Below are 72,089 nucleotides of genomic sequence, written 5' to 3'. Positions count from 1 at the left end.
TGTCATATTATCTCCCATTAACTTCATTATTGGACACTAACTGTTTCTGGTAATAATTCATTCACTGGTAATGACTCGGGGCCCCATGCCTGGATAATTACTGTCACAAAATGCCATCAGATGGGTGCTCGGGGTTGCCTTCTCCATCTGAGACTGGGACGCAAATCAACTGGGGGCTCAGAGCTTGTGGGGCTTTCCTGGATGTGACAGAGGAAAATCACCTCATGAGTGACAGGGACAGAGATTTCTCCTGGGGACTCTGAAAACCCTTAATAGATTTTTTCCCTGCCCTTGGGCTTCTGAACAGCCACGTGGGTCTGAGTGTGGACGTGAGTGTGAGAGTGTGTGTGTGTGTGTGTGTGTGTGTACAAAGCCATTGCTCAGTGGAAACATCAAGCCCTTCTCTTACTCTAAGGACAGTAAGGATGTCTGGCTAGAAATTCTGGTGGATTAAGTTTTATAACCCATGACACACAGAGGCCTTGACTCCCAAATTACTCCAATTCCACTCTCATTATCCACATTTATTGGTGAGCAGAGATACGCTGCTTGTTTGGAAGGCCAAGGATGCGGTTTCTAAAATTGCCTGTGGTTGAGAATAACGTGAGAAAGAGGAATTACATCTGCCATAGAATTTAAGGGCTAGGATGAGGTGACATATGGCAGGGAAGGAAGGAAGATGGACAGAGGTCAAGGAGGAGAACTTCCAATGGGCTTGGGACCTCAGGCCAGCCTGCTGCGCTGCCCCACCTCCACTGCGGGGAATGACCATGTCTTCCAAGAAACGAACCCTCCAAATCCCATAGCCTGAGAAAGTTGGGTCTGTCCAGAAACAAGTACCACTTTATTCTTCCATGAACAATTGCACCTTGCCTAGACCGGAGAGTGTTTTTGAAACTTTACAAATAGTTGCTGAGGTTATTTTTTCCTGCATAATAATTTTTGACCTCAGATTCACAGAACTGAATTGATCGAGTCCTTGATTCATGGTAAAATATTAACATCAGGCGATGCAAGGAGGTCTAGTTTTGTTCATTCCCCACACATGGTTAGCCCCGCTGCTTTGAGACTATCACTGTCACTAGGGTTGTGGGTTTTGTTCTGGTCTGGTATGTTCCAATTTGCCTCCATCTGTGCCTCAGGGACAACAAGTCCATAACCTCAACATCTATTGGTCCTCAAGGAGAAAGTCTGATGGCCCTGAAACTCCCTCTGGACCACTGGAAAAACAACACCAACAACAACAACTAAAGAAATGGGTGAGCAACAGAAGTCATTTTTGTGTAGGGCAAGCGTCAGTATAAATGGGCTAGTCCTTCTGCAGATTGACAATTGGAACTTTATTATGAGTAGAGAAAGCACGATTCATGACTTGAAAACAAAAAGAATTTAATTTACTAAAGCATTTATGGAGTGGAAATCAGTGACTTCAAACACCAAAATGATGAAATAGTCTCACTTTTTAGCTCAATTGGATTGTTATTCTTCATTTCTTATTTTTTCACCTTGTTAATTATCCAGGTGGTTGAAATAATATTTTGGAAAAGTTGCAAATGGGTGACAGTCTCTGTGTGATTTTTGCTGTACCCGGGGTCAGCGTCTTCTTATTGCTGTTCAGTATTCTTTTTTTTTTTGTATGGTTTTTAAAGTTAATGTTTCCTGCTTTGGAAATCTTTAATTAAAAATGACCACATGGCAGGAGAGGCAGACTCCCTGGAGACCAGGCCCTGCAGGTGAGATTGGATGATGGCAGAGCAGATGGCAGGACGTTGTCTTCTGGGATGGGGAGTCAGGTTTGTGGTTTGAAAAGGGCAGGGAGGAAGAAAAAAAAAAAAAAAAAAGGTCTGTTGTGTTTAAGAGTGAAGAGAGCCCTGCTAGACCAATTGATGTGTAGTGCAGGTGTTTTAGCTGATTCTGGGTAATTGACAAAAAGGCTTTCTCCCACATCGAGTGTGGACAACATAGCTCTCTGCTTGGGGCTTGAGTGGTCTTCATGGAGCAGCTTCTGACTTGAAGTTAAAAGGCAGAATTGTTTTGAATCGTGTTGTTTTCTAAAGCCCCTCAGAAGAGTTTTCCTCCTGGGCTTTAGTATCTGGGAAAAAAAATATATGTATGTATTGATTATGGACACATCTATAAACATAGACATAGGTAATAACCAAATACCACGGAGTGGCAGCTTTTTTTTTCTCCTCTCTCCCCCAAATGCTGCAATGAATTGTGAAAAGGTCAGTCTGTTTCTCCTACGCAGAGAGGATGGGCATCTATAGCAGGGCCTGCCTGGTGCTTCTCTGGAGACTTCTACCTGTGAGCAGCAGGGTGGGCTGTGAGCTGTCTCACTCTTAACAACATGTCCAGTGTCTATGGGGCTGGGCCTTAAAGTCTCTGGGATGGCTTTTCCAACTCATTGGGGCGACAGCTTGAATTCATGAGCCGTCCTGATCAGAAACACTTGATAATTTCTGCTCTGGTCGGATGTTCATCTGACGGCTGTGTCTTGGAGGATTTCCATGTGTAATAATTTGGCTTAAATTTTCCAAAGACATTCTTCTAACCAAATGTACCAAAATATGGTACCAGGAAACTTCTGCTCTTATTTCCAATAAATCCAACCTTAGGTACAATAAATTCTGGCGTGGAGTCATGGATGCACCCCAGAAAAGGACTGGGGGTGGCAGGCTACCAAGCAGCAAAGGGAGTGTCCATAAATTATGATCAAGAATGATAAGAACAAATAACACTGTTACAAATATTTTTGAACATTGTGCTAAATCTTTTATGCGCACTATCTCAATCCTCTCAATGACCCTATGAAATAGGGATTATGATCATTATTTCCGCTTTACAATGAGGAAATTGGAATATGGAGAGGAGCACTGATTCACCCAAGCTAGTAATTAAAAGGGTAGGGGTTGAATCCAATTTTGTGTGATTCCTGAGCCCAAGCTATTAACCACCACTACAGTAACTGCTGCCCCAGCTGAGAGCGTTTAGGTTTTGGTCACTTACTGTGTATGAAGTGCCGTAAGGGACACAAAGGGGGCTAGCACACATCTATAATGAAGGTCAAGAGAGTAGTTCAGATCATAAGTACTCAGTTTTTGGAGGATGGGGGAAAATTCTATGAGCTGGAGCTGTCAGGGAAGTCATTATGGAGTAGGTTGACCTAGAACAATGGGATAGGATTTGGGCCTGCCTTTTAGAGTAGAGAATGCTGACTAAAGCCCCTAGACTTTTCTGCAAACATAAAGACAAGAGAATCATGTAACAGAAAAAATATTTTTTGACCTGTGGCTAAAGTTACAAAGTCCCATGACAATCCTTGCCATCTCCAGAAAAAACTGTTACTATTATCAGTTATTCCAGGAGATAGGGAAAGAGATCGCTCTGAAAAGACTTGCTCCAAAAACCTCATGCTAAAGCCTGGTGTAATGAAGCTAGTCGTATACTAGGTTCTTTTTACTTTTCCACATTTGGGAGGATTCTAAGATGGCAGCTCCTTTGACAGACCCATGAAGCGTTAATTAAATTGTATCTAGATGAATAATCTGTGTAGGCATACCAATTTAGCAAGGATCAAGGAGAACTTGGGCCACTGGTAGGATAGCATAGCTTTCTCCTTCAGAATGAATGAATAGGTGATATCGTGGAAGGAGGAGCTTTCCCTTTGATGCAGGTTGTGCTTCCTTGTTCATGGCATGGCCTTCTCCACCCTAAATTATTGGGTGACACAACTTGTACTCCAGCAGAACACACGATTATTATTCAGGAGCAAGTGACTTGGAATTGAAATGCTCACACGGTCGTGAACTCCAACAGCGTTAAAAATAAATCTTTTTATCTGCTCTACATTCCTGGGCTGGTCCCCTCTTCCACCGGAGCCCCCTTTTAAAAGATGTGCAGACTGCACGTTGAACAAGATCGAATGTGACTTTGCAAAAATAGAATGCCTGGTCTCTCCTCTTTCCCTTTCCACTCGACAATGCAAGATAAATTCACTCCACGGGAACCTTTTGTGGGTTGTACTGCTCAGGCAATTTGCAGTTTTCTGGGGGAAAGGCAGCTCACGCTACATTTATCACCCCCTGCCGCCGGCTACAATTCAACCCACTTCGAACCACTGAGCAGAGGTGCTGATGGGGGCTCTGGCATTAGAATTCCACATCATAATGGAAGTGCAGGGAAGCAAGAGACGAATGTATCAGGGCCATTCCAGTTCTCCACTAAGGAAGGAGACAAAAAGTATGACACCAGGTGATGGGATCAAAGATGAGTATGTTGTGATAAATAAGAAAATATAGCTTCCCCCTCCCCCCTTTATATTTTTTTCTTCTGCTAACCTTAGCTCGAAGATTGAGTTCCTATTGTGATATGTGAACCATCAACTCATATGGAGACTGGTAGCTCTGATTTCAGTCTATAATCACTGCGCAACTCAACATAGTCAAAACAAATGTGTAATAAAAGGACACGACCTGTTTTCCCTTTCTTCTTGCTTTGCCTAAGATCTTGCTCTCTAAAGAAACAAGCAACAACAAAACAAAATGGGGGTGGTGGGTGATTGGGTGGAGTTCATGTGTTAGTCAAGGTAAGTCAAGTGATGCTACAGAAATGAACAACCCCAAAATCTCCCAAAACAAAGTATATTTCTTATGGAAGTCAGCACATGACTCTGTCACCCAGTGTCCCAGTCTGATGGAGTGCTACTTGGCTGCCACACCATCTGGAACACTGGGACTTCCTGATAGTTCTGGCAGAAGGAAATAGTGCTGAAGGGTCTCCCACTGGCAATGGAATGCTTTGACTCAGGAGCGAAGCTCATCCTTTCCACTTGCAGTATCCTGGCCAGAGCCAGGCACGTGGTCTACTTGACTGCAAGGAGTCAAGGGAATGTGCTCCCCTGGGAGCTTGGAGGGAGAGGAGAAGGGGTCATGGGTGAGCCCTAGAAGTCTCTACAACTGCTGTATTATGCATGTCTCCACCACTGCATGGCTTAGCAGAGCAGACCTGAGTAGAATGATAGTGGTTTTTTTAAATTTAAATAAAACTGGTGTGTTTACCATTTCTTTTTATTTCCAGGTGTAGTGATGTTCTCAAATTGGTTAAAGAGTCACAGCTTTTTGGTACTGAAAGGACTCAATCAATGCTTAATTGAAAGGATGAGAAAACTGAGACCCAGAAAGGCTGTGAGTTGTCCCCAATGCCACCACTGTTAGCAGGGACGGGCCGATGCCAGCCCAGTGCTCTTCTCCCTGCAGCAAGGGGCCTCTCTGTCGCTTCTCTTGGATGGCATCGGGAGGTGGTGTCTGACCAACAGCAAAAACGAGACGCTTTGAGAATCAAGGACAAAGGAGAGGGCATATGGATTATTTCCAGTGTTGACACCCAAGGTATGTATTGCTGTGTTCGGAACTGACATGGTTTTACTTCATTCATCCATTTATCTTTTTGACTTGTTAATCATAACATCAATGCCAATTTATTTTTCCTTTAAATTCACAACAAGATTCATGTTTGGTTCTAGGGCCATGTGTGAGTGTTGATTGGTGGCAATGGTCCCCAACGCTTTTGTGCCGGGCCACACACAGAAAATGTTAGCGTGGGGCAGAGTAAAACCACTGAGGCTGCTCGATCCCAGAGACAGCAGTGCAGGGGGAGCTCTGGGTGCCTCAGGTCCTATGCCTGACCACGTATGGGATTGGGGATCCACCCCTCGGCACCCCAGTCACCTGGTCTTGATGCCTAGGTCGGAGAGAACAGCAGCTCCGATCCACTCCTCTTTCAGGCTGGTAGAATTGAGGGCAGAATTATGTCCATATTTACCTCCACTGATTTGAAGACTCAGAGAGAGACGTTGGTTGGAAGTGATTATTAGGAGGCAAAAAGTCACCTCACCTTGACCCCACTTGATTGGGCAACTTTTCTTGGAAGAGTCAGGTGTTTAGCAATGTGTAGGGAGTGGGAACAGATACCCACACCAAGTTAGACCAGCTTGTACCCCTGGAGTGCTATTTAAAGACATTCTGGAGATGTAATGAAGCCATTTTAAATAAAGGATATTTGCAGCATAAAATGCTTAACAGATCAAATACCTCTGGGCTTCTGCAGGTTTCAGAGGGGGCAGGATGGAAAGCCACACTGATGAAACACTGCTCACAGGCAAATGTTCCCTTTTGCCACGAGGTGAGCAGCTCCCGGGGTTTACCTTAGGGGAGAACTCTTTAGTGGCTGGCTTAGGTAATGAGCATCTGCTGGAAAGAGCTTGTGAGCATTATTTGTGCCCATGTCTGTGCAAAAGATGTTTGTTCCCTTTATGGTGTGGGGTTTTTAAAGGGAAATGGATTGCATCCCATTGGAAGAAAAGAGTTTGATCACTGTCTGGCCCTATCTTTTTGGTCCTTTATGATTCTTTTCTATGTCACCGTTGGACATCTGTCATCACAATGCTGCCAGGCCATTTCCTACCCCCCTTTTATTGCCATGTGGATGTTTCTTTGTGAAAAACAAGGTTGCTAATGTTGTGTCCGTTCTCTTTCTGTGTGAGTGTGTGTGTGTATGTGTGTGTGTGCATATATATACTTGCCTATTGACATACTTGTCTATGGAGCATGGACAAGAGGCTGGAATTTCATTCTAACACATTTGCTGATTCTCTGCCCAGCAATCCAGATGCTGCGGAATAGACAGAAGTAGGTCAGGATGGGAATTGTCCTATCTCAGCATATTACAAGGTGGGTATGACAAGTGAGTGAGCTGTCAGTTCAGAGACAGAAGTAGGAAAAACCAGAGATGGGCAGAGTAATCATATAATTTATCATCCACACCGGGACACTTACGAGAATGAAAGGGGGTGCTATTAACAATTACATTAAGACAACATGTGTAAATTGGGACTGTCTCAGGCAATCTGGGATGTAGAGTAAAGCCTGGGGATGGGCTAAGTGTCAAAATGCCAGGAGAGGCACAGCCACATACTAAAACCTAATCTTTTCATTGGAATGGAGTCAGGAGCACAGCCAAGGCTACATACTGGAATGATATAATGAAAAATGCAAAAACTGCATGGTGCAGGGGTAAGAGCTAAAGTCTTCTGTGGTTAATGCAGACGTAAAAGCAAACAAGAGCTAATGAGTATGCTACTTGGAAGGTGCAAGCCACGTGGACCTGGAGTAATTGAGGGCAGTCAGTAGGTTGTTCGCTCCTTCTGAAGTCCAGAAACTTCCTCCCCTCCCCTTTGGAAAAATCTTTCTGTCTATCTAAAAGGCAAAGTTCCCCACACTTGTCACTTGTCAGGAATGGGCAATCCATGTTAAACAGAAATAGTCCAGCACAGCCGTGTTTGGGGTTGGAAGGCCAAGAGTGCAGAGGATTTCTGGTGGAGGACTGTCAGTCGTGGATGGGGCATTCCATTTGAGGGATACCCCCATAGATTCCCTCCTGGTTTGTATTCTATGCACAAGACTAATATTGGATTCAATAAAGTGAAAAAAAAAGCCCAAGGATGTCTATAAGTGACATCTTTTTCCTTGAGATAATGCATTCGGTGCGGGAAGGGTATTGTTAAGAATCCTAGAGGCATCAAGCTTTTAGAGGAAAGCATCTGACACTCAACAGAACTCATTCATTCATTCATTCATTCATTCAGTTACTTTTATCTCAGTTGAGTACCCACTAGTATCTAGGTGCCATACTTGGAATAACAGGTACAGAGATAAATGAAACATGGTCTCTACCTTGCAAGAGCACTCTGTCTAATGGAAAAACTCTAAGCAACTGCCCTATAATATTAAAGTGCTGAATCGGGAAGGGCTGATGTGTTAAGGAGTCAGGGAGGGGACCTTTGAGCTCGTGCTTAAAAGGTGTGTTGGAGTTTGACACGCACAGAAGATAAAGGAAGAATTTCCAGGCAGAGGAAATGGGATGAAGAGAGGAACTAAGCTATTTTACGGGGCATGGTGTGTTTGGGAAAGAGATAAACGCTTAGCTGGACCAAAGGGCTCAGTGCGGGGAGGGAAGGAGTGAGTTGCAGAAAATTAAACCTGGGCCCCTGTTGGGCTGCCGGGTCCAGATGTTGAAGTACAGTGATGGCAAAGGAGGGGAAACCATGAAGGGCTGGCAGGAGAAAGGAAGGGTGAGGGGAATCAGCCGTCCAACAAGAAAAGAGAAAACATCCAGGGGAAATGCAGAGACACACACACACCAACGAGGAGAGAGGAGCAAAATTCTCAAAAGGACCGTTACAAGGTCTAATAGACACACACAGCCCAACTTCCCTTAACTGCCTTGCTGGGCCTCCGAGCCCTGGCTGAGCCTCACGATTACGGGGCCACTGGGACTCAGCACAGATGTCAGGGTAATGACACCACAAAGCCTTTCGTAAAGGGACAAGCACAATCCACACCATGCCTCCAGGAAGCATCGGTGGGTAGACAAGCGAGAGTCCTTTTTTTGTTTCTTAGACTCCAGTCTTCAAAGCAAAGAAGCAGACCCAGTGCAGGGAAGGACAAATCGGGCTCTGCAGTCAGAGGCTTTGCTGGGAGCTCAGCCCCCGCCCCCTGGCAAATTCTGTGGCCGGGACTTGGGGAGGCAGTCGAGAAAAACGCTTTCCTAAAAATGGCATGCTACCTGCTAGCACAGATCAGCCTGAAATAAGTCCATTTTAGTGTCAGAAACATGTGAGCCCCTAGGTTCTGGGCCATGTCTGTTATAAGAATCTCTCGTTCCCACTGTGGTTCTGCTCACTAATTTTCCCAGCAGACTGGCTCCCAGGCCTTCCAGATAAAGAGGGGAACTTGGCTCCAAAGCCTAGCTCACCCCTGTCATTATGGCAATGGAATATGCAAACACAGATCATCAAACAAACAGACAGACACAGGGGTATATTTCTTGTTTATTCGTTTTGCAATTCTGCTTCTTTTGGGAAAGTGAGGGTTGTTGTCTTCGGCTCAGTAGCACATGGCTCTCTGCAAAGGCTGTAGGGAATGATGCCAATGAGCTCTTCCCAGCCCGGCAAGGGCTGAGTGTGCAAGCAGGGAGGCGTGGTGGCTTGGTACCAGCACGACGTGGCCTTATTTCTGTCCTTCCTTCTCTACTGGGATGTATCAGCTAAGGATGAGGTTGCTGGAGGTCACAGGTGTATGACTCTCACCACAATCCTTGTGCCAGCCTTGATAACAGGAGTCAGAACAAGCATCTCATTCACTTATTCAATAAATATTTACTGAACAACGAACGGTGTGCCAGGGACTGTGCCAGGTGCTCTGAATAATAGAGGGATAAAGAAGATGATCAAGGTCCATCCACAGTAGAAGCTCACGGCTAAAATAGTGAATGAGTGAATTCATAAATGAATGAATGAATGAATAAACGAAATAATCCTACATTTATACAATTATACACTATATAGAATTATAATACCTAATACCTCTAACATCTCTAGATAGAGTTTACTAGGCCTCTTCTGAGGCCTTACATATATTTCAGACTGATACGTACAAAATATTGGACAATTGAGCATTTTTGACTCCCCAGCATGGCAACTTCATAGTTTCTACCAAATATTTAGCCAGTTAATCTTCACAACAATATTTGAGCTAGGTACTGCTATGACTACTTAATGGAGGGGAATTGGCAGCAAACCAGTCGGTTGCCCAAATTCGCAGAGCAAGTATATGTAAGCTAGATTCAAATGCAGGCAATTTGGCTTCAGGGTTCATGCTCTCAACTGTTATGTTATAAACACGGGCTGAGGAGTCAGAGAGTAACTGGAGAAGGCCCTTTAGAATAGACAGTGAGGAAAGGCCTCTCGGAGGGAGACTTTTGAGCTCAGGGATGAGAATGATCCAGCCATGAAATGACCTTGAGAATCACCACTATCCTTTGTCAAACGCTGTCAAACATGGAAGGACAGCTGCATTTCTTATTCCCAGAGTATAGACCACATGTTCCAAGGTGTGTGCTTCTAACTGACCCCCACTGGGGGTGCGGGGGCTCTTACTTGGAAGGAGGGTGGCCTGGGGGCTCACCTGACTTATCAGCCCTCGCTGCTGGTCTCTGTGAATGAAGCAGCTCTAAGGGTCCCTTTTCACCCAAAGCCTTCATGTCCTAGGCCCAAATCAGAAAACCCTGGTAACGACATAGACATTTCAGTCCTCCTTTAGTAGTGCATATCTTCTGTGCAAAACCTGTCTCCTCAAATGCTCCCAGTGCTGTAGGTATAAACTTGTCACCGTAGCCTCATGGACCTATTCTCAATGCCTAATTCTCTTCTTACTTAACATGGACTCCATTTTTCTCCCCAAGCTCTGTAACTAATTCAGGTGTCTCCATTGAGGTTAGTAAAGTGATCATGGCAGGGTGTCTGGGGCAAATAAGTCCCTAAGATCTTCATTTCCTTTTCCCCACAGCTAGTCTACTATCCCTCTCCTTTCTGCTCCAGGCCTGTCCAGGTTCTGAGATTCTGAGCGTAAGTCATCCTAGACTGTCACATTGTGGGCTGAGCACTGAGTCATTCTCCCTGTTATTCTGGCTGAGGATACGGTGCTCAGAGCTCACCCTTGGACTTTGTTTTCCACTTCCATCCACCACCTCCTTTCCTATGGCACACCTGCCATGGGAACAAGCTCTTGCCTTTATCTTACAACTCTGTGAACTATATTAGAAAATAATAATTCTGCCTTGGTCCCATCCAAGTTTCTCTTCGGCCTTTGTATCTTTCCAGGTTTTTCTCAGTGATGGGAGGACTGCCACTGAATGGTTGCCCTATATGGCTTGGAGCCTGCTTCTTAGCAGTGAGGATCACTGGGTGAGGCCACTAGGTACCGCCTGCCATTTCCAACTTTTGCTTCCTTATTGGAATCCGAAGTTGCTTATTAATATTCCATCTTCTCTCTACCCATGCTCTCTACACAGGATTGAAGAAGTAACAGAGTGACTAGGTGTGATCAGAATCAGACCTCAAGCGAAGGTGATTTGGGGTCAGTCATGGGGTTTGCAAGCCTGTGCCCATCATGATGTCACAAACCTAGAGAGACGGTATGATGATCCTGAGCACAGACTCTGGGTGGGTGTGGATCCTGGACAGCTCACTCAATCTCTCTGTCTTTCAAATTATCCTTCCATAAAATAAGAACAATTCTAAAACAAATTTATTCCTTACACAGTGGTTTGTGAAATTTAAAAGATGTTGTAGCGAGAAGTTTCTGCCTCTAGACAAGATGAAGAAGTAGGGTCTGGATTCACCCTCCTGTTTGATGCAAAGAAAGAACACATGGAAAAAAATATATGCAATAATGGTTTGAAGACATTGGGCATCAGGCAATAAAGGGCTGTGATCCCTGAGAGAGAGAAAGCAAATGAGTTGAGCCCTACAATGACACCAGCTCATTACCTTGAGGAGCTTTTAGTTTTTCATGCAGGCAGAGGACAACCAAGCAGAGCCCGGCAAACTTCCCGAATTGAAGAGACAGTGCGGGGAGTCTGAGGAGTCCAAAGTGGTCAGAGTTTGTAAGACAAAGTAGAGCAAAGAGATCTACACAGAGGTAGAATACTGGTCAACACATGCATGTTAAAAAAATAATCCAGGCCTGGGAAATGATGATCTAAAAGGATTACAGGGAATAGTGTTGGGGGCTCACACAATGCCAAAAATAGTGCCTGTTTCCACCACCCAGACTGGAAAAACTCATAATTAACAAGGCATAAAGTAGCATACTCAGGAAGGTCTGGCTTCTTTAGTGGGGAATAATTACACTTAGTCTGAGCACTACCATGGTCTCGCCTAACAAACCTAAACGCAAGACCCAAAAGGATCACACTGTTTCCATGTAACTTAATGATTTCAAAAAACAAAACTTAAGAATATTTCTAGGAATCCAAAAGTATTCAGCCCCCAGAAAGGTAAAATTCACAATGTTTGGAATCCAGTCGATGATTACTAACTATGCAAAGAAGCAGGAAAGTATGAGGAACATAATTAATTGAAAATGATCAAGAAGTTACATAGATGTTAGAATTAGACAAAGACATTAAATGGTTATTATATCTGCATTCATCTGTTCTAAAAGTTAAATAGAGACATGGAAGAAATACAAAATGCCCAATTGAACTTCTAGAGATAAAAACCATGCAAACAAAGTCTGATATGAAAAATGCGCTAGATAGAATGAATGGCAGAATAGACATTGCAGAAGAAAACACTAGTACATTTTAAGATATAGCCATAGAAACTTCCTAAAAGGTAAGACACAGGAGGGGGAAGAATTAGAAAAATGGAAATTGCTATGGGACAACTTCAAGCAGCGTAATATACATGCGATTAAAATCCCTGAAAAAAGAAATAGAAGGGAGTCAGAAAAAAATATTTGGAAGTATAATGGACAAAATTTTTTCTAAACTTGATGAAAACTAAAGCCACAGATCCCAGAGAGAAAAATCAGCAAGGGTACTATAGGCTTGAATAACACTATCAATCAACTTTGGCCTGATGACATTTATAGAACAACCCCACCCAATAACAGCAGAATATATGTTCTTTTCAAGTGCATGTGGAACATTAAGTTTTTCTTGGGGATGGAAGCCTGCCCTTGAATTGCTATCCTGTGTCTGGGGACCTGCTTTCTATTGCAGGTTGCCAGATGGTACCGTGGTCAAGATTGTTCTGGGCCAGAAGACAAGTCTCAATAAATTTGAAAGCATTCAAGTTCTAGAAAATATGTGTTCTGATCACAATGGAGTTAAACTAGAAATCAACAACATATAGATATCTGGAAAATACCCAAATATTTAAAGACTAAATAATATACTTCTAAATAAGTCATCAGGTCAAGGAAGAAATCAAAAGGATTATGAATTGAATGAAAATATCACATATTAGAATTAGTGGGTTGCTGGTATAGCAGTATTTAGGGGAGGTAATTATAGTAATAAACATCTTTATTAGAAAAGAATAGTCTCAAACCAATGATTTCACCTTCCAGGTTAAGAAACTAGAAAAATAAAATAGAGATCAAAGCAAAAATCAACCAAATAGAAAGCAGTTTGCCTGGAGGTTCGTGAATTTTATGTATCTCTAAGAATTAGCCACACAGATCAGAAAGCAAAGAAGACAAAAGCCACCAACAATAGGAATGAGAGGTGACATCATTACAGATCTACAGATACTAAAAGGATAATGAAGAATATTGCAAGCAACTTTATAAATTTGACATCTTTGATGAAACTTGCAAATTCCTTGAGAGGCATGAACTAATGATGCTTACTCAAGGAGATATGAATAATTTGAACAGTGTGATATTAAATAAAGACATTAAATTTATAGTTAAATTATCTTCCTAAAAAGAAAGCTTTAGGCTCAGATGGCCTGACTGGTGAATTCTCCCAAATATTTAAGGAAGGGATAATGCCAATTCTATATAACCTGATCCAGAAAATTGAAGAGGAAGAAATAATTTTGAACTCATTTTTTGAGGTTAGCATTGCCTTGATACCAAAACCAGACAAATATATTAGAAGTAAAGAAAACTACTACCTAATAGACCTTGTGAACATAGATGTAATTATTTTATGTTGTCTAATCTAATCCAACGATAATAAAAAGGAGAATACATCTTGAATAAGAAGAGTTTATCTTAAAGAAGTAAATGGTTTAATATTTAAAATCAATCAATGTAATTTACCGCATTAGTAAACTAAAAAAGAAAAAAAATCTATATGATCATGTCAATAAAGACAGAAACACATTTGACAAAATGCAATATCCATTTCCCCCAAAATTCTTAGCAAAACTGAAATAGAAGGGAAACTTTCAACTTTGTATAAAGGGCACCTATAAAATATATAAAATATCTGCAGTTAACATCATACTTCATAGTAAAAGATTGAATTATTTCCCCCCAAAGACCAAAAATAAGGCAAATATATCTGCTTTCTCCTCTTCTATTCAACATTAGACATCCTGACTAGTGCCATCAGACAAGAAAAAGAAAAAGCATCTGGATTGGAAAGAGGAAGTAAAACTGTCTTTATTTGCAGACTATCTGATTGTCTGTATAGAACAGTCTTTTTTAACCTCTGCTGGACATTTGTGGCCTGATGGCTCTTTTTTATTTCCTGCCACACACACACACACACACGCACATACACACACACACACACACACACACACACACACACATGCATGCATATATATATAAGTGTATATATCTGTATATATAGATATATATGTATAGATATATGTATACTGGTTTTTATTTGAACATTCACAACTCAATAAGACAAATAATCCAATTTCAAAATAGACAAAGGATCTGAATAGACATCTCTCCAAAGAAGATATACAAATGGCCAACGAGCACATGGACATCAATGCTCAACATCATCAACGGTCAGGAAAATGCTAATCAAAACTACAGTGAGTTACCACATCACAGCCAGTACAACATAAAATGCAGATCATGACAAATGTCTTCAAGAATGTGGAGGCATCACAGCTCTGATACACTACTGGTAGGAATGTGAAATGGTACAGCTCTTTGGAAAATAACCTGTCAATGTCTTAAAAGGTTAAATATAGAATTACCATATGACCCAGCAATTGTACATTTATTTAGGGATACACCCGAGAGAAATGGAAGCATGTATTAATATCTACACAAAACCTTGTGCACTAATGTTTATAGAAGCAGCATCCATAGAAGCCAAAAAGTGGAAACAACATGAATGCCTATCAACTGATGAATGCATAAATAAAATGTGCTATAGCCATACAATGGAATATTATTTGGCAATAAAAAGAAATAAAGTACTAATACATGCTATAACATGAACAAACATTGAAAACATTATACTACATGAAAGAAGACAGTCACAAAAAACTACTTATAGTGTGATTGCATTTATATGAAATGTCCAGATTAGGCAAATCTCTAGAGAAAGAAATTAAATAGCATTTGTGTAGTGCTTGTTAGGTGGGGTGTGAGAAATGGGAAGTGACTGCTACTGTGTGTGAGGTGATGAAACGTTCTAAAATTGATAATGGTGATGATTTCAGAATCTGTGAATATACTGAAAATCACTGACTTGTATGCTTTAGATACATTTTGCAGCATGTGAATTATATCCCAATAAAGCTATTCTTAAACACACACACACACACACACACACACACACACACACACACACACACACTCTTGAGTAAAAGGAAAGGTCCTCAAGAAGGAGGCAGGACTTCTTTTTGGACTGGTGGAAACTTCTATATCTTGATTGTGGTGATGGTTACTGAAGTGAATACATTTGTCAAAACTCATTGAGATGTATGTAAGTTAATTCTCAATAAAGTTGATTTTAAAAAAAATCTCGATAATAAGGAAAAGTAACCTAATTTTTAAAAAGGACAAAAGATTTGAACTCACCAAAGAAGATACACAGATGGCAAATAAACACGTGAAGTGATAGTCAACAAAATTAGTCATTAGGAAAATGCAAATGAAAGCCACAATTATGCGCCACTACCTGTTAGAGTAGCTAAAATTAAAGCGATTGACTAAGTGTTGGCAGGGATGTGTTGGAACTGGGCTGCTTATGCACTAGTAGTGCTAATGTAACATGGTATAACCACTTTGCAAAAATGGTTGACAGCTTCTTAAACATTCAGCATAAGTCTACCACATGATCCAGCGATTCCACTCCTAGATATTTACCCAACAGAAATGAAAACACATGTCACTGTAAAGAACTTGTACACAACTATTCATAGCAGTTTTATTTGTAACTGTGCAAAATTGGAAACAATCCCAATGCCCATCAACAGGTGAATGGATAAATGAATTGCGGTATATACTACTCAGCAATATAATGAAGTGAACTACTGCGGACATACTGCATGATTCCATTTATTTAAAAATGTTAGAAAATGCAAACAAATCTATAGCAACAGAAAACAGGTCAGCGATTGCCTGGGGAGGTGTGTGGGAGGGACAGAAGTTAAGGGACAAGGAAATGTTGAGGGGTAATGGCGTGATAGACATGTTCACTCACTTGATTGAGGTGATAATTTCATTGCAGTATGCATATGTCAAACTTTATCATATTGCATATTTTAAATATGTGTGGTTGATTGTACGTCAATTATACCTCAATAAAGCTGTAAAAACAACGATAATCCATTTAAAGTTCCTGGCTTGCAGTAAGAGCCTATTTTCTCTAATTGTTCCTTGGCTTCACACACTGAAATTATAGGCAGAAATTGTCTCCTGCTCTGGCTTGGATAGGCCCCTGGGACACAGTGTCCAGTCCCCTCCCAGAACATATTTGTTGGAGAAAGGAAGTGCAATGACCTCTCTATCCTCTCTAACAAGAGCTGGCTTCTTCAGTATGGAAAGTTCCTTTACTCACCTTCTTGGGGGTATTGGCTTTAATAATTATTTATTTTGTTGTGAGTTTTCTTATTTTCTACCAACTCAGATCAACTCATCGAATGCAAATCAATTCTACCAATGTCTTTCCATTGTGAGTATATGCAAGACACCTAGTAAGCACACAGGGAGAAAGAGAAGCAAAGTAAGAGAAAGAGCCTGCGTCGGCAATGACATCAGGGCCTGGAGGATTTGGGGGCTAACGTGAGAACACGAGTGACTAAACCCACTGAGGTTCAGAGTGGGACTGGAAGACGGGGGCTGCGGATACGCTGCCGTGAAGGTTTACCGACACGAGAGCACCATCTGCTTCTCCCTCTTTGAGTTGTGTGGGCTCATCCTGCCGTCCCAGATCCACTCTTTTCCTTCCACTGCCCGAGGGGCTGCCTGTCTATCCAGAGGAAGGACAGAAAGTTTCTCCTTGCTGATTGCTTGCTCTCTGCCTGTCCCCAGAGGAACAGAAAGTCTCCAAGCTATCAGATGACTGGGGAGGTCTGGCATTGTCTGTCTTTGCCCACGCCGCTGTCTGCCGCTTCCCGGAGATCTGGTAGCTGAGCTTGTAGATCTGATTTATGGGCGGCTTCTAAAGACAACTTTCAGCTGTGCATTTGTATGCAGCCCTCTGTATGGGCTACTCGACAGGCATGCAGATTTCGGGGGAGAAGCATATGCATCTCAGAAGGAAGCAGATGCTGCATAATCAAAAGTAATTTAGAAGGAAAATAGAGAGCGAGAAAAGGACAGAGCCCACACCCAACATCGGGAGGTTTTGCGCCACTGCTGTCCTCTCTCTGGAGGCTCCTGGGTGCTTTCCGTGTCCCAAGCAGCTGCACCAGAAGCCACAGGCGCCCTTCTGCTGGCTGGGCGCGAGTCTGGAAGCAGCAGCCATAAGGGACGTGAGTTATGGGCCCACGGATGCCTTGCGCCCCGGCCGCTGCCATCCAAGGGTGCCTGCTGTTAGTGCGTCAGGCAGAGCAGGCCTTCCGAGAAGCTACCAAACGTCCAGCCAGTCAAGGAACGCAACGTGGCGAAGGGTGAAGTTCACGGTCTTCCGAGGCTGCCAACTCTGAAGATCACTCAGGCTGGGATTCTCCTCTGTCGCTTCCTGATCTTGGGTGACCTTGGAAAATGTTATCTGCTCTTTCGCAGCCTCATTTTGTCAGTTACAAAATGCGATGATAAACGTAGGAATAACAGTGCTGGCCTTCTCGGGGTTGTTTTAAGGATTAAGTGGAACAACATAGAAAGTGCTGAATTGGGCAGCACAGGCACATGCAAACAGATAAGCTTTTAAGTGATTTTAAACACGGGAGGCGCGGCATTTAGCTAGGAAATGCATCTCCAGCTGCCGTGGATGTGTGCTGGGACCACACAAGCCTGGGTGGCAAGTCAGGAGCTCACAGATCAAAACGATGGCCGTGCCCACGATGAACGGGGACATCCTTTCAGGTTTAAACCACAGCCTGCTGACAGGGCGTCAGTGAACGCTGCCTCTCCTTCCTGCCTGTCTTAGTGCAAAGGAAATGATCGCTGGCTCAGAAAGAAGGGTTTGACCTCAAACAAAATAAAAAAAAAAAAATCACAACTTCCAGGTATCGATATGATTTATGTTCACAAATTCTCTCCAGAAGTGAGATCTCTGGGTACCGAGGTCTCTTTACTCAGGCATAGAGGGAGTATTTAGCTAAACATCACCGAAGCACCATGTTGCTCTTGTCGGGAGGTAGAGCATTTGCCTTCAGTGTCAAAGTGTCTCTTTGCAGGACCCTGATGGTCCTATTGGTTAGTCATACACCTTTGTACATAAGCAAACAACAGTTATTTCAAATAATTGTGGGAGAATTCAGTCCTCTTAAAACCTCTACCTGAGTGGAAAAGGGGAAATTCCTATTGTGTCACCTAAATTGATATTGTCTCCAACTTCCCCCAGGGCTCCTAACTCCACATTTGCTGACAAATTGACCCTTGTCCTGTAGTTGTTGACTGGCTGTGTCCCTAACAGCCACAGAATCTGCAAGGCGAACCCCCCAGCCTCACCCCTCCTCCTCTGTTCTCTTATCTACCGCCTGTGATGTGGTCGCTCTCACTGGTACTCCCTGAGGTCTTGCCCACGTCAGACATACTTTGCTTTTTCCTTTCATTGGAAATCGAGACACACAGAACCATGGAAACAGTTAGGTCGTGGGAAGAGAGTGTGGGTAGGCCTGTCTGTGCAATGGTGCTCATATTTATTTTCACTCTTAATTTTTGGTTAATTGATGAATGAACTTCAAAGTCTTTAACGTAGTACCTGGCATATACTAAGCGGTGTGTCCATGCTTGCTACTATCATCATTACCACTGTCATAACTTAAAAACAGCACCACGACACGTGCTTCACGATTCACATAAGTGATTTCACGAACTACCCTGCTCCATGTTCTGGTATGTTTCCAAAAGCTACCTTTTTTTTTCCCCTGTGCAATGTAGAGGCCTTACATTGGGAGGTTGGGACGGCATAGATAGGAGTCCTAGTGTAGACAGGACCACCTGGGCTGGGAAGGGAGCACACACAGGCTTTCCCGAGCTTTCCAGACACGTCGGTTATGAAAGCGTCAGCAGGGACCACCCGCTCCTAGCACAGCGCTGGCACCTATTGCACATTAACAGACGATCTCCTCGACGTCCCCTCTGCACGCAGCACCCGGCCTTTTTGCAGCCGTACTTGAAACCTCAGCTCCAGGCCTCATCAACAACCCTGTCCTAGGGGCCCAGGACAGGGTCCCTTCTCACGGCCACGCTGGGGCCTCGTGTCTTCGGCCTCACGCTCCTGGAGGAAGCGATTTTAGTCGCCCCCAAAACAGCAAAGGGACCGCGCTTTTCTCCTCCAACTCCTTCCCCTGTGCCCAGTCTGGGCGATTTCACTCCCTCACCCGGCTTTCTCTCTGCCGGGTAAGCAGTCTGTGCTAATACTGTTTTCCTTCCCAGATCTTTTGTTTTGCAGATAATGATCATGATAATAACAATCTCTCTCTTTTGTGCGGCGCTTTGTAGCTTTCAGGGCACTTCCTCTGCCATTTTCTTATTTTTCCTTCAAAACAAGTAGGTGGGTAGGCGGGGATGGGCCGTCATCATTCCCATTTCACAGATGAGGCTGTGACACTCAGGAGGCTGTGACACTCAGGAGGCTGTGACACTCAGGAGGCTGTGACACCCAGGAGGCTGTGACACTCAGGAGGCTGTGACACTCAGGAGGTTGTGACAGGAGGTTATGACACTCAGGAGGCTGTGACACTCAGGAGGCTGTGACACTCAGGAGGCTGTGACACTCAGGAGGCTGTGACACTCAGGGTGCTGTGACACTCAGGAGGCTGTGACACTCAGGAGGCTGTGACACTTAGGAGGCCCACACTCTGCTAAGGTCACACAGCTGGGAAGTAACAGAACCAGAACTAGGATTCACTGCCTTACCTTCAGGTGCGTACTGTTTTCCGGGGTGCATGTGATTTCCTGTGGGTTCCTGGCAGGCATGAAAGCACAGAGGTGGGAATGAATGAGCCATAGGACAATGGACAACGGCACTGGCTGCTGGGGTGGTGGCGCAGGGAACAGCTGAGGGTGTGGGGGGTGGGAAGCCGGCATGGTCACGCTTAAAGTGGATAGAGTTAGGGATTCGAAAATGAGAATTTAAATAACCAAGAAAGGTAGCAAACACCCAGTAAGAACCCCATCAGTTGAATTAACAAAGGAATGGATAGAATCAAAGAGAAGTATATGCTTTAGCTTCTCTTGGAGAACATGCATTTGTGCTTATGATCAATGCATTCACCTTAGTTAGAGAGAATTGGAAGCTCCTAAAGCAGCAACTCTCAATTCTCACCCCCGGGGGACACTGAGGAATGCCTGGAGATATTTTTGGTTGTTACAACTGCCAAGGATTGTCACAGCATCAAGGGGGTAAAGGCCCTACAAGGAACAGCACAGCCCCACAACAAAGACTTATCCGTCCCCAGTGCCAGTTGTGGCAGGGCTGAGAAACCCACCCTTGATGAATAAACATGCCCACAGTTCCTGTGTTTTCAGCACAGAGACAATCTTGGCATTAGCCTTTTTTATGGATCTACAGTTAAGACTATTGGGTAACAGAGTTCTTAAGAGAATGAGGAGGACTTCAAGAGTTAGGTTTGATTTCAAAACCAAGCACTGGCACTGCCCAATGTTTGTTTCCTCTCTACGAAATTGACCACGCACCCCTGCGTGGATAATGAAGAAGGGATGGAATAGTGCCAAGTGATGCTTCGCAGGGATACAGGGTCTGCTCCCAGTGCTGGCCACGTTAGATCTGAAGCATAGACGATTCATCTGTACAGACCTTGGCAACAGGGTGCTCTGTTGAGAGTTGGTCAGGAAAGAATTGATGGAAAGAACCAGTGTGAAAGGATGAGAACTTCAAGGACTGTCAGGGCTGGAAGACCTCTTAAAGAATATGTCCTACTGTTCCTTTTACACACGGGCAAACTGGAGCCCCCAAATTTCCACCGATAGCAGCATGATGGGACCCAAACCCAAGATTCCAAGTTGTGGGGGTGAAACCACGCCCTCGAAGATACTCTAGTCTCATTCCAGTGTGCACAGGGCCAGCTCTGGTGGGGCTTTTTTCTTTGGGTTTACTAGGACGTTGCTTATTTGGGCAGGGATATATGTGTCATTTGGTACAATGTTGACAAAACGATAATTATACTCCTGCTGAACATTTATGCAACATTGTACCCTTTCTGAAATTTCTTTACAAGTTCTCTTTCTCACCTCCAAGCCCCTGTACCTTTTTATGTGGGATGCTTTTCTTTTCTTTTTTTTTCCTAATCATGCTTCATTTAGCAACCCATCCTCCAGTTCTGTGAATCTTTCCTTGACTCCAGTCTCTCTCTCTTTCTCTCCCATATAGAATAAATCCCTGCTGCTGCACACTATTTCTATGCTTGCCAAGACTTTGCACTGTTTCTAGCTATATTTCTGCTGTACAATAACCTGTATCATGTTGGATTTTGTGGAAACCAGTAAATAACACCCCCTTTCCTCCCCTGTTGCATTCGGAATCAATTGAGAAATAAGACACAGTTGTCGAACAGATGGAAATAAAAATATAGAGTTTATTGGTAAAATTTGTTCTAGAGTATAGCTTAGTTCTGCAGCCAAGCGTGGCTCCCTAATAATTTCCTCCAGAGTGAAACTCACCCATCCGGTCACAGGCAGCATTAGAAACGTGCCGTGGGGAGCTAGTGGGGTGATGGAAAGAAAGAGGCCCCACGGTTTTTCTCCCTGGAGATTGCTAATTTTTTTCCTTTCTTGGGGAATATTTCAGAGTTGAGATCAAAATACACAGTCTGGCTCCTCTGCTAGATTGTGGGCAACTTGGGGGCAGGGATACCATATGGTCTACCTTTGTGTTCTCGACTCCAAGTTGAATGTCTGGTACATAGCAGATCTGTTAAATGAGTGATGTTAAACCCACGTCATGCCTCTTTCTTCTACCTCGTTTCATTCCTTTCAAACTGAAGTCTGATGCTCCCCTAACCAGGCTCTACCTCATCCCACGTGCATTGTGGGACTGAATCTCACAATGCCACGGTGAATAATTTTACTCTCCCTTTTGCAGAGGAGGGAACTAAAACTTTGAGCTGTTTAATAACCTGTTCGGTAATTAAAGTCAGACAGCAAGCAAGTGGCAACACCAAGTTCAATGTGTCGGCCGCCTTAACCTCCACATAGGGTGCTATGGGGCTTCTCACTTGCTAGCTCCTTTTCTGCATCCTCTCCCAAGTTCTTAGCCAGTCCTGGCCAAGGCAAGACTTTGAATAGACTAGATTCTTTAATCTAGTGAGTTTGTAGGCTAAAGACTTAATGGGTCCAGTCGCTCAGTTACTATTAGGATTGCTCCTGCCAAAGCATTGTGTGATAGCTCTGCTCAGGGAAATCACTGAGCTCTGTAGTCCCCAAGCCACAGCCCAGTTTCCTGGCTGCCAGGAAGGATCCTGCTTTCAAAGTTTGCACCCATCCAAGGCCCACCTTCAAGGCGGGAATTTAGGTCTGTCCTATATCCAGCCCCGCTAGACAACTGTATCTCAAGGACATAGCCCTGAACAATGACTGCCTGTTCGGCTTCACTTTTATTCTCTGCCAGTGTGTTGTGTCTACCTGGTCAGGATCTTATTGTCCTCTCCTGGCAGACCTAAGAGCTTGCCAAGACTTGAGACATCCCAGTTTTCATCTCAGCCATTGGCCTCTGCTACATACGCAGTGTCCACAACCAGTATCTACCCATCCTGGAGTGCAGGGCTCGAGTGAGATCCCAGCCCGCTCTTTCCTCTCTCTCCTTGCAACAAAGGGAAGAGCATCATGTCTGGAAGTTAGGACCCATCATTTGTGAAGCAGGTGGGGACAAGGTGTCATGAACCATCTCCACTTTGTTAGATGAAGACACGGAGACCTAAGGAGGCTGAGAAGCCTGCCCAAGGTCATGCAGGCCTGAAGCTCTGGGAAGGAAATCAGGGCTTAGGAAATTTTGATCACCGTGTCTCTGCGTGCTCAATCCGTCTCCTTACTGCATAGCCAGACAATATCCCTCCTGGCCTCTGCAAGCTCCCGCCTCCCTATTCAATCAGAAGGACCTAAGATGAGAGGAAATAAAGATTAAAAAAAAAAAAACACAAAAATCTTTCACAATTCAGCATAGTGCTAATCTGACATGACAAGGCCAAGTCCGTCTTTTCACGGTGACAATTACTTAAAGGGCATCGATGCCATGGCACCATTAAAGTAATAGCAAAGATGGATTGTAGGACATCGTGGATCAATGTGCTAAGTGTTGTTCAACTTGTTCAATGAAATACAGCATTGGATCATTAACCTTACCAATGTCAATGTATTGTCACTCTCAAATTCCGCTAAATGAATTTCCACGGCCCTCATTAAAAAGTGCACTTTGAGGCTACTAATGTATTAATACCTTATTGGCCGATAATAAAAGGAGAAGCTCTCTAGAGCAGGACAAAGAATCTGGGCAGAAGCTAGGACTATTTTCTGGAGAGGGGAAGACTGACAGATGCAAATGTGGAGACGCAGACTGGAACCAACGTTGGAGGGTGAGGCAGAGGGACGGAGGGAGGAAGGCAGAGAGCTTTGTGGGCACTCACCCCTATGATGGGCAGGTCTGGAGTAGGAGGAAATTGATGGTGGTCTGGAAAAGGGAGCTGCAACTTTGCATTTTATCTTCTTTCAGGATAACTTTCTGGTTTTAAAAATGTTACATCATCATTTTGGGCCTTCATCTAGCTCAGAACCTCAAAGAAGTGAGAAGGTGCTTACAAAGAACTCACAACGAGTGAGTATAGTGCGTATTAGATGGACAGCCCAAGAAAGAGCTGCTTCCTCCTCTTGCCCCCTGCCCCTCTGTCCTGGGGTGGTGAGAACCATGCAGGAGCTCTAGCTCCCTGCTGTGGAGGTGAGGACAATGAATGGAACCCAAGAGACCTGAGTTTCATTTCCAGTTCTGCTGCCATTGCAAGAATTAAGGTAGACCATTCCATTCTCTGGCTCTCACTTTCCTTCTTTGTAAAACAAGGGGCTTGGAGGACGACATCAGTGGTTTTTAAACAAGTTTTTTTTTCCCGTCCTGGGTCTTCAGCATCTGTGGAGGTGACAAGGACCACTGAAGAAAAAAAATAAGGGCAAGGAGGAGCAGGAATCTGATCCCTCCCCGTCGTCTGTGCAGAGGCGCCCTGCTCGCATATGTCCTGTGTTAGGCTTTCGAATAACATTTCATTGGAAAAATGGACCCCACGGCTACACAAGACAAAACAAACAGCCAAACAAACAAATTTGAAACAAAAACTCTGAACCGCGTAATCCCCAACATTTAATAATTTTTAACACCAAGAATGTATGAGCTGGAAAATGACCAACGCAGTCCATCATTTAGTCTTTGTATCTAGCAACTGTCAAGCAGATTGATTTTTTTTTTCCCCTAACAAGGGTTCTGATTATCTTGGCACCATGTAGAAATAACTTCATTGTGTCTGTACCATCAGAACATGCATTAATGCCTCATGGTCTGATGATAAGCTCCCCGGAGTAGAGTGAGGATGTTTGAAAGGGAGCCAAGCACGGGGGTGGCAAGGGGCCGAGTTCCCCACCGGGAGGGGGATGGTGGCTAAAGGGGCGGAGATGCTGATGCACACAGGGGAGGGAGAGATCGGGCAGCCAGAGTGGTGGCGATGCTCATTTTACAGCCAGGGAGGATTTTGATTGTCCAGCAGTTTCTGAGAACTATTTGCCCAGTGACTCCAAGTTCTGCACTACTGGCTGAATCAGGGTGATTTTTTTTTTTTTGTATCCATAATGTATACTAAGTACTTCATTTATCATAAACTTCTCCTGGGGGTGGCTGATTTTTACTCTTACTCATTCTCCGAACTGCCTGAAAAATGTTTCTCCAAATCCAAAGGAACTCTTTTGAAAGTTTACATTTTCATTTCCTGAGCCCAGTTCTGCAAAGGGTCTCCTGTTGGGCTGACACTCTCGAAAGCTCCTCTGGAACTCTCTCCTTGATGGCCGGTCCCCATCTGGGGATTTCCAGGTCAAGCCTCATGAGCAGTACTTGCACAAAAACCACACAAGTGAATGCCATGGAGCTAAGAATGGAACTGTAGTTATTTGCATGTGTTTTCTTAGAAAGTGAAGGGAGTGCTCCTTGAGTCAAGAACGATTATTTCAAAGAATGTTCTTTTACCTAACTGTGTACTCCTTGAAGGCAGGGACCATTATCTTTATTTACTTATTTTTATTGTTAATACTACTGTTATTGCTATTATTTGTCTCTACCAGTGTTTCCCTGACTTGACTGATGGTGTGAGTGGCTTGGGGTACTTGGAAAAAAATGCATATTTTTTGGTCCCTCTTCTAGACTTCATGTTAGTAGACGTAGAATGGTTTCTCAGGATTTGTGATTTTTTAACAGAAAGAAAGAGTACTTCAATGAATCTTATGATCATAGAAGTTTGAGAAACATATAATCAAGTGACCAGTCCAGTGACTGGCACCATGATAGTCCTCAACAAATGTTCACAAAGAATGAGGACATTCAAGGCACAGGATTAATGGCCCAGGTGTAGCCTAATGAGGAAGAGAAGCACACATGGAAAAAGGCCAAGCTAGTCATCTGTGCTTCCTGAGAGCCCAGCACTGGGTTAGGGGCTGAGTGTAATTCGTAGACTCTCACGCCCACCAACATCTGCATCCCCGAACTAGACACACGAAGCCTGGGCCTGTGGTAAGCAGATGGTCAGTTAATTCAAGAGGCAGAAATTTAGGGACCACCCCCTAACCCCTATAGTGCTCTTCAGAGACACAGGCTGTAGATCCCAAGGAGGGATCCAGACTGTTGTCCATTTTAGGCTATTATCAGAATCTATGTTTCCCTGCTGCATGCTGCTCCCTTTCTGCTTCTCTATACAAGCAGGGTCACTTTTTGTCCTCTTTGGACCCATAGTGGACTTTACCCTGATAAGAATTTCTGCTTCCTGGAGGAGCAAGATGGCCTGAGGCTGTGCTGTGCTGTGCTTGTCTTTCAGGAACACCTTCTGGTAGTGGCTTCCCTTCACTCTCCTGTCTGCCTGTCTCCGCTTGTTGATAAATTACCTGGTGTGAGCTCTGGTGCACACATGCCCCCTGCCCTTGTGATTATTTCCTGAATCCATGAGATTTTGCATAGTTTAATGAGATCTGGCTGAGCACTGTGCAGTGGGCTAGGTGCTGAGGATACAGTAGTGAATGACATGCACCCTCCTCCTTAGCTTAGACTCTTTGGAGGAATGAAAGACCAGAAAGCCAGTGCATGCTAAACAATGTGAAAAGTGCTAGCTTAGGATTCAGCACAGCATGCTATAGGAGCTCACAGAAGGGATCTTAAATGAAGGCTGGTTGCATCAGAGAAGTCCTCCTGGAGGAAGTGCTACTTGTTCTGCTTCTTGAAGGAGTCAGCCAAAGAAGAAAGCCAGATGGGAATCTAGGAAGAGGAAACCGAATCCATAAAAGCCAATATTTCAGTAACTATGTTCCATGAACTGCTATCTAACTTTGCCGGTCTTGGACTCTATTGCATTTAAGGAAGAATTCTGCAACCAGAGGTCAGAAAAGTATATTTTAATTATTTTTCTCTTTTCAATGTGTGGTATGGTCCTGGAAAAGTCATTTCTTTTCTCAGTGTCTTAGGGTTATCTTCTGTGGAGGGTCTGGAGAAAATGACCTTTACAATTCCTTCCAGTAACTCTACTCTGAATTTTCCTCTAGCACATGCTTTGCCACTTATCAGGATGGATTTTTTCACTATGTTGTATGTGTGTGTGTTTATGGGTGCACACGTGCACTCATGCATGTACGTGTTGCTAAGTCCTATCTACATATGGCTGCCTTTGTTGTTGAATTAAAACTGGATGTCTGGGAGAAACACATTTATTTTTTCATCAAGACATAACACAGTACATAACACGGACACATGCACACACGCACACACAAGCATCCTCTCCAGAGAGAAAACAGCCCAAGTGTAGGGGGGAGTGGGGGGTGGTTGAAGGGGAGCAGAGCATGGGGCTGTCACAGCCCATGGCTTAAAAATGGCTTGAGTTGCAATTAAAAAAGACAGAGGCCAAAGGTTACTCCCTGGCATTTTACTCAGGGTGGATAATTTTAGAGGGTGATGTGTCTCAGCTTGTTGAGACATTCCGGGAGTCTTGCAACAGCTTAAGTCCAGCTAGTCTGAAATAAAAATCAAAGAGACGGACACATACAAAGACTCCAGAGAGAAGGAGCACGTTGGCAGACATTAAATGGTGGCAAAACTCAACTTGATTGGCATTGCTCCTGGATCCTTATTTCTTGATTAATAGTAGAGATTAGATAATTTTTAAATTGTTAATTATTTCCAGAGAGCATATATGATATCAGGTAGTCTTAGGCAGTCTTGTCACTGGGAAGGTTAAATACTCTCTGTACTTGATAATTACCTAATCACCATTACTCTTTTACATTAATTCTGCCCCAGAATTCATTATGACTGGGCTGGGCGATTAAAGCTTGCATGGAAAGAAAGAAAGCACCCTGTTGTTTGCATTGATTTAGCAGTGAATGCAATACCCTGCTAATACCGAGCTTATCCAGAACAGCCTGAAATAGTTTCTCCTGCCAGCTTGTTAAATTTGCTCCTAGTTTCACCTTTGTGTGTCCACCAGCAAGAAGTGCAAGAGGAAATGCAAATGAGCCCCCACCTAGGGAAGTCTGAGGCCAGCAAGGAAGTAACCTGCAGGGGAGGAAGGTGAAAGCAATTAAAGAAGGCTTACCTCTTTCCAGAATGTCAGGGGCTCTTCTGGAGAAGCTGCTGTTTCCCCCTCAAACCCTCTCCATGGTCCACTGCTAACAGGTCTCTCAAGTGAACACATCCATTAGCTTTGTCCTTTGGCAAAACCATTTGCTGAATCAATGTCAGAGCAGCTGAGTGAGGCCAGAAACCCCTCTCATGGCCAAGGATTCCTGGGAGCTGCAAAAGGGGACAAATAAAAATCACAGTCGCAAAGGTAAGCTTGGCTTTTGCAAAAGCTGCCCTTGGCCAAAATTACAATGAATGTGAGCCCTGCGTGTGGCCCAGGGAGTAGGAAAATAGGAAACCTCACGCACAGCTTCAGGCTATATAAATTGGGATAAGCTTTATGGAGGGCAATTTGGCAAAATGTGTTAATGACCTTAAGAGGGTGCATCTCTTCCGACTCAATATGTTTATCTTTGGAAATGCATAAATATGTGTGTCTAAAATATTAAAATATTAGTGACAAATGTACACATTGAACTATAGAGAGTTGATAAGGTTAATTGTGATTTATCTAAACAATGTGATACTTGGCACTCTTTAAAAATCAAATTAGATACTATTTATTGATATTGGAAAACGGTCCTCACCTATCTTTAAATTTTCTTTTTAGAAAGAAGAGACTGCAAAAAAGTAAAATGTGGGAACATTTAGTTTTATAAAGCACATAAAACATTTACTACAAAAGTATGTAAAGACATAAGCATGATGTTGTTAACAGTGATTATCACTGGATGGTAGTTACTGGAGTAATTTTTATTTCTTTGAGCCTTTTTTTTTTTAAGGTTTCCAAATTTTCAGCAATCAGTACACATTATCTTTTTAATTAGAAAATATACAACAAACTTTACACTTGTCTTTTCAGGTTTCAGCTTACCATGTCCATCAAATGCCTAATCTCATAGAACATCTGTAAGAATTTAACATAATCTACATTATTTAGGAAGTGTCCAGCTCGTCTCCACAACACAAATACTGGAGTTTTGAAAAAGTCTGTTAGCACGTACTCATTTTAGAAGTGGATTAAAAATGGTCCAAGGGCTTTTAGTTACAGAAAGAAAATGTAATAAATCATTAGAGCTCATTTTCTTTCCATTTAGGGAAACTGTCCTGCGAGGAGAGCAGTTGGGGAAGGAGAATTCTAGTCCTCGGTTCCTGTTACTGGTCTCGGGGCTTCTCTCGTGTAATGTGAAGAATCTGGGTCACATGGGTTTCCAGGTTTCCCCAGATCTAAGATTTCAGGATGCTATGGGATTTGAATCCACGCTGAGAGCTGCTGCTCAGTGGGTTTGAGAGCCAGCTTCTCTTAGCATTAAAAAGATGTTGTGGCAAAATTGAATTCTCCCAAGGAAGAAATAGCTCCAGTGAGTCTTTGGAACTGAGACGTGAATTCCTTTTGCCCACAGAAGAATCAAGATCTTGAACTGAACTGCTTTCATTCCCTGAACCAACCCCTGTTTTGGTTTCAACTAAGAGGTGATATTTAAATAGAAAGCAAACCTGAATATTTTTAGTTCTACTGAATATTAAATCTACATAGTCCCTGAATTGAATCATGATTTCCTTCATCATTATAGCAGACACTGCAAGTTGCCTACTCAAATCCGTGTCTCCTGGTCTTGGCAGTGTGAGCAGATGATGCTGAAAGTGCTTTAGTCATCTTGGACCATGCATAGACAAACCTTAGGGCAAATGCCAACATTCTGGAAAAGGAGAAAAAGAAATGATTGTGGAGTCTTAAGTCTCTGAGCAGCTGTATTAACTAATTCTAGAAATGCCTATCTCTAGACTTAATATTTGGGATAAAACCCAATTTTCTGGTCAACTAGTCTATTACTTGAAGCCTAAAGGACCTTAACTGGCCTCTGCTTTTCTTAATTACTTCTGATCAAGATAGGGAAGCTAGTGTTAACAGTTAAGGGTCAAAATATTTTAATATGTCACATGGTAAAGTGCTAAAAACCTACGAGAAATCAAAACATACTTTAGACTACAGTATTTAAACAGTGTGGTTCTGCTCCAGGGATGGGCAAATTAAAAAATCCAGATATAGGTCCATGTGCATATGAGAATTTAGTGGCAAAGGGGATCTCAAAGCAAGATGGTTAGAAGTACACCCTCTGGGATGATACTATCTAGTTTGGGATCCTGGCCCCAGGCAATTACTAAGTGTGCAACCATGAAAAAGTTATTTAAATTTTCTAAGTTTTAGTTGCCTCATCTATAAAACATGAATAATAATATCTACGATATAGGGTTGTGAGGATCTTAGTACATCATACAAAGTGCTGCATTTTTATGGTCCTCGGTATGTCACAGAAGGTATATTGATTGGCACCATGTATGTGTTGATACCACTTCACAATCCTCTTCATCTGTCTCTTGTTACCGACCCATGTTGTCCCATAGGTAGGTATGAGTTACACGTGGCTCTATGCATTTAAACTTAAATTAATTAAAATTAACAAAAATATATAAAAAATTCAGTTTCTTAGTTTTACTGGCCACAATTTTAAGAGCTCAATAGCCATGTGCATGTGGCTAGCAGCTACCACACTGGACAGCTCAGGAATAGACCATTTCTGTCCTGGCAGAAAGTGCCAATGGGTCGCGCCGTGCAAGAGCTTTCTACAGCAACTGTTTTGCGCATTGCACATTTTGACTAGCTTCATGGAGGTGTGATCAGACAGACAGCACTTGCCTCTGGCCCCGACCACTTACCTCTCTCTTGCCTTCTATGCTGAGGCATCCTATGGAATGCAGGTGAGAAGGTGCTCTGCACTCACAAGTGCCCAACCTGGAATTGTAGGGGAGTTAATGTCTGCGGGGGGCCACCTTTGGCCAAGGAGGAATGGGAGTCAAGGGATAAATGCTTCTCTCCCTTCATTTTCCAGTGTATTCAGTAAAGCTTCTCAGCAGATCCAGGGCGATTAGGCAGCAATTGCCCACAGGGGTGGCTGACTTGAAAGCATATTTGTGTATTGACTTGCCCTCCTGCCAGGTCTCACTCCCCACTTATGAATTCCTGTTTCTTGGGCTCACGTTTCCAAATACACTCAAGCTTTTGGCTCCAGTTCTGTTTTCAGGGAATGCAAGCTAAAACAGACCCTCTGTAATAATTGCTAATTAGTAAGAGAAAGGACAGAATCATTGATAAGTGATATTTAAATATCAGTAGACCAGTTTGAGAAAAAAAAGATAAATCTACATCAAGCTCATAGAAATTCTATGTGGATTAAAGACTTAAATGCAAGAAAAAAATTGCAAGGCTGTAAAAGTTAAGTACTAGAAGAAAATGTCAGAATAATTTTTATAATCTTGGACTATGAAAAGTCTTCTAAACAGAGATTCTGAACAATTTTTTTTAAAAAGAGTAATTAAATTTTCATAATTCGTATAGAACAAAAGATAACACAAACAAAATAAAAAATGAAAACCTAGGAAAAGAATTTAAGTACATCATAGACAATGGACTAATTTCCCTAATATAAAGATACCTTCCAAAAATTTTCAAACCAATTAAAAAAAAATACCACATAAGCAACCTAGCACTCTGAACATCCACATTATGGATATCCTATAAAAATGTGTTGGATAAATAAGCAATTCCATGGAATTATGGGCAAAGTATTTAAAAATTCACTGAATAAAAAATCAAATGGGTTATAAACATATAATGTTCAATTCTACTAGAGATTGGAGAGATACCTATTAAACAAGAAAGAATTTTCTTTTTGCACATGAGATGGTCAGAAATATAAAGGATTGATGATATCTGGTTTTAATGAAGATGTAGGAGGAAAGGGTACCTCTATACACTGTTGGCTAGTGTAAAAACAGATATCATTTTATGCAGGACAATTTTATAGTATCTATCAAAATTTAAGATGTACATATCCTTTGACCCATGAACTCTACTTGTAGGAACCCATCTTTCTTAGTCTGTTTGGGATGCCACAACAAATTGCCTTAGACTGGGAAATTTATAAACAACAGAAATTTATGGCTCACAGTTCTGCATGCTGGGAAGTCCAAGATCAAGCCACCAGCAGGTACAGTGTCTGGTAAGGGCTGCTTTGTAGATGGTGACCCTTGCTGCTGTCTTCTCACATGGCAGAAGGGACAAACTCTGTGTGCTCTCATGGTGAAAGAAGAGGAAGGGACCAGGTCTCTCTCTCTCTAATTTATTTTATAAGGACACTAATCCCACACATGAGGGCTCATGACTTAATCACTTCCTCAAAGACTCCACCTCTTAATACTATGACTATACTATGGGTATTAGGTTCCAATATATGAATTTGGGGGATATAGACCATAGCACTATCCTAAAAAATTGCAAAAGTAAGTATATAAGAATATATTTGCCATGGTATAAGAAATTTTACTATAGTATAGTTGGCATATCAGAAAATTGAGGAGGACCGAATGTTCATCATTTGGGGAATGGTAAACCATAGCACAATGAAACTATAGAATATTAGATAACTACTAAGAAACTGAAGTAGATTCAGAGGGATACCCATTGTTATGGGTTCAATTTTGTGCCCCCCAAAAGATAATGTTGAAGTTTTAACTCCCAATACTTCAGAATGTAGTCTTATTTGGAAATAGGCTCTTTATAGAGGCAATCAAGTTAAAATGAAATCTTTAGGTGGGTGTGGGGGCCCCTAATCCAGGACGACAGTTGTCCCCAGGAAGGGAAAGACTGGACAGAGAGGTAGATATGCTCATAGGGAAGACGATGGGAAGACACACAGAGAGAAGATGGCCATGTGATTGGAGTGATGTGTCGACGAGCCAGGGAAAGCCAAGGAATGCTGGCAAACACCAGAAATTAGAAGAGGCAAAGGAAGGATTCCCTCCCAGAGTCATCAGAGAGAATATGGCCCTGCTGAAATCTTCATTTTGAACTCCTAGCCCTCAGAATTGTGATAGAATACATTTCCATTGTATGAGCCACCTAGTTTTTGGCACTTTGTCATGGCAATCCTAGCAAACTAACATACCCGTGATCTATCATGGTGCAAAATAGGAATATGCAGACAAATAAGCATAATGCAAATTAATTGTGCTAAAGGAATGTTGCTGCATGTATTCTATATATTCCCCTGTGCTTGTGTGTACGTAGGAAAGCTCTGGAAGGGTATCCACAAGGCTGTTTAACAAGACAGCCCCTGAGAAGGGGATTTGTTGAGTTGGGCCATTATGAGAATGACTTGCTTTTGACTTCTCAAATGCTCCCTTTAATTTTTTTCAGTGAGCATGTATCACTTGGCAAATATATTCCCCCTATGAAAATTCAAGTCCCTGGCATAACCAGGGGCCACAACCTCCAACCCCTGGGCTCAAGAGATCCTCCTGCCTCAGTCTCCCGAGTAGCTGGGACTACAGGCATGCGCCACCATGCCCGGCTAATTTTTTCTACATATTTTTAGTTGTCCAGCTAATTTCTTTCTATTTTTTTTTTTTTTTTTTTTTTAGTAGAGACGGGGTTTCGCTCTTGCTCAGGCTGGTCTCTAACTCCTAAGCTGAAATGATCCTCCCACCTAGGCCTCCCAGAGTGCTAGGATTATAGGCATGAGCCACTGCGTCTGGCCTACCAGGGGCCTTTTTCTTTCAAGGAGAAGAGAAAGAAGAGGTAGAGGAGGGGAAGGAGTGCAGCACAGGGGGCCTCTATGGGGGCCCAGTGTCTGCCCACTGGGGCCTCTGAACCTTTGCAGAGAAAGTGCCAATCAGTAAAATACGCAATTGCTGTAACTCTTAATGCCTTTGAGCTGCAAAGAAGAAGAAACCAAATCTTGGCATGGGAGGAGGGAACACCCTCCTTTCCGCTGGAGGTGGGAACCCCCTCCCTTAGAAGATTCTGGCTGGCAGCTTTCCTCCTCCTGCCTCTGCACTAAGTCCTGCTGTGAGGATGCAGCGAGAGTGCCAGACTGAGCACTATTTTCGTGTGTTCCCAGGCTTATTTCTGAATATCTAGGAATCACCAGCAGAGCTTCGTGAGATGGATGATGGCCACGAAGTCAAGTGACATCCTATCTCCTCCCACCTCCTTCTTTCCCTCTGTTCCGAGGTACCTCTGGGGGACAGGGGCTGGCAGCAGTAGGAGAGTGGCACAAGCAAGAGTGGATATGGGGGGTTCTGATGACAGGTGGATGAGGAGCACTCTCAGTGGGACCAGAGAAGCAGATCTGTAAAAACCAAGGAGGTTTCGCGTGGCTCTGTGGGCCACCCTGTTCTGGCCTTTTCTCTTCGTCCTGCTCTGTGTCCCCATCCCTTCTAGCACAGCACTCACTCCTTCCTATGTTCTTTCCTCTTCCTATCAAACCCAGGCAGGATTTGCTCTCACCAAGACAGTGAGATTATCGCTTATCTAGTAACCTTTCCCTCTGCCGCTGCAAAGACTGGAATTAAACTTCAGATGCAAAAGGACAAGTCCCTCAGGTGCTGGAGGAGGGTTCCAGTGGCCATAAGAGTCTCTCCAGTACCCCCGGACACAATATGCCTAGCCCATGCTCAACGAGGATGAAGAAAGAGGTAGCAGATGTTTTAAACTCATACTATCCATCCTTCCCACTGATTATATTGGATTTGCCATTTTTAAAGATGGAAAAATTGAGGCAAAAAAAGAAAAGAAAAGAAAAGAAAAGAAAAGAAAAGAAAAGAAAAGAAAAGAAAAGAAAAGAAAGGAAAAGAAAAGAAAAGAAAAGAAAAAGTTGTGTAATGTGACAGGTCACACAGCTGGTGCGACAGAATTGAGATTTGAAGCAGACAGCCTGGCTGTGGATCTTGGGTCTGAACTACCTGGGACACTGCTTCTCAGAGCTGCGGTCACATGTACCTGGAGGACAGCCACCCGAAATCGCACGTGAACTTGCTAAGGTGTTTTCAGAGCCAAGGCATGGGCTGTGAATCAGAGAGATATCTAAATAGATGAAATCAGGCAATTCCCTAACCAGCTAGCAGGAGGAACCACTGTAAAGGTCTCTCATTAGACTGCTGCATATGCCACTGTGACACCCTGGAGACACAACTTGCTTGAGGGTAGGTGGATTCCCAACAGCAGGTGCAATTGAATTAGATCTCAGGGGATTAAGAGAAACCTCTCTCTCTCTCTCTCTCCTTTGGCCCAGTTCCATGCTGAATGTGACATCCAAGAGACTGTGACAATGTCACTTTGCCCTGTAGAGAATCGGAACAGGCAACCCATTCTCACCCCTACCCATTCTCAAATTTGCATTTCATAGGCTGGACAGGACAACGCCTATGACCTTCACCCTTGTTTTCAGGATCTATCGCCCTTGATGATGTCAGGCACGGTTTCTGGTTATCATAGTGTTCCAGTATGTTTAATGCTTCCTAAAAGCTGGTGGATGGAAAAACCACATACACAGTGAGATTTTGCAAGGGAAATGTTTTTACAATTTTTAATCCAATGGCAAAGGGATCAGATATCATGGTTGCGGAGGGAAGATGAACAAGGCTATTGGACTCTGAACACTATTTGCGTGTATTAAAATATCCCATTGTTCTCTGTCCTCTCTCCCACCATGTTCTCTTCTCAAATAAGAGACTTTGACTCTCCAGGTGGCCTGGATGAGGTTTATGGATGAGATTGATATTTAAGACTCTGGCAAAGCTTGACCTTCGGCTTCCCAATAAGCAGCAAGGACAAATTGCAGCGCTCAGGACTTGAGACTTTAATTCCCACCAATCGCTTCTCTCCAGCCCATTATGCATGAGAAATGCAACCGGCTCAGCCTCTGGTGCCCTGATAATCCAGGGGTGCCTCTGAATCACAGACCCACAGAATGTTAGAGCTGGAGAGGGCCTTAGAGATCACCAGGTGGGTCCAACCTCCTCATTTTGCAGATGAAGAACTTCCCTTCAGGTGTGCGTGCCTTGCAGGCTTGGCTGCTCTGCTCCGGCTTGCTCTTTCCAGGTAGATACGGAACGGCAAGGCTATGAAGTCATTAGCATGCCTGCCAATATCTTTAATTTGTGGTCAACATGCAAGTAGGAGAGTGTCTGTAGGCTGGGACAGAAATTGCAGACCTAAGTTTCAATGATGCTGGATGTGAACAAATTGCTTGCTACCATGTAAATGAAGGTGACAATGCTGCTTTTGAGCTATATCCTCGAGAAGGTTCTCCATGGGGCAGGAGAGGAAAATCTTTCTGTTTGTCCTGCCCAACCTCTTTCTGGTTTGGCAGAAGAATCCTAAAGTTTGCCATGTTTCCCCAACCCAGCAATAAAGTTACTATCTCTCCAGTTCTTTGACTTCTCCCTGCCAGCTTGGAGCACGATATTGACAGCCAATGGTTATTGATTATTGATCCCTTTTATGTGCTGGGCACCATTCTGAGGGCTTTGCATGAATTAGCTCATGGAAAGCTTGCAAAACTCCCACGAGGTAGGTGTGAATGTTAACCCTACTTTATGGGTGAAGAAACTGAAGCAAAGAGAGATTGAGCAATTTATCCTAGGTACAGAGCTATGGCCTTGAAGTCCCAAGAAATATTTTGGCAGGAAGAACTTCCAGGTTAGGGATAAACTTCTCCAGAGGGTGTATGCTGGTGGTGAGTTGAGGTCAGTTTAACTTGGGGTGGGGAAGGAAGGTCCCACCGAAGCAGAACCCCCTGTCATGCACACATGGAGAGACTTTGCATGCTAGAAGTGACATGGACTGTCGAGTCAGAGGTAGCTTCTAATTCTTGCCAGCTGTATGGCCTTGGGCAGGATACTCACTGTCCCAGAGCTTCCATTTCCACCTTTGTGCAATAGATGTAAGAATGGTGATGATGACTAGGAGGGTGAGCAGCGTGTGAACCTTGCAGAGTTGTTGGTAAGGTTAAAGGTATCATGCAGAACATGACACGGGTGAGTGTTTAATGAATGCCGAACCTTGCTGGGGAAGGGGGGCACCTTCTTTCTTCTTGCCTCTTGCTTCCAGGTGGATGAGTTTCCACTGACATAACCCTCCCAGCTTCTCTCTTCTCCACTCACTCAGTAACTGAAGCACAGAAAAAGTAACTCGTTAGCACATTGGTCACCCAGCTGGTAAGCGGGGAGCTGGGGTGTAACCCCAGACAGCCTGGCTTCAGAGACCGCACACTTTGATGCCTCGCCACACTAACTCCTCAGAAGACAAAGTCTCCGTGCTATCAAATATCTGCTTTCTCACTGGCAGCGACAGGGCTCAAACCGCAGGCTCTTTGGAAAAGGCGGCATGGAGAAACGGACGCAGAGCTGATGACTCAAACCACACTCTCTCCAAACCCTGCCTTCTTTTCTGCCCTGAAGGCGGGAGGCTTAGGATGCAGACAGCATCCACTCATCCCTGGTTTTTCCAGAAGGATCTTCACGTACACCCATTTTCCTTGTGTGGCTATCAGTAGCTCCCCCTTCACTCACAAAGTGTCCGAGTCTGGAGGTCTATGCGTAGGCATGGGAAATGTTTGGATGAGGGAGGGGCACAGGTCACGGGCAAGGTTATTGGCACGTTCTTTAAAGCAGAGAGAAAAATTCTGGGCCACATTTTTTTTTTTTTTTGAGGGCTGAGCTAGTCGGCGCCACCAGAACCTAAGGCCACATGACTTCTTGTAATCCAGGCTTCCTGGGCTCTGTCTTGGCTGTCCTATCTTTGTTCCGGCTCTTGCATGAGTCTCGCTAATGCATTCCAAGGGCCATCAGAGTCCTAAATGACAGCTTAACAGCAAGCAGTCACCCCGAGTGCTTCTTGCCACATGGTCAGGAGCGGCCTACAGGCAACCTGTTGCCCATGACAGCGATAAGAAACCTGAAGCAGGGAATGACCTATTTCGCCTGGGTCCTGGAGTTAAATTTACTGGCATAATTGCCAGATGTAATTTCTCTGCACCTCTTTCTGCTAAGTGCTCTTTAAGAGCAAAGCACTTAGTAAATTATAAGGAGGTACCAGCACAAAAGTGCTTACAAATAAGAATTATAGAAAATCAGAAGCCAAACGCTCACAGCAGCACATTTTTTTTCTTCTTTAATCAGAAACCGAGTCAGAACCTTACAGGAGGGGCGAGGTGACGTCTCTCAGGCAGGGGATAACATAAGCTGTTCATATACTTTAAGATCTAATCTATCATTTTAAAAATTATTTTGTTACAGGGAAGTTTTATTAAAAAAAATAAGAGTCTGCATTCCCATATTCCACTAGGTGCCCCAAGGGAAGTCAGATAAAAGGTAATAATAGAATTAATGGGAATTAACTTCGCGACATTAACCCACCAGGCTGGGAGGGCAAGAGGCACAAATTGGTAGATAGGGAAATCCAACTACCAATCAGCCCATGCCAAATGTGTTTTGTAGCCGTCTCTGCTGGTTTTCATTTCAGGAAAGGGAGTTAGTCACAAAGAAGTTGGCATCTGAGTGCAGCCACAGCGATGGCGGAAAGAAACAAAACCCAGGCTTTCTGGAATCTTGGATTCCAGAATCCCACAGGAGGATGTTGAGTTTCGTAGAAACAGAGCCTCGAGGAGCCAGTTATCCATCAAAGTGACTGTGCTTTTGCTGGCTCCACTTCAGTCACCTCCTGGGGGCAGAACATCCAGCACAGTTGGGCACATATTTTTTTCATATCTTACCATCACAGATGGAATTTGTAGCGTTGGGTTCACGAGAGGCTACTCGAAGGGCAGCAGCAGAGCAGGCATCTCTGAAAACCACAGATCACATATGTAAACACGCCCAGTACCGTGTGTAGTACACAATGGCACAACGAGTGGTAGCCCCTCTTTTCCTCTACGTTGCCACGGTATCTCTAGAATAGCAAGATGGTGGAAGACGCCTGGAGACAGGGGCTCTCTGGAACTCAGTCCATCTCTCTACCTCCATGGAGGTTTGCAATGAACACACAAAGGCTGGGGGAGCTCACCTCTGCTCAGAATGAAATCTCTTCAAATTCCTTTCTCTGTTTTTAGCACAATCACATAGATCTCTAAGGCTCTTGTGTCTAAGGTGTTGGGCTCCAGCAAACGAATGGCTGATTCAAGATGGCACTGATCTGAAAGCCTTCTGGTTCTTAGATGACAAGAGCTCCCTTCCTAAAAACAAGCAAGCAAACAAACAAAATAAAGCCAAAAAAAGCCCCAACTTTCTGTAAATCCAAAACACAGCCCTAACGACCTAAGGAAGCAATGGGTCACAGAGAGAATAAACTGTACTCTCATATCTAAGAGGATTTCCTAATTGCAAATGGGAGATTCGTAAATGCAAGACATTAAAGCCCAGAAATTTCTTTTTCTTTGCAGTTGGGGATTCCTTTCCCAAATTGATTCCCAGAGTCTTAGCTGGCACTAATTGTGTCTAGCAGCCTAAATCACAAGACTTTTACAATATACCATCTATAGGTTGGAAAGAGAGCTGCTGTATCTACAGGAAAGTGGGCCGCTTCCCCCAGCTACAAGTCAGCTGTCCCTTCCCGAGCTCCCCACCCCATCAGAGAAAAATGCATTAGCAAAAGCCAGAGCAGACAGGGTTGATTTGGAAGAAAATGCCATTTGCCTACCATCTCTTCTCTCCATATCATCGAAATTGGTCAGTTTGATAATGCTTTATATCTTTTACACATTGTCAGGCAAGATACATTGCAAATGTATACGGCTTAACAAATATATGGTAAATAAGCATTTTTCCTGTCCTTTCTATTGATAAAAGATTCTACAGAAAGTTGGAGAAGGAAAGAAAGCCGCTTTGTAAAAATGATAGATACGATATAGAACTCCATAGCTTAAACATCTAACTTGCTGAGTTTTAATAGGGTTGTCATCACCGGACTGTTAGCTTAACTTATGAAAATCAAGAAAATGCCTTTTTGTTGCTTCATAAATCCCGATGAACAATAGTCTGACAACAGAAAACAAGCTCTGATTTTGGAATGATTGCTCCCTGCGTATCGCCAGTAATGAAGTATGAAGGAAATCGAAGACTTATTGCTTACAGATATTAGCACAGACCCAGATGGCTCAATTTTTTTTTTACCATAATAGATAATTCTTGAATTATGTGCCTAACAAAGACAAATTCTAGAAGTAACGGAAGGCATTTATTATATTAACAAGTGTGTTTTCGATTCCTTCAAAACAGAATGTAATTTAATCTCGGCTTCAGAGACAGATTGGAAATGTTAAATGTCTGCTTTTCAGAAGTGATTTCTGCAGGGAGAAAAGTATTCACCATCAGCTCGAGCTGTGTAACTGGGGGAAAGGATGTTTATCTTAACGGCACAGAAAGGGAGAAGTTGTGGAATTTTTTTTTTCCATTTTCTTTTTCATTTTTTAAATATAGAGCAGATTGTATATATCCTGGTCCTTCCCCAGGGCAACTTCTGCCTTGCTGAATGTAACATATTCCACTGCAAGAAAGAATAATTATCTGATAGTGATGGAGACCCTCCTTGGTGTTCTGTGCATACAGATGAAAACCTGAAATCAGCCCAGTAGTGTTCAGTGTCTTATTTGTTACTCCAGGGACTTGGGTGGCGGTGGCCAAGGTCAAGACAGGAGATTTGAGATTTGGGGGGTATCCAAAGCTCCCAATTAATAATCACCCTACAGAGGGTGGTCAAAGCTGTGGAGGGTTTGGCTACAATGCCACATGAGAAATAACAGAAGTACCTGAGGCTGTTTGGAAGCAGTGGAGTTTTGGAGGGTGGGTTAGAGGGGATTGGCATGGGCTTTGTGGGGCATGGTAGGGGGTGTTTAGAGATATCAAGTCACCAAAATGCACAAAGAGAGGTGAGGAGCTCTCTTCTCTGCCCTCAGCCAGGGAGAAGAGACTAAGGCAAGCTTTCCTCCCTTGAAGTCCTGTCCAGAGCGCAACTCTCTCCTGTGTGTCATTCGGGCACGAAAACTCTTAGTTCATGCTCGTATTATGTAGGGAGATCCTGGGGTATGAGTCAATTAGATTTTAGAAGAGAGAACCTCCGTGCATTTTGCTGTTTTCCAATATTGTACAGCCTGCAAAGTGCTTCACATACCTTTGAAGAGGGTATGTTTATCTTTGTTCCACAGAGAGCACCTGAGATTCAGAGATGGGAAATGACTTGCCCAAGGCCCACTTTGAGGCAGTGCTGCCACGTTGCTGGTCTGACGATTTGCACTTCAGCCCGAGATCCCTGTTGCTGGGGCGTTAGAGACAATGGTTCTTCCCAAGAAACATCTGTCTCCTCCAAATGCAAATAATAAGGGTATACAGAGGGACACAGCCCAGAAGCCTGCTTCCCAGTACAGCTGTGTGTCCTTGGAGAAGGCAACAAGGACTTTTCTGAGTGAAGGGAAAGAAAGGGCACAACCGTAACAATACCTCGGAATGGTTGATAAGCATTTGCTCTTCTATTCTGAGTCTTTCTCTCTCTCTTGCATTGCTGTGGAGTTGAAACTGGCTGAATCAGCACTGAATCATTTAGCAGGAAATGATGAAAACTGTCACTTTCTTCTGTCTGCACAGTCACACACAGCAGAAAGAGCCCAGGATGACGGAGGGGCCGTCTGACAATGCCTCGGGCCTCAGATTGGATTGTGAGTGGGAAGAGCCCACAGTCTAATCAGCTCTTACTCCCCGGGGTGGGTCGGGGCGTGTGAATGTGAGGTTGTCCCTGCAGCAAGGACACCTGGTTGACAGACCCACAGGAACATCCCTAGTGAGGCGAGCAAGCAGACACGACAATCTGCAGGTCCGCTGGGAAATCTTGCACCAGGAAAGGAGATTATCTTGAATAACGGGGTGACGCAGACCCCCTTTTGGTGCTCGCGGGCAGCTGCGTGAGAGCACGCCAGCCAAGACGGCTTGCTTGATGGGGAGGGGCTTCCCTTGGCTTCCCATAAGCCACGTGCCACCCTGCCGGAATGCCTCTCTCTAAGCTCATCCGGGGGAAAGAGATGCGAGATGGTTTTGCCATCCGCTCGTTTTAAATTGCACTCAAGACTTGTTGTAAAACAACACGGTTCTGTAATGCGCGGCATGTTACCTTACCCTTTGAGCCTCAGTTTCCTCTTCTATAAAATAGAGATGTTAATATAGCTATGGCATGATGGAGCTGAATAATGACATAATGAATGTGATGATACTTTGTAAAGTGCACATCATTATATTATTCAGAATCCAGAGTCCTCGGGGGCACTTTCAGAGCCCTTATTCTAGCACTTATCATAAGCAAGCAAACACACAACTCTCCATCCTACCTCTCCTCCTCCCCAGCTTAATGGCTTTAATGCAACGATGGACATGACCGCTGACCTATCTGCCCCAGTTGAGAAGTGGTATTAATGGGCATGAGACAAGCCCCCAAATCCTGAATTGCCTTTGCTTTCTACCAAGCTAAGAGGCTCTGTAGCAATGACTATGCATTATTCAGTATCCAAAAGAAGAGTGAGCAACATTGTTAACCATCTACATGTTTCCAAATGTCCAGACTTGTAGTAACATTCATATGGCAATTGAGATATAATGTTCCAGAAGTGAGGGAGGAGAGAGCAATGGAAAGAGTGTTTGCTGTTTTCTTTTGTAATTGAGCAAGCACATGTGCAGTCAAGGTAGCCCCTAAGAAGGGGTGATGTGGTCTTAGGGAACAAGGCCAGTGGAAATCTGGGTGCTCATTGAGCAATTATGAACTTGAAAGATTTTGCTGGCGTGAAGCTGCATTCATTTGCAATTATCACTCCAGGAATTTTCTGTCCACCTTCTTCTGTCTCATCCATTATTTGACAAACATTTATCCAATTTCTACTATTTTAAAAATGCTTTTAAAAGATTAACTGGGATGATAACTTGAGTTAGGGTGGTGGCAATGGAAATAGGATGGAGACATACATTTGTCACCAACAAATGAGTTGGCATGACTTGCTAATAGATGGGAGGTGGTTTGTAAGGGGAAAAAAAAGGGACCAAATGTGGTGATGATGATGAGCCAAAGATGACAATTTTGGCTCAGCAAACAGGTAAATGGAGGAGTCAAGAGAAGAATAGGTTTTGGTGGAAAAAGCAGAATCAAGAACTCTGCTCTAGGCATGCTTTTTGCAAGCCATTCAAATAAAGATGATAAGAATGCATTTGGATATACAAGTTTGGAGCTCAGTTGGGAGAGATGTCAAGGCTAGGGAATGCAACTACGGGAGTCATTAGCATTTTCATATCTAAGTCCAAGAGAATGGATGGGATCACCTAGGGAGTTAGAGAAGATAAAGTGTTGAAGGGGGAGAGGATCCAAGACTGTCATTCTGACATTTAGAACCAGAAACCAGGAGAGGAGTTGAGAAGGAATGGCTAGTGGGGTAGGTGGGAAACCAAAGGAGTGTGGTGTTGTGGAAAGGGAGGTTATTATAAATAATCCTGAAGGTCCTTTGCAATGCAAATCCTCTGTGATTCTTGCTGCTATTTGCAATACATCTTTCCTCCTTGAATGCACAGGCTGGTTAAGTCCAGGAACTTGGACGTCTGCCTACCTTCAGAAAGGGTCCTAGGCAGTCCAGAGTAACAAATTATCTGCTTATCACAGTTGACACTGCTACCATTCTGCTTTATTAGTTCTGCCTATTATGTTCTCTGACTTTTGGGAAGCTGACTGCAACCTTTCATCTAGCTGCTCATACTGCATCGCCACTCTACTACTGTCTCTGTCTGCTTCCCCCCTGCCTCTTTGCCTGGGCCGCCCTGCCTGCTCCACGTGGGGACTCTTTATCCACTCCATCTCGTTCATCCGCCGAGAGTCCTCAAGGCTCAGTTGTTTTCTCTGTTGTTATTTGCAATTTATCAGATACCAAACCCGACATTGTACTTCGCTGTGATATACAGTTGTCCGGCTATTGTTTACCCTGTGCAAGTATATTATGCGGCACCAACTTTTCCCCTGCTTTTCCAAGATGGGGGCCAAGTTGTCTGCAACATCACACAATCTGATGTCTGCAAATCATCCCCCGTTACTGCAGAGATAAGAGAGAATTCACAACCATCCATGTTACCCTCACTTGGGGAAAATTCAGGGAAAATCGCTTTGTCCTTGGATAACACATCCTTTTAATTTTAAACTTGTCCTTTTTCTTTTCTTTTCTTTTTTTTTTTTGTGTGTGTCTTCTTTGAACACATTTCATTTGCACCCCACTGCTTGTTTCTCTGATTGGAAGACCACTTCTGCTGATGGCAGGCATAGTGTAAATATTTTATTTTTGAGGTTAGTTGGGTGAGATCCATTCAGGCTGAAGAAGAAATGCTAGCTAAAGTCCCTGTGTGTGAAGAATGTCGTGTTCAGCCTTTTACTCCCAAGGCAAATTATTTGCTTAAGTAAGGGTTTCTTCCTTGATTACAGCTCTTATTATTGAGATCTTGTCTGAATTTCCCAGGTGTGTTTTGAATTCCATAATCTCGCTCTGTGCTCCACAGAGCTAGTCTCAGAAAATGTATTTGCATGTGCTCCAACCTCCGATGGTTGAAGAGTCCTTACCTAGACAAATGGTCCTGGGAATAAAAGGCTAAACAGAAACACAGTACCCAGGCATGCTAATTATTATTTTTTGACTGAGGACATTGGCTGGTTGTTAATGGATACATCTATCAGGTGTCATCCTGTTTGTTTTAGGATGTCGCTTCTCTGGGTTTGCAAGATCCTAGAAGAGAATGAAGAAAATGGGTGAAAATACAGTTAGTAACGTTTGATTCATTCATTTAAGCAACACACATTGAGCACCTATGATGTGCCAATCAGTGTGCCAGGCACAGGGACACAAGAATGGACAAGAAAGTACAGTGAATCTTTAAGGATCTCCATGTATAGTGGAAGACAGAGACATGCAGACAAGCAATTATAGCATGCTGCTAAGTTCTCTGACAGAAGCCTTTACAAAATGCTATGGGAGCTCAGAAGATGGAGTTACAAATTGCCAAGGGGTACTGGGGACAGTGTGACAAAGAATGAAACTTGTGAATGACTGGGAGTGTGTTAGATAGAAAAGGTGGGGTTTGCACTCAGCCACAGGCAGCTCTCAAGCATGGAGGAATTACAGGCCGGGTTGTATAACTAGACAGAAGGTATGGGTGGGGGCAGAGGAAGTCTAGAAGCATGGGTGGAAAGGTAGAGTGGAGGTGGACAGTACCAGGGCTCCTCCTGTGTGAAGGTCAGATATTCAGGTTCAGGGTGCTTCCCGGTGTGATAAGGACTGGGGCAGAACATGGATATCCCAAAAGGGTAGCTGCAGGTGGTGGGTACCCAAATAACCCAAGCATGACTTACATAGGCTTCTGATTTTGTCTTCTTTGGAAATATAGAGCTCATTCTGAGCCCAGGTGTCTGTCCTGGTACTGCCTTTCTTACTCAGCTGCCACAGACTTGGGGACCAACCAATGGGCTTGTTCTTGACTTCGCTTCACAGTGTCTCTATATCTGCTTAGAGGACCGTGTCTACTTTTACTCGTTTATTTTTTTAAACTCTCCTGATCTAATTATATCCTCCCTTGTATCCTATTTTAGTCAAGGCCCTGCCTTCATCTTTGCCACTGACATTTCAAGCCTTTGCCCAGCTACCTAGTGACCAGGTATGACAGTGCTGGGTACCATTCTAGAAAAAGCAGATGAGATAGGATGGGCAAAGGCCTATCTGAGTTGAGCCTATTAATATGTGTGTATAAGAGAAAATGGGCTGTGGTTTATATGACTTCACCAAGGGTTGTGTTTTCCCCAAATGGGGACAGGTGGGAGAGGTGGGGCAATAATTTAATAACAACTACATCTGAAAGGCATGCGCCATTACCATGACAAATAGGACAGGAGGGGTGGAGCTCCTAGGCTATGGGGACTTTCAAATATTAATAGTCATGAAGGATATTGGGAGATTAAGTGGAATCATTGGGTGTGAGGTGAAAGAGAAGCATAAGGTAGGAACATAATAGGTTTGGTGAATTAGGACACTTAGTTCTTTTCCTCGGTCATTACTTTCCCTCCTCCCACCCCCTCAGTCATACCAAGAGTATCAAAAGCAAGTGTGCAGAATGCAAGAAGGTGGGAAGAATGGCAATCTCACTTTTTTGGTCTCTGGATCCCAAAGCATGTTAAAAATGTCAAACTAGAAGTTTGCTCACAGAGACAGAAGCCAACTGTGGGGTGAAATTGCATCGGCAGGGACATGAGGCAAGGCTGGGGGGAAATGGGGTTGCAAGGCACTAAAATAACAGAGGGAGGGCATTAGATTTCCCTCCGTGGAAATCTGTTAGAAGAAGAGAGAAACCATCTGTCTGGAACAGTGTAAATATAGTCGTGCTTATGCCCAGGGGACTTATTTTTTTCCTTTCAAGCAATTTTAACTAAAAATTTTATGTGAAAGCACTACCAAAGTACCACTGAGTACTTTGTAGTCTGCTTGAGCTTATTATTATTTTTTACTCAACAATGCAGCATTAGCATTTTCACATTCTTACGTGGTCCTCACAGTTATTTTAATGGCTATGTAATACCCCAGCATATTGTTGAATTGTTAATTTAATAATGTTTCTGGGATTATCTCTGGCCTAATATTTTAGTATTTCATTGTCTTCCTTAACCCCTCTGCTCTGTCCAAATTAGTCTACTCTTCCTTCCCAAATGTTCTTGAACTTCTCCCTACAGCCACCCCCGCAGCAATCAGCCGAATGCCCACTAGACTGCATCTCTGGGGATAAAGGCTTTAGTGTCAGGCCAGAATCAAGTTTCCAATTTTTGTCATTTACTAATTTGGGATCCTGTGACACTGGGCAAGTTCTTTTATCATGTGAGCTTCAATTTCTTTGTCTGGAAAACGTCCATGATTATATGTTTCTTGAAGGATTAAAGATAGTATTTATGAAGTCTTTGCTACAGAGTAGATGCTTGGATGGTGTGATTACTCAGGACCTTGTGGCAAAATAAGTTAAGTCTTCTTGGATTCAATTGAAAGCACACTGAGGACAGAAATCTTAGTTTATTCACCCCTGAATCCCCCAAGTAAACTGTGCAAATAAGTTCATAAGTACAGAGGGCTTTAGATCTCTCATGCTTATTAGTTGATTATGTAGAGCTTTGCTGAATATCTGACTTCAAGGACCACATGATAGCCTTACCATATAATTAGCATGGGGTAGGTGGGTGTTAGGAGCAGATGCAGGGGTGTTGGGTTGGTCCTTTCTGAGTCCCCCTCCAGCCAGTGGCTAACCGGTTCCAAAATGGGGACAGCCCTCTGCCCAGTAGGGGTCTGCAATCTGCAGTTCCACCTTTAGGGAAGGCAATTGCAGGGCGGAAGCAAATGTTAGCTCCATGAAACAACTACCTGTTATCAGAGGCTGCGTGGGGACCCAGCATGAATATTCAGTGCATATCTCACACCACGACAATTTTAGAGACCAGGTGCGCCAAAGATGCACAGGCAGAGGAGAAAGGGAGAGGAGAGGGGAGGAGGGAACCCATGCCCAGACAAACCTGACTTCTCTGCTCCTCACAAAACATTTGCCTTTTACAAGCACAGAGATAAATTCCCCCAGCGGAACGGGGAGCGCCGAGAGGGAAGCTGGCATTTGAAAGGCTTGCAGTATCAGCTAATTGGTCGCAAACCTAAATCATAAAAAGACCTGTAATTACGCTGCTCCGGAATTAACGCAGAAGACTACATTACAGGGTGTGCGGTGGCGGGTTTTGGGAGGGGCAGCGATGGGGGAAGGAGTCCGTTTTTTAAGTGAATTTATACTATTATAAGACCTGTCGCGGGTGAGTAATAAAAATGGCGATGCTAAGTTAAGCCTTGTGTTATCCTGTTTGCTCAGACGCCACTTATGCCAGCTGTAGCCAGCAGAAAGCACTTTTCAATTTATTTTTATGACTCTTCTCTAAAAGCATTCCATTAAAGGAATATTACCCTGTATGAAGTTTTGAGGCACCAGTGGCAGTTTATTTGCTTGTTGTGCTGGAAAGAAATAAAAAGTTATCTGTGGTACCCATTATTTCGGTTTTGTCTTTCTCGCCCCCCCCAGTTAAGTGCCAAATGTGGATTGTGCTGTCTACCCTTCCGTGGAGCGCCCCTTCTGCGCCGTGTTCCCCTGACTCTGGTCACATTTCAGTCCCCCGGTCTGATTATCGGGGACCCCCCAATCTCCAGTTTTCGATTTGCTCGGTTAAGTTCCGCCGTCCAGTTGGTGAGATGACAATTCCGAAGCCACGCTGCTGGTTTGCAGGGGACGGACTGAGGGACGCAGAGGGGACATCTCATATGGTGGGATCTGTTCTGTCTTTCATAGCCTTCCAAACTCGATGACGTGGTTCCTTGGGCAAAGTGCTCTACAGAAGCCATGATGTGCAAATACGGGATACTCCCACAGGTAAAATGGCTCTGGAGGGATAGCATAGCATGCACAGCCGCCGAGAGCACAGTTTTTGGAGTCCTATTGCCAAGGGTTGAAATTTACCGCTGTCACGTGAAATCTGTCACCTTGGGAAAGTTGCCTAACCTCCCTGCGTCTTAGTTTCCTAACTCACGAAAATGGGATATAAGAGTTCCCACCTCATAGGGGTTTTGTGAGAATTAAATGAGATAATAGATGTAGCGCGTTTAAAATCATGCATGTCACATCATAAGTGCCATCTACGTAAGCATCCATCATTTCATTATTAATATTAGTGCTACGATCTCGAGGAATGTAAAAAGCATACTGGATTTCTGGCTCTGCTTTTACCCCCCGGCTTGCCCTATCACCTAAATCTCATCACTTCACTTCTCTGGGATGATAGTTCAGGCCCTTTCCTCATTCATGGAGGAATATGAGGACCAGCAAAAAGCAAAAGTTATGAGACATGAATGGCCTTATGATTATTTATTGTGTCTTTATAACCGGATGAGTACAGTGCTAATCTATGGTGTCAGCATGACCCTTCGTGTCCGAGCATACTTTGAAGATCTGTTGTTGGGACATGAATTTCCTGGTGTCATGGGTTATTATTTAACTAATAGAATCTGAGATCCTAGGAGCAGGAAGGATCTTGGAAGACTTTTTATTTTTAAACAGGTCTTCCTTCTGCAACAGCTGCGATTCACGGCAGGTCACAGCCTGTGCTATAATCAGTCCTGTAACGGTGGGTTCACTCTTACAAGCTCCTCTCTCCTAGCTCTGAAAGACAGAACGCTCTCCTTTAAAGTCATCTGAAATCTTCCTCGCTGTAACTTTATACAGTGGTGTTGGTTCTGCACCATGAACCTTCCCAGCACAAGTCTGAGTCCCTTCCTCATGACAGCTTCCCAGATATTTGCAGACTGCAGTTCTTCTTCTCCTTCTTTTTCTTCTTCTTCCTCTTCTTCCTCCTCTTCCTCCTCTTCTTCCTCTTCCTCTTCCTCTTCCTCTTCCTCTTCCTCTTCCTCTTCCTCTTCCTCTTCCTCTTCTTCTTCTTCTTCTTCTTCTTCTTCTTCTTCTTCTTCTTCTTCTTCTTCTTCTTTTTTGAGACAGAGTCTCACTTTGTTGCCCAGGCTAGAGTGAGTGCCGTGGCGTCAGCCTAGCTCACAGCAACCTCAAACTCTTGGGCTCAAGCGATCCTCCTGCCTCAGCCTCCCGAGTAGCTGGGACTACAGGCATGCGCCACCATGCCCGGCTAATTTTTTCTATATATATTAGTTGGCCAATTAATTTCTTTCTATTTTATAGTAGAGACGGGGGTCTTGCTCTTGTTCAGGCTGGTTTCAAACTCCTTGACCTCGAGCAATCCGCCCTCCTCGGCCTCCCAGGGTGCTAGGATTATTGGCGTGAGCCACCGTGCCTGGCCTGCAGTTCTTCTTAGATCTTTTCTGTTCCCAGCCAAGTTCTTCCAAACATTCCTTCTATGCCATGATGTCCGTATCCTTTGTCATCGTGACCACCTCCACTGGCAATATCCTTCACAAAATGGTACACCTGAAGCTGAACACAGAATTCTCATTATTGTTGGGCCTCCCTGGATTGTGAGGTCATTCTTCAATTAATGTGATTGAACATGGTTCTCACATTTTTGATTGCTACGCAACTGGTCAAGTCACTCACACTTTGAGGCCGTGTCCCCTTTTCTATTCAATGGGACCAGGAAAACGTACCTGGCGCATCCATCACAAGATCGGTGTGATCTTCAAAGGCGAAAGGGGTACGAGGGGATTTGAAATAGCACAAAGATGAGAGTGTAGGTATAACTTCACTGGTCTTGAGCTTATGTAGACTGCTACAGTCCTTGTTCCCCCCACCCCATAAGCAATGCTTTTAGCCCACTTTATCCTCCACATGTATAGCTGCACAGTTTCATTTTGTTATCTGGTTTTGACATTCCATTTTGTACAGATTTTACACAATCTCGATTGTGCCAACCACTTTACGGGGCATACTCCCTGCTTAGTGTTATCCACAAATTGAAGATGCTTTGATTCTGTGGTTTTACCTAAACACGGAATACAAATATTGAACATTTCCCATCACAAGAACTCCTCAGCTAGCCTCTCCCTATCCACAGCACACACATCTAAAAATAACAGCGGCCTCTTCCTTTTATCTCTCTTCATAACAAACCCTTTTCTCTCAAAGAAGCAATTTTCCTTTTGTTGTAAAGATATTTGGATAAATGCCTTATCTTTTCCTGTAGACTAGCAACACCTCAAGGACTGAGAATGTTTTGAATATACAGTTGAAGTGCCCAGAAGCAATGGCCCTGTCTTGTACATAGCAGGCAACCACGTGTAAGGCAAGAATGTAAGGCTAAGGGCAGAGATTCGACGTCTCCCAAAGAGGACTCTCAACTAATTACGCCATCATTAAGCTCTTATTTGTGCAGTTTGTTTGATTAATGTACAAGAGTGCGATAATGATTATCTTAAGTCCAAAGTTATGATGGGGCTGAGATATTACTCTACTTGCAAGCTAACAAGTTAACCTGCACACACACACACACACACACACACACACACCCAGAAACACCAAACCTCTGCATTAGAGAGAACAGACCATTTATTACTCATAATGCATCATAGGACTTGTTCCCTGAGCCTCGGTCAACCATGGGCTGATGTGACAAGGGCCTAATGTGACCTGCCCGTGCAGCAGAATCATACCACCTGAATTTGTGAGACTAGGAGCTTTACCGTATGTCTGGTGCATATGACCCATCCTATTTTTCAGAGAGAGAGAGAAACAGAGAGAGCTGGGGAAGAGAGAGGGAATTCTACTTCACTACTCTTACAATATAAGAAAATAGCAGAGGGGGAAGTGAATCTCTAAATCTCTCTGGAGCTATACACTGTCTCTAATTGAATATTTACCACTGTTTACCATTCAGTTCTCACTTTAACCTGGCTCTCTGGTACTCGGGCCGTGTGGAACAGTGAAATTGTTCCTGGATCGCTGTGTCCCAATGTCTTTTGCAAAGAGTCCACCTTAAGTGGCCATACCCAGACTCTAAAATATTATGCTGAAAATCTTTTGCGTTTCTCTTCGGGGATGGCCTTTAGACCCACTGTTACATTGTTTTGACTTTGGTATAGGCAAATTCTTTTGCTTTCAGGGAAATCGCCGGCAGTAATTCTTAAAGTCCCCAAAATAATAATTTTGATCCGGTGGGGTAAATAATGTAGTAGATGGAGTTAGGTAATATAAAAATACAGGTCAAAACTAAAGCCGTAACAATGTGTTGGAAATGAAGATTGACTGCAGACTGAGACAACTTCTGTCTTGGGGCTTGCAAACTGGCCGTGAAGGTTACAAAAAAATGAAACGGCGGCATTGCTGGAAACACGGTGCAGTCCTGCGATGACTCGGGTTTAGCAGTGCTTTGGTTGTACAATTTCTGGTTGCTTTTTTGAAAAAAGAAAATAAGCAATGCTGCCTCTGTATAGTACAATCTTGTCATATTTCCAAGTCTTGCCCAACACCGTGTTTGCAAAGCCCTGTGAAAGAAGCAAAATAAACAGTTTGCCTGGGTCTGCGGGAATGTTTCAGTTAATTGGGGATGTTCCATTCTAGCGGGGAAGATGAAAATAAATCCACGCACAAAATAGACGTGTGTAAGATAGTACAGAATATATAGGTTTGGAGAGGTTCGGCGTAGAGAAAATTTCAGGGCTGGTGGTATATTTAATGGGAACAAATGTGTAAATACAAGATCAGGTAGCTGGAAAGTAGCATTGGGCGGAAGGGACAGGGCTGGGCACCTTTTCTATTTGCCCAGAGTGTGGAGGAGGTTTTCCTTTTTCACCATGGGCATAAATTTCTCCAAAGTCCTAACCCAGAATAATAGACTTCCTGATTTCCTCTAGATCTTCATGCCCATGCTTCAGAGCAAGCTACTGTAGAAGCAGGTAAGACGTGGGAAATTCAATATGAGATTAAATGGAAGTTCAAGAAAGCAGGAGTGGGATGACGAGAGGCTCACAGGAGCAGAGTGAACTGTGAGAAACAGCAAGCAGAAAAGAAAATAGAATCAGAGGATTGCAAGGATGACTTCTGTGGCTAATATATGGGGCTTCTTTCTTCAGATCCAAATGCAAGTCTCTACTTACAGTAATTGTTGCCCAATAAAAGTTAGAAAAGCATGGAGCAAATTGCTTCTCCTTGGACCTTTCAATCCCTTCATGCCCTGATTCGCGTTTGCTTTTTTTTTTTTTTTTTTTTTGCCTGTGTCACAGTCAATGTATTTTCGGCGTTAAGCTTTGACTTGAGATTTTTTTTTTTTTTTTGCTCCTGAGCTCTGTCTCCCTCCCTCCAATTACCAACTTCGGATAAAAACCCACACTACTGCAAGAGGGGGCTGGAGATTCATCCTCTCTGGACTATAAAGATGACAAATCTCTCCCAACTCTTTGGTTAGAAAATACAATTAAGTGGGCTGGAGTGGGAGCCCTCCAAGGAGAACTGGCGGGATTGAGATGTGAGGATTCCAGAAGCTGAACCAATAAAAATCAATCATTCCTATCCCCTGGGGGAAATAGTGCTGGGGTGGTGGTAAAAACTTTGCTTTGATACCGCAGTGCCGTGGACAAAAACGCGAGTGAGAATCTTACCCAATCAATAGAAATCTCTCAAATGAAAGATTGAAGCCGTCAGGCATTGCAACGTCTCTGAGATGAGAAATGCTTATGAGAATTGTCTCCAAAATGCCAAGCCCTCTCCCCCGGCCCCCATCTAAGTGTTTGCACGGCCTTGGAGCACTGTGTGTTGTCTTTTTGCTCACACCTAAGAAGGCTCGAGGAGTCTCCAAGTCTGTGTGAGACACTTCACAGGAAACGACAGCTAAGCGGATGAATCACAGACAGCTGAAGAACTGACAAAGCGTTCAGGCTCACCAGGCAGGGAGGAGGCGGTGGAGTCATGGTGTCCATTCTTCCTGTTAATTTTATTCTAGAAGATTCTATACTGTCCTGTGCCGAAACACCTCTAAAAAGAAAAACAAGATTGCATACTTCCTGACGTACTCGGCGCCAAGGTGGAAGAGCTCTGTGAAGAAATGTGTCCTTATATTTAGTCTAGCTATTTGGTCCTAATTATGGGCTACCCTTTTTCTGATCATGCTGGGACCAGAGATGGCTATATGCCATACTGATGGAAAAATGAATGGATTTGCTTCTAAATTCTTAAAATCACTTTGTTAATCCCCAGTCTCTGGTTTAATAAAGTGTTTTCTTGCATAAAAATCAGCACCCACATGCCCATGACTTATTTTCCTAATGCTGATCTCTTTAAGATGACTAGTTGCATTGTCCCTTGAGTGAAAATAGGTGAGTCTCTCCCACCTTGTCACGACACGAAAGTGGGAGAACCTTTATTTAACTTCCAACTGTGTGTTTGGCCAACTCCTCTTTTTAAAAAATGTGGTAAAATATACATAACAAAATTTACTATTTAAAGCCTTTTGAAGTGTATAGTTCAGTGGTACTAAGTATATTCACATTGTTGTGCAACCATTGACACCATCTGTCTCAAAATCTTTTTCATCATCTCAAACTGAAACTCTGCACCCATCATACACTAAATTCCCATTCCCCCTTCCCCTCTAGCCCCTGGTAACCATCGTTCTATTTTCTGTCTCAATGAATATGACTATGCTGGCTGTCTCCTATAAGTGGACTCACAAAGTATTTGTCCCTTTTTTGTCTGGCTTATTTCGCTTAACATAATATCTTTAAGGTATCATGTGTTATTAATAGAATTTCATTTCTTTTTTTAATGTTGAATAACATTCTATTGTATGGATATACTACACTTTGTTTATTCATTGATCCATTAATGGACATTTGGGTTGTTTCTACCTTTTGGCTTTTGTGCATAATGCTGCTGTGAACATTGGTGTACAGCTATCTCTTCGAGTCTCTGGTTTCTCTTGTTTTGGGTATATACCCCGAAGTGAAACTGCTGGATCATATGGTAATACTATGTTTAATTTTTTGAAGACCTGACATACTATTTTCCACAGTGGCTGCACTATTTTGCAATCTCACCGGCAGTGCACAGGGTTCCAATTTCTCCACATTCTTGCCAACATTTGTTATTTTCTCTATGTGTGTGTGTGTGTGTGTTTTATATAACAGCCAACTATTTAATGTAAGCCTGGTTTCCTTGACTGTAAAAGAAAATAACAATGGCTAAAACACAGAATTTTTGTGAAGACTAAACTATATAGCGTCTGATATAATTGATTGATTGATGCCGTGATTGATACAGTGATGGGCACATAGTGATATTTCAATATGGTAGCCATTCTTGTCGTTAACTTTTCTCCTTACTGGAATCTTTAAATTTTCCATTTTTCTATTGGCGATACTAGTCTTCTCTAAGTAATCTCAGTGTATAGTGATGTCTACACACTTCATAGTAAACTTTCTTTTTATCCTAATCTCATATCCAGTGCAAAGGCTTCAGTGATCACTCCAAATGATCAATCATCATCTCCAACATTCCTTGCATTATAACCTTTTAATGAACTGTTACCTTAGCAAAAGTTTGCTGAGTCTCCAAGTCATTGACTCTGTCCTCTGTCTTCCTTAGTTTACCCTGCTATCCCCTAACGGATTCATTTTCCTAACCCAGTCTTTTCAGCCGATCATGCATATTTTCAAAACTATTTATTGACTTCTTCTAACCTTTACTGCCTGGAAGAAATGCACACATTGTGTCTCTCCAACCACCGAAGAGGCATTTTATTTTGTGAATTCTCCAATTGTATGAAAGGAGGCATGGTTCTCCAGTCCTCTCTGCCACACAGATTTAGTGAACTCTAAATCATTTTTTTTTTTTTCCATTTGAGGTGGCCAGTCATTTTCTCGGCCTTGTTGAATCATATTCTTATGTGATTGTTCTTGTTCTGTTTGTTCTTGCCTCACCATATCAAGGACTCCAGGGCTTCGAGCTTAATTCACTGCTCATTGAAACTAGAAACCTAGTTCACTTGTGGTTGCCATGTGGCTAACAGGCTCCCAGATCACTGCAGAGTCCCTTGGCCTTGAAAAAGAAGGTGAAGTGGCTTTCAGCCCACCCCTGAGCTGCACTCTGTTTTCCAGGTGGGCCTGAAAGAAGTGGTGCCTCATTCTCTGTTTTGTTTGTTTTGTTGTTGTTTTTTTGGGTGGGAGTTTTTTTTTTCTTTTTTAACAAAAACTCTAGTTTACTAACACAGCAGCAGAGGGAAGTGGTATAGCATCTTGGTTAACAGCAATGTCTCTGGAGTCAGATAGAGCTGGTTCCAGTCCTGGTTCTACAACTCAACTATATGACTCTGGGCATGTTTCCTAAGCTTTGTGTTTCTCACATTCTCTATCAGTACAATAAGGGCAGAATACCTATTCCTCAGAGTTGTTGTTGGAATACAAGAAATAAAACTAAATCATTCATTATTTGGGGGAATAAAGGGTACCCAAATAAATGACAGTGTTTTTGTTGAGATTATTATTATTTAAAAGATTTGTCTTTCTAGGTCTTTGGTAATGGTATGGTTGGGAAGGACAAGAACGGCCAAACAATGCGAATGACGTGAAACTTGTGATGGCTGAAGCTGCCCTTTCCTTTCAACTTTGCCTCTCGGTGCCTGCCCCACACCTATGTCTGAACTAACTCCAGAGAGGGGGCCCCTCCAGCACCACTGGGCAGTATTGGTGTTCTTTCCACCACAGGCATCACCTGAGGATACCTGGCCCCTCTTATTCCACTCTCTTTCCAGCTATGCCTCGTTTCTTCTAAGTCCCAAGCTGCAACTCAACACACACACACTTGCATGATGAACCTCACTATATGCATTTTAACATTTTGAATTACTAATGATTCAACCCACCTTTGTGTGGGTTGATTGACATTTGTTTACTTTAGCCTTTGGAAAAAATGAAAAGCATATAGGCTGGAAATAAAGTCACTTGATTGGATGTTTAAAGACTTCACAATTGCTCAAGGCAACATGCTAGGCTCTGGAGTATCAGGTATACTTTCTACTCCATTTGGAAATGCCATCCCGTGTAACTCTAGCCATGACTCACTTTCCCCTTGCTCAGTTACTGCCGGTACCTCATTGTTTGTAGTGACTTTTTGGCCCTTGGTTGCATAATTTAGCACTATTGTCTATTTGTTTGTTAAAACATTTTTGCATTTAGGTCTCTAAATAATTATGGCTTCAATGAAGGTAGTGTAAGACTACAATGTTCCCTTCTCCCTGAAGGACCCACTACAATGCTAGGCACTTGGATTTCATTCATTTGAAACATATCGGGTGTCTACTGTGTGTCATGCCCTATGATAGACACTGAGGAAATGATAGAGAATAATCTAGAGGGGCTTAGTAGACAGATTAAATCATTCCTAAATTTATGACAAAGAGTGAGGACTTTTGGTGGTGGTAGTGATAGGGGGATTAGGACACCCTCCTAGTAGGTTTGGGGATCCAGGAAGCTTTAAGGCCCAATCCGCCTAAGAGCATCTTGAACCCTGACTCTTGCAAACCCTGAACACACAGCTTGACTTCTCTTGATAAATGGGCTTGGATATTCTCTGGTCTTATCATATTCGAAAAGCTTTCCTCTCCTAGCTTCATCATATTTCATCACTCATCAAATATATGTGAAAATCAATGACATTAGATCACTGTGACTTAAGTCTTAAGAGTTTTCCTGTCTCCCTAATGATGTAGTGAATCAGAAAATAATTAAAAATCATTTAAAGTGCAACCTCTCTTTCCTCCCCCTTGCCCCACTTCCCCCTTGCCTGCAAGGAACAGTGTGATTTATGTCTCTCCCTCCACCCCAATTGCTTCAGATAACACAGGGATATCCTCACGATGGGAACTACGCCAGCACCAGCAGTACACCCAGCCTTGCCTGGATTCTCCCAGGGGACAGTCATAGACGCACAATGGCAATCACTGTGAAGCAACTTCTACCTTTGGGATCGCTGCTTATTTTTTCTAACAACAGCAACAGTTACACAAAGACCACAGCTGACATTTGCAAGATGCTTGCACATCCATTATCTCATCTGATGCTCACAAAAGGCTTAGGTAATATCACAGATATTACTTTTATCCTGCTAAACATCAGCCAACCATGGCTCAGATCATGCCGGGGACTTTTCCAAGGCCACTCTTCTTACGAAAGGGTAGAAACAAGAGTATAGCCCTTAGGCCATTTCCTTCACCTTCTACCTTTCCTTGTCCCCAGAGAGAGAAGGGTGACCAGAGAAATAGAGACGAGGGAAGGTTAAGGGAGGTAGCATACATTTGGGTCAAATTTGCATCTATTCCCATTTTTGCACAATTAGGAGGGATTTACTGTATTACCAAATTCCATACTATACATAAATCAAGTGAAAATATGAGTTTAGATATCTTCCTTGAAGTCCTAAGCCATAAGAAGTTTATTGGTCCACATACGTCTATATTAACTAATTAACGTCTATATTAACTATCTTAATAACTAGCTTCAGGGACTCTGTTGACAGCTCCTTGGCTCACATTAGATCACAGCCACTGGCAAGGGGTTGAGGGTCAGGTAATTTTTGGACTTCTCAGACCCATACCTGGAGCTGGGAGTGGGGTCAGCTTGCCTGGAAGCTCTTGGCGTGTGTTTGGACAGAGGGTAGATCCTCTATACTAAATATCGACTAACATGTCCAAGAGAAGATTCAGTAATTACTGAATTTAGCCACAAGGGGCAGAGCTGTTCATCAGCATAGATCTTGATTCTCAACCTTGGCCTTAAAATGGCACTACCTAGGGATATTTAAAAAATACTGATGCCTGCCTAGGCCCCACCTCTAGAGATTCTAACTCGATAGATCTGGATCGAGCCTGCACTGGGATTTTTAAAATCTTCCCAGGTGATTCTAATATGAGGTCAAGATTGAGAACCATTCTTATTGATACTTGCGACTCAAGTCATGGTTCATGGACCAGTAACATTGCCATCAGCCTGTAAGAGATGCAGAACCCCGGAACTACTGAGTCAGAATCTGCATATTAACATCTCCCCAAATGATTCGTGTGGCACTAAGGTCTGAGAAGCACTGGTATTACAGATGATAATGTCCAAGGCCAGGATCCTGATTCATGGCTTTACCCTGGTTTTCAAGCCTAGTTTACAATTCTTTGCTCAGTAATCCTCAAATATCTCCTTAATTTCCAAGTTTTCCTTATTGGTGGGGGGAAGTTGTAAACTAATGATTATTAATGATCTGTATGAATCACAATCACTTAAGAATTTTATTCTAAGTTTACATACCTGGTCCCAACTGTAGAACAAGTGAAATAGAATCTCTGGGGATGAGTTTGGACCAGGTATGTAAACTTAGAATAAAATTCTTATGTTATTGTGATTCATATGAATCATTAATAATCACTAGTTTAATCATTATATATATATATATATATATATATCCTGCACAAAAACCGTCTTCAGGTTCAGATATAGTGTGGAGTTTGATAAAACATTGTTTTCCCAAAATGAAAACCAGAGAGAAAAGAAGCCAGTTGAAGATTTAATGATGATGTACAAAGAATGTTCTAATTGAACTCATTTCCAGATGCTTGCTCTTCAGTCTGCTTGCAGACTTGGCCATGGAAGGCCCCAGCAAAGAGGAGAGATCAGAGGCGCCAAGCCCCGAGGTCGACCAGAAGAGGGGTCCAGGGGATGATGAATGGGGAGCTGATGCCACAGATAGCTGCAGCCTCAGCCCATCCTGCAGCTTCCCCAGAGTAATAAATCTGGGAGAGGACACTAGTACATTCCTGAAAGCAGAAAGAAGTCACTTTTTAATGTGGGCCTGATAATGTCACTGAGCTCAGTCTTCTTAAATTTAAATGATTAGCAATGACCAGGCTTGCTCCTGTTTGATGCATCGCTTAACCTGGTAATCGGGAAATCTATTCCACTTGCCTACTTAGATTGATGATGTCACGTTACAGTGGGGCTTGCTTTGTCCCTGTAATGGGGGCAGAGCATGTTAGGATGCATTGGCCTTAAGCATTCTGGCCTCAGCCTTCCTCATGAATTTGATTAATATCACAGGCTCCATGGGCACATCTCAGAATTGCTGAATCTGGCATCTCTGGGAGGACTATGTTTAGAGAGCATTGAAATGTTACTAATGGAGTCTGCCATTGGACTATTCTATTCATTTCCCGACTTCTGGACGTAGTGAGAATGTTCTTTTCCAAGAATGAAAAATGAATGTTTATGGTTGGGTCCTATAGAGTAAGGAAAAAATAGATTTGCTAAAGGAGAGCTGGACATCTGAGAGCTACCTGTTGTGCTCAGTGAGGGGATGAGTCACGTGGGCACGGGTGTCTGCACCGATGCTGGAGTCCTATCTCGTAAAGCTCAAAGCTGGGTGTTACCATGGCGTCCTCACTCCCCGTGCAGGTCCCAATTCTGTCAGGGAGCACGGGCGACACCAGTTCCTCTTGCTCCTCCCTCCTGCCCCATGGACAAAGGGACTTCACAGCTTTACACCTTCCCTCCAGTGATTCCAAGGTATGGCGAAGAACTGAAAATAGCCCTGCGTCAAGAAAATTCTGGGGACTCTTTGTTGGGAAACACGCCTGGGAGTCGCTGCTAGACCAAGGCCAAGGCTGGAAAGGAGGGAAGAGGAATAGGAAGGGAAAGTGACAAACGATAAGAAGGAATGGAGAAAAGTGCCTGAAAGGGGGAATGGCAGAGGGCCAGAAACAATGGTCCCCAAGGCAAGCAGATGCCCAGACTGCCATGGCGGGCAGGGGAAGGAAAACGGAAATAGAATTACCAAATGGGAACTGCTGCCGTGCTACGTACCCATCAGGCCCTGCGCCAGGTGCTCGGGGTGCAGAGCCGAGGAAGCCTTGGATCCCACCTTCCAGAACTCACACTCAGAAAAAAGCCACTCCACAAAGAGACAAATGCAACCGCACGGGTACGTACAGGATGCAGAGCAGACGGGCTTCTTCGAGAAGGTGATGTCTGCGTTGGATTCTGGTGTAACACCAGTTTTCTAGGCAGAATTGCGGGGAGGAAACAAGAGGCCGTTGAGCAACCTATCTGAAGCAATCGTTCTGCAAATAAACACCATCCCTCCCATTTAGCTTTTCTCCTCCTTCAGAATCGCCAGAGAAGTGAGTGGATGGCTACATTTTTCAATTCTAAGCCGATGTTTCACTCCAGTTCATGCTAGATTATATCTCATTATGTTGTTTACGTAATGCTGAAAACTCATTCACACCTTGCTGCTTGTTTTGTTTTATTAAGACGTCAACATTCGGTTCATACCGAGTTCTCTGACACTTGGGTTAACCCATACCCGGGGATTCTGGCTTGGAGTTTCTTATATATTCCCATTTCCCAAATCTGCACGTGCCAGTGGATAATAATTCTAAAGTCTGAAGCAACTTGGAGACCTCCAAGGACCTGAGTAGACCTCCAAGGACCTGAGCTAAAATTTTGCCCAGAAATAGACTATTGCCCAGAAATAGACTATTGCCCAAATAGACTATTGCCCAGAAATAGACTATTGTCCAGAAATAGATTATTGCTTGGGCTGCTTGCCCATTCCCCATCTCTCTATTAGAAAAAGTAGTCTGTGTGAATTATCCACTGCGGATGCCGCTGCCTCCCCTTGTCCTGCCCACAGCGTCTTCCTGGAGTGGGGAGGAAGGGCCCACGCTGGGGGAGCAAGTGCCGAGCCCTTCTGCAGAGACACAGCATTCATTCCGAGTTTGGGAGCCGCAAAACCCTCAGAGCCAGGGCAACCCCACTGAGGTCTCAGCGCTGCGGATTGAGGTGAGCGGCATGTCATGTAATAATGGAAACCACTGAAAAATACATGGAGGAGAGAAACATATATTCCCAGACTGGAGGAAGATTGAAGGGTTAGAACCCAGGGAAAAAAAAATATCATTTTAGAGAGGAAGCGTTTTCTTGGCTCCATGAATAAATCATTGACCCGACAGGCAGGTCCTCTCTTCCCCTTTCTTTATTTTTGAAGCCAGCAAATTGCCCCTGATTTGAAAAGGAAGTTGGATGCGCCTTCACAGCGAGGCAGACAGATGAGGCAGCCGTTTTAACTTTTCATGAAGATGTTTATTAGGCTCTTGCTCTCTTCCTGTCTAATGCTTCTTTGTTTGTGGTAGTCCATCTTTTCCCCCATGTAAAGCATTGAACGAAGCTGATATAGCCATTCTTACTTTGAGCACTCACTTCTTTTCTTTTCTTTTCTTGGTAGGCTGACCCAGTCTTAACCAAGGAGATGTGTGTCTTAGAGATTTATTTTTTTTGTTGTTGTTGTTCTTACGTTCTGGAAGCTAACTGCAGAGTAGAGCCATTTCTGGAGAGCCCCTGTGTGTACGAGTGAGAGGTAAGGTCCCCACGAGCAAGCCAGCAGACCAGAGAGAGCTGTCACACTCTCCCACGGCCACCGAGACCAGCCCAGTGGGGTCAGCTGAGAGAAGAAGACTTCTTTCCCATCCCCCACCCCTCTTTTCGCGAATGCCACTGTTCGTCACCAGAAATGACACACCGCCTCTGGGGAATCATGCAAACTGAAATATTGTTTTAGTCAACAAATGTTTACGATACATTTTTCATTCTGTGTGTCCCCCTTCATCTTTGTATGTCTGGCTTATTATTAAATATTTATGGGAATTACTGGTAACATGTTTCCCGAGCCACTGAAATATAGCTCATCACATTCACTAACGCAGCCCCGTATTTTTCTTGCTTGAAGATACTTCCTGCAGCCATGTATTTCTGTCGCTTTTGAGTTTCCTAGGGAAATAACCATGTCTTGATTCCAGACACTATATAGAAGCTTTCTCCCGCCCGTGTCTACGTCCTTTGTCATTGAGGTAAGTCGTTCAGGTGACTTATTGCTCCAGGGACCAGCCAGTGTCGTCATTGCATTTGGAGTCTCTAGGTCATTTGAGATATAACTCTATGCCCAGGGAGGCTGTAAATGGTGTTTCATTATTATATTAATCTAGCACAGAATATACGGCCCGACAATCAATCCTATGAGTCAATTTTCATAAACTGACCACAAACAAAGCTGTTGGAACGTATCTTTTCTTTTTTTTCATTTCTTCTCTTTTTTTAAAAAATGATGTACAAACCTGAATATACTTAGGTTGAGTCACTTCCCAAGTCCAGCCCATAGGGTCCATGCGTTAATTAAACTTTGGAAAGCATCCTTATTTGCGGCCAGCAAGGTGAGAACCAAAATTCATTTCTTCCTGGGTATTGTTTATAATGCCAAGGAGTCGTTTGTAATTGATTTGGGTGGAAGTCCATACGAGAGCCAAGAACGAGCGTGCTGGCCCTTCCGAATCAGTGGATTGGGATTTGAATGGGTTTGTTCTCTGTCCCACAGGAACCTGTCAAGATGGGAAAACTGGGTGCATGTCACATCCAGAGCTGCTAGGCATGACTGTGCAGGTTCATACTCTGCAACTTCAAGACAAGGGGTGACATCTATATAGTCTTTGTTATAAAGGGTGTCCCCGGAGTTGTGCAACACACAGCATGCGTGGCCATCCGTGACAACCTGAGTTGGAGAATATTATCTTCTAGAAATAAGTGCAAATGCTGTAACTTACTCAGACTTCTAAATGGTGCTTTTCCCTCTGACTTCCAGTAATGGCACGTGTTAATATCATTTGATGATTGGCCCACAAAATGCTAAAAAAAAAAAAAAAATGTTTTTAAAAATGAAAAAATAAAAATCCTAGCTGCCAATACTTTAAAATTAGGAGATTTTATGTAAAAATTCCAGCTTCCCTTGAACAATCAGTTTTGGCAACACATCTCCCTTCCAGCAGGGCTACTTTAAAGTTAGGAGATTTTATATAAAAATCCCAGTTTCCAGCCCATGCTGTACGTTAAGAAGAGGCCACACTTGCGCCCCAACATGCCCTATCACCTCCCTGCTGGCCTGGTTCACTCACTGACCTTACTTGCCTGTCCCCTCCAGGCATGTCAATCTGTGACCCCTCTATCATTTACCCCAAAACGAAGTCCTTACTGTTCCAGCCGTGGAACAATTCATTCTCATAGCTGGGGAGCATTCACAAAGCTGTTTCTTTGAGCAGCCTTCTCTATCCTCAGGATTCCAGAATTCTTGCTTGTCTCTAAACAACCGGGATGTTAGATCAACCGGGAACCGAATGGCAAAAAGCACCGCCCCCCCCACCCCCCAGAAGCCCGGTGGACCCCAGCCTGCGTCAGCTGTCACACCTCAGCGCTGCTGCGGGTCTGTAAACCAGCCTCCCCTGCGGCTCTCTGCTACCCTCCAAGCCTTTATTGTCATCGGGTTCTATTCTGGGTAGAGTGGAGTTTTAGTCTCCAAAGTGACAGCAAGTGGGGCCCCCATACTGGGAGACTGGTGTTCTGAGGATAAAAACCAACAATGTAGTGCCTTCTGCTTTAATGAGTTTATCTTTGTTTCTCCTCTTCAGAAAATGAAATGCCCTCGCCCCAAATTCCTCTCCGTGTTGGCTTTGCAGGGCTCCTTTCCCCATGGTCTGGGCTCATTAAATTAAGTTTCTGTTGATAACCTTTGGCCAGACCCATCTTCAGGGAGACTCTAATGCATGTTAATAAGCCAGACTTTAAAGGCAGCAAAGATCTCCAGGCCTGTGGTCCCTTTCATGCCTCAGCCGCTGCTATGGCAAAAGGATGACACGACTTTTATCAAGGCTTTGGCTACATTCATATCTCATGACATAGATTTTTTTTAAAGCAGAATTTCAAAGAGTCCTCTTTATCACAATATCTTTAGTCTTCCTTAACAGTTCATATGGATATTTCCTCAGAAGTTGTATAATCAAAGTCATAAAGTCATTTGTACATTTATATAATTTTTTTTTTTTTTATCTTCAGGGGCTCAGAGTTGGGAGAATTGCGTCTTTAAAAGCGATTGCTGATGCAAAGACCAACTTCAAATCGGCCCTGACCTTTTGTTCAACAGCTCCTCCTGTCATAGCACGCATTCAAATAGCTATTTAGATATTGGAGGGGAGAAAAGTCCATTGATTCTCCTAGTTAGGGGGGTTGGTTGCTTCTGCAGAAAGAGTTGGTGCTGAGCAGGCGTGTGGGGCCTGCTTCTCTGACCGAGGTGCCCAGCCCTGGTGCCTGCGGGGCTGCACAGCCACCATCGAGCCCTTTTGGTTTTCTCAGCTCCAGCAGAGGGGCTTGCTTAGAACAAAGTGCCCACAGGTGCATGGCTATGTCTGGGCGTGGGAAGAGGGCGATGTCAAGAGCTCATCATACCTGGCATTTGCTGCGAAATGGGACAACGCAGTTCATGCCTTTCTCATGTCATCTTCAGACCCAGGAGCCCTGGCTCCCACCTGCAAACATCCCATCGTGCGTCTGCTTCCTCTGCTACGCCGAATGTGTAATTCAACTCTTTATTGAGTTCTTGCAGTGTACCTGGCACCAGGATCTGCACTTGCATGTGTATTATCTCATTTCATGCTTCACACCCAGCCAGGAACTGCCTTTATCCACACCTTCCGTAATGAGGAAAGTGAGATTCAGAGTGGTTAAGAAGCATACCCACAGTTGGCCAGCTTGGGAGCAGCAGATCTGAAACTTGTACCCAGGTCTTTGGTGAGTCTGATCTTCTTTCCATCAGACCATGTCTTGCCCACTTGAAAAACAAACAGGCCTTCTCTCAACACCCATTGCCTGCAGCCATAGACCAGAGGGACCTGTGAACTAGGGTAGTGGTATTGCTTATGAACGGGTTATTCTCCGCTCTGTCCCTTGCCAGAAAATCCTTGCTGACACATCTATGAGCCAGCAACCTAAGAAGCATTTCTGAAATGCCCAGAACAGTGCCTGGCTGATAGTAGACACATAATAAGGTACTGTTATTCCAGCATCCTGAGTTTATTGAAGGCACTTGCACAAAAGGCTCACAGTCCCTTTAGCAACTTCAAATAAGTACTAGATACCAGTTGGCTCCTGATTTTTTTTTTCTTTTTAACTACTTAATACCCATTGGTTAGCTGAGCCGTTCTTCCACTTACTGCATCACAGGCTAAGCTCTTGACATATTGTTTTAATTAATTCTCGCACAAATCCTGAGGAATGCATCATTTCCTCCATTTTACAGAGCAGAAAACTCAGAGAGGATAATGACCCAAAGTAAGCGGTGGTGCTGGCATTCAAATCCACGCCTGTTAATTCTAAAGACCTTGCTCCCTCTGCCCCACCCTGCAATGGTCAGCAGCCTAGCCAGAAACGAGCTCTGCCCAGGTTCCAGCACTTGCTACAGGGTTCAGAGCCTTTCATCTACCTTAGACCCTGGACCTGGGCCATGGACTAGTGATTCCCCAATTTTGCTGCATGTTAGCATCACCTGGACAGAGAAAGCTTTTTAGAAATCTCGATGCTCAGGTCATACCCCGCACAGATGAAAGGTCTGGGAGTGAGAGCCAGGAATTAGTATTTTAAAAGATGCCCAGTTGTTTCCAATGAGCAGCAACCTTTGGGAACTGCTTTCCCAGGCTGTCAGGGGCCCCTGACCTCTAGAATCCCAAGTCGCTTCGGACAGCTGTAGGCCGGTGGGTCCGTCTTCAAAGGAGCTGGCTGCCAGAGACAGAAAGAACTGTGCTGAAACTGAGAGGCAGCCCTCCGATTGGAGTGCAGGCCCACGAATTCATCCTAAGTTCCTAAGCACTGGCTGTCTGTTCAAGCTTTAACACTCTGTTGGAAGTGATTCTGACTCTATCAAGGAGAGCCCAGAGGTGTAAGCAGCAGCTAGCTGTCCGCCAAACAAAACTGCCCTGGAGTTTGCATGGCAGGGCATGTCTCTGCCACCACGAGGGGCACATATATGAAGAGGCATGTGCTTTCACAGCCGCCAGCCCTGCACTCGTATATATAAACTCAGAATTCTCCTTTCTTTTACTGGCTGTCACCATATGGCCCTTGCCAATGATTTATACATCATACCCTTCATTAACTGATGGAAAAGATACTCATGGCAATTTCCCTCCATCAACCCTCATTCCTCATAGGCTCCCAAAGAGTTTCACAAAGTGTGGTCTTTTGGTTAAGTTGTTAATGAAGCAAGCTCTAATCAACATTAGGGGTGTCCTTCAGACGACGCACTCCGAGAGAATGGCAAGATCTTAAAAAAGCTTCATCATCATTAAATTAGTAAATTATTATCGCAGCAGCCTAAGTGAGCTCTAACTTTTGATTTAAAAATTATCGTAGTGGGTTGATAGGTTGTGTTTATCTTCTGCTAATTGAACGCTACCTTGCATTTAATCACACTAAATTGGCCTTCTCTCTAAATAGATCTAAGGGTTTTTAACACTTGTTGACTCCCAGCAGCTCTGAGAGTGTTGAGGGGTGGGGTGGGGAGAGTGAGGAGAGGAGGGGGCTGAAGAAGGGCTGGGACCCAGTCTAGCACCAGCAACCTTTGGGCTGGGGGCTGGGTGCGCCCAGGAAATACAGAAAAAGTTAGTGATGGCCTCAACAGCACAGGGATAAATCCTTCTCTGAAACAGAGCAATAAATAAGAGGGTCCTGGGAGATACCAGCCTTCAGAGCTGCTGTTGTCAGTGTCTCGGCGGGACCTGCCAGCTTGGAGGGCCTGCCGTCAATTAGGCTGTGACAGAGAACAGACAGGTAAGAGCCAGGCTGAGGCCGCCACATTGTGTCCAGGGGAGATGGCTGATTATCTCTGGAATGGAAAATGTGATCAGAATGGAGTTTTCTGGCGGGAGAGGAGTTCAGAATGAAAATGTTAGTCTTTACTATGCCAAACAGATGTGATTTTTTTTTTTTTTTTTTTTTTTTTTTTTGTCTTTAATGCAGTCCCTGGTTGCTTGGCTGACTTCCCTCTGTCCCTATTGGCTTGCTTTTGCTGTCATTGTGGCCATTTCTAGCAGGGCCTATCTAGTGCCTAGCCATTGCTTCTGGATGTCTCTTCTGTTGTAAGCTTTGTTTCAATCAGCTACTATTTCCTCTGATCATGTGTAACTCTCATGCACTTTAAACTTCTTTAAAAAGTGGTCACCTGGCCGGGCGCTGTGGCTCACGCCTGTAATCCTAGCTCTTGGGAGGCCGAGGCGGGCGGATTGCTCAAGGTCAGGAGTTCAAAACCAGCCTGAGCAAGAGCGAGACCCCGTCTCTACTATAAAAATAGAAAGAAATTAATTGGCCAACTGATATATATATAAAAAAAAAAATTAGCCGGGCATGGTGGCACATGCCTGTAGTCCCAGCTACTCGGGAGGCTGAGGCAGGAGGATCGCTTGAGCCCAGGAGTTTGAGGTTGCTGTGAGCTAGGCTGACGCCACGGCACTCACTCTAGCCTGGACAACAAAGCGGAGACTCTGTCTCAAAAAAAAAAAAAAAAAAAAAAAAAAAGTGGTCACCTTTTCTTTGGACTCGAAAACCAGCTAATAATGATAATGATAGCAACAACCATATTTATTCAATACTTATATGTGCCAGGCATGTGCTATACATTTTTCTCTTAGTGCTTGCTATGAACCTCTGAGTTAGGTATTATTAGCACTGTAATTTGACCAAGGTCACACAGAGGGTGATGCACAACTATGAACTCAGGCTGTCTGGCATAGAACAACAGACATTTATGAACTATCCTTTCTGCCACTTTCTACTGAAAGACGCAATTCCTTTCTGGTCTGAACCTACCCTTTCTCCTGATATTTCTTCTTCCTTATCGTTGTTATCACCACCATCAAACATTTGCTAAAGACTTTCTATGTAAAGAGCACAAGGCGATGCAAAAAATACATAGCATAATCAGAATTAGAGAAGCTTGTAGCCCAGAGGGGGGTGGGGGGAATGGAGAGAGTGAGAGAGAAAAACAGACCTACAGAGAAGAGAGAGAATATAGGTGTTAGGTTAAAAAAATAAAAAAAAAAGTCATATGTTTTGACCCCACGATTCTACTTACAGAAATCTACCTTAAAGAAATGAGAAATGGGGCCGGGCATGGTGGCTCACGCCTGTAATCCTAGCACCCTGGGAGGCCGAGGCGGGTGGATTGCTCGAGGTCAGGAGTTTGAAACCAGCCTGAACGAGAGTGAGACCCTGTCTCTACTATAAATAGAAAGAAATTAATTGACCAACTAAAAAAAAATATATATAAAATCAGCCTGGCATGGTGGTGCATGCCTATAGTCCCAGCTACTTGGGAGGCTGAGGCAGGAGGATCAGTTGAGCCCAGGAGTTTGAGGTTGCTGTGAGCTAGGCTGACGCCACGGCACTCACTCTAGCCTGGGCAACAAAGTGAGACTCTGTCTCAAACAAACAAACAAACAAACAAAAGAAATGAGAAATGTAACCTGAATTTTGTGTGCAACGATCTTTATTAAAGTATTATTTATAATAGTGAAAAACTGGGAACAATCCAAATGTCCTACAGTGGGAAAAAGGTTAAATCAGTATTTCCCAAACATTTGCAGAAAATGAGTCCCATGGGGTGCTCATTTAAGAAAAGAATCCAGGCCCAGCGCGGTGGCTCACGCCTGTAATCCTAGCACTCTGGGAGGCCGAGGCGGGCAGATTGCTGGAGGTCAGGAGTTCGAAACCAGCTTGAGCAAGAGTGAGACCCCGTCTGTACTATAAATAGAAAGAAATTAATTGGCCAACTAATATATATAGAAAAAATCAGCCAGGCATGGTGGCACATGCCTGTAGCCCCAGCTACTCAGGAGGCTGAGGCAGTAGGATTGTTTGAGCCCAGGAGTTTGAGGTTGCTGTGAGCTAGGCTGATGCCACGGCACTCACTCTAGCCTGGGCAACAAAGCGAGACTCTGTCTCAAAAAAAAAAAAAAGAGTCCAGAATCAACACATTTGGAAATGACTACCTGCTATACCCCCAGTTTGAAGAGTCAAAATCCATGTTGGGATTCTTTAAAGACTTACAGAATCTGGAAGAAAAAAAAATTATCTTAACTTGGCTTAACCTATTAATAAATCTTTTATTAACATCCCATAAAATTACGCATGGGAAACACTGGGTTATATAGAGACTCGGATATTTTCATACGTTGAAATAGTATGCAGCCATTAACAACCACTTTTTTAAGGAACATTCAGTGATGTGAGATTGTGCTCATTATATTCTGTTAAGTAACAAAAAGAAGACACAAAATTATACACAATCTAATTTCAGTTTAATAGTGTTAAAAACCCATATAGATGTGGATGGGGGGAAAAAACCATTTAAAGATCAACCAAAACGCTAACTGTAGCTATTTCTACATAGTAGATTTATGGGTAACGTTTAAATTTTACTGCCTTTCTGTATTTTCCAAATTTTCTCCAATGAAAATGTTTTATAATGAGACAAATCTTTGCTTTGGAAAACATATGAAGAACAATGAAAAAAAAAATACATAGCCATATATACTAAGTGATCTAGTGGAGTTGGTTCAGATCATAAAAATTAAAGGATAGCTCTTGGGAGGCCGAGGCGGGCGGATTGCTCAAGGTCAGGAGTTCGAAACCAGCCTGAGCAAGAGCGAGACCCCGTCTCTACTATAAAATAGAAAGAAATTAATTGGCCAACTGATATATATATAAAAAATTAGCCGGGCATGGTGGCGCATGCCTGTAGTCCCAGCTACTCGGGAGGCTGAGGCAGAAGGATCACTCGAGCCCAGGAGTTTGAGGTTGCTGTGAGCGAGGCTGACGCCACGGCACTCACTCTAGCCTGGGCAACAAAGCGAGACTCTGTCTCAAAAAAAAAAAAAAAAAAAAAAAAAAAATTAAAGGAGTTCAGAGGAGGGAGCATGCTACTTGATCTATATTTCAGCCTAATCGCTCACATTTCTACATGAACTCTTCCTCGGAGCTAAGCCACGCTGTGTACTTCTCATTCCCTATGAATTCTCTTCACTTTCCTACTTGTGTGTCATTGCTCAAACTACTGCCTTGGGCTGGCCTTCACTCCTCCACATCTGAGAGGATTCCCAGCAAATGCCAATTCCTGTTACTCCTTCTCTGGTGGCCTCATGCCCTCTCCCTTCTCTGACACTTTTGTTTCTTTTATATTCTACCTCTTTTTATGGTTGCTAATATACAATGGCTTACCTCCTTGCTCAACCTTAGCACTCCTTGAGGGCAGGAAGCACATGTTGTCCTTTGGCGTAGACTAAAGGCACACAGCCTTGCATCAGAGGGTGCTTAACTCCTCTCTCAATAATTCACATGCAAGAGTAGGACTGAGGTGGAGACAGAGTGTTCCAGGGAGGGGGAATCACGCGAGCAGGACCTTGAGGTAGGAATCTGCCTGCTGTATTTGCGGAGATGTGAGTTTGTGTGTTGGGATGGCTGGAGGTGTTGGCACATCAAGTTGGAGACAAGGAACGGGGAACAGAATTTTCATGAAGGATCTTGGATAGGTCATGGCTACTGACATTTCTACTGACCTTTTGTTAATGTCCTCATACCTTACTCTGTGCAAGAACCACCTGCAGTGCTTTCCAGAAGGGGAGAGCCCCGGGTCCCACCCTGAGAAATCATGATTCAGGCAGCGAGCCTGGGGAGAGAGGGCTGGGAAGCAGCACAGTGGATAACTGTCATAGAAGAGGCTTCTGCAGAGGCGCGAGTGCCAAGCCTGGCATGGCGTGGCTCCGTGGGCCATGGGAGGAACAGAGGGATGCCACGGTGGAGACACCATCCTCAGAGGAGCAGAGGAATGGCGGAGTGGATTCCAGTGGGAGAGAGTGGGATGGGATAGGGCAGGTGGGAGGGCCAGCAGGAGTGAGGATTGCAGTTCAAAGTTTCCCTGGAGTTCTTAGGTTCTGTTACTCATAACCCCCCCCCCATCTCTAAATCAAGAGGTGTGTAGACAGGAGGTAGGGAGCTCTCCCAAGCATCTACATCCCCTTCATCAAACAGGGACAGCCTACTCCAAGGAGAAGAAGTTGGTCATGTAGAGTTTGGTTTTCACCCTCAGTATTTGCTTGGGAGATTGTGCTTCCTCAGTCATGCCTGGGGAGAGTTTGTCTCTGTTTCCATTGAAAGAACAAAGTCAGATGACCCTCTGGGATAATAACAACAATGACTTGCTCTAGGCAAGGTGTTTAGGAATAAAATAGTTGCCCTTGGGGAGAACAACTCAAGGGATCGTGTTGTAGGTGCTGGAAAGAGAAGAGAATTCAAATGACTAAAATTCAGAAAGCATGGAAGGCATCCTTGTCCCACAAACAGAGCTCCTGGCTACTATTATACTTACTATTGTCCTGTGTTAAGGTTTTTGATTCCCTTTTGCTATCCTCACAGTAACTCTCCGAGGTAGGCAATATCATTATTCCCACTGTGCAGACAAGGAAATGGAGGCTCAGAGTGGTTAGATCTTTCCCCAACTCACACAGCTAGGATTCCCTGAGTGGACCTCTGGGTGGGCGTGGTGGATAGAAAAGGCTGATAAAGAACTCTTTAATTCGGAATCAGTGATCTGCGGAGATACTAATTTTTATTTGAGGCTGTAGTGTGGTACCTCATAGGAAAGGACCAGTCAGCGTTGCACATCTTCTGCAAACTGGAATTGGAGAAGACACACAGGTGAGGAAGGAAAGTAAAACTGGGGAAAAGTGAGATATTCTGGAACATGAGCTGACGTGCAGCAAGCTTTATTAAATAAAAGCTCTATGCCTCAACCTTGCCCACTTGTGTAAAGGCAATGCCTAGGTTTCCATCACGTTGTAATAAAAAAGTTTTTGTGTCCTACCTGACTGAGCCTGCTTTACACTGAACCACCTTCCAGGAGCTAGGAGGAGACATATTCCTAATGCAAAGGCGAGAAGACCATGCCAAAACTCCTCA

General features: G+C 43.7%; 1 long non-coding RNA gene across 2 annotated transcripts; it reads right to left on the bottom strand.

Annotated features, from left to right (window-relative positions):
* Positions 1–25,792: 25,792 nt before the first annotated feature.
* On the bottom strand, positions 25,793–30,749 carry LOC142863891 (uncharacterized). 2 transcript variants are annotated; one of them, XR_012914547.1, is made up of 3 exons: positions 30,529–30,749; positions 27,785–27,981; positions 25,793–26,454 (listed from the first exon to the last, which is right to left on the bottom strand). It is a non-coding gene; the product is annotated as an uncharacterized LOC142863891 (long non-coding RNA). The 2 variants fall into 2 exon arrangements; XR_012914548.1 differs by lacking the exon at positions 25,793–26,454 and adding an exon at positions 27,060–27,203.
* Positions 30,750–72,089: the final 41,340 nt, after the last annotated feature.

This window comes from Microcebus murinus, chromosome 23 (genome assembly GCF_040939455.1).
Source record: "Microcebus murinus isolate Inina chromosome 23, M.murinus_Inina_mat1.0, whole genome shotgun sequence".
Lineage (NCBI taxonomy): Eukaryota > Metazoa > Chordata > Mammalia > Primates > Cheirogaleidae > Microcebus > Microcebus murinus.
The sequence above is the reverse complement of the archived record's forward strand: the minus strand, read 5'-3'. Positions and strand labels throughout refer to the sequence as shown.